The sequence below is a fragment of the Nomascus leucogenys genome, chromosome 12, assembly GCF_006542625.1.
Source record: "Nomascus leucogenys isolate Asia chromosome 12, Asia_NLE_v1, whole genome shotgun sequence".
NCBI lineage: Eukaryota > Metazoa > Chordata > Mammalia > Primates > Hylobatidae > Nomascus > Nomascus leucogenys.
In genome coordinates, this window is record NC_044392.1 from 19,664,460 (window position 1) to 19,730,478 (window position 66,019).

Here is a 66,019-nt window from a genome sequence, read left to right on the forward strand (position 1 = left end):
TTAAAAATATATTAAAGGAGTAGAAGTTGACTTTATGGAGCCAATAAAACGTCTGGAAAGACTGGCGTGGTACCTTGTCTGTGCAGCTCCTTTACAAGTTTTCTGTTCTTGCAGCAAGAAAAGAATGTCACTTTCTGGCTAAGCACAGTGGCTAGCGCCTGTAATCCCAGCACTTCGGGAGGCCAGGGTGGGTGAGCCCAGGAGTTTGATATCAGCCTGGCCAACATGGTGAAACCCTGTCTCTAAAAATACAAAACTTAGGAGCATGGTTGTGCATGCCTGTAATCCCAGCTACTTGGGAGGCTGAGGCAGGAGAATCGCTTGAACCCAGTAGGCAGAGGTTGCAGTGAGCCAAGATCATTCCATTGCATTCCAGCCTGGTGACAGGCAAGACTATCTCAAAAAAAAAAAAAAAAAAAAAAAAAGTTCTAGCAAAGCCAATTTAAATGAACCTATATGGCCACTCACTATTCTTGCTGCACTTTATACAAATAATCAGGCCAAGTATATTAAGACTAAAACTTATTTTGCAAATTAATTGGTCCTGCTATGATTTATCCTTGCTGAAAATGGGAAACTAGAGAGAGAAAAATTATGTTTTAGAAGAAAAATTATGTTTTAGAAGAAAATTATAGTCCACCCACTATTTGATTCTAGCCCTGTTCATCGTTTGTGAGTTTTTGTTATTTGCCTACAATGTGAACGAAATCATAAATTCTTTCCTGGCTACAAGTCCCTATACTAATGTTTCCAAATTTTTCTTCTACTTTTCTGACTTGGATGCAATACAATTGCTACCGTCTTTTTCCTGAGGCCCTGCAGGCTGAAGCTCATATGTTGTGACATACAAACTGCAGGCAAGAAAAACCTGTCAGATTGCCAGCATCTACTTCCACTTTAACTGAAGATGCTTCAAGTCTTACATCCATACAACTCACCTGACTGCCTCCAGACTCTAAGGAAACTGGTTTATAGATTGTACCAAACATTAACCTTTGTTTTTCTTCTGTTTGAAAGCCCATTTGCGATCTCATCTTCTGATATGAGCAGCTTTTAGTGTGTGAAACTTCTAGGGAAGTTTCAGACAGGGTAATGTTGGGGCCAGGAAACCAATACCACAAAATATGGCGTTTTGACATGGGGAACTGAAGAAGCCTCAAGGTCTTTCTGACCTTCCCCCAACATGCACGTATACTGTCTCACTCAAAGTCCCTATCTGCCTAACATCCAGACTCTCCAAAAGGAACAATTATTTTTTCTTCCCTTCCCTATAAGACCAAGACTGTAACCACACCTGAAGCAACCCCTTCACAAGATAATGTACAAGTTAATCTCTGTTCCCTGATCCATTTATTCTCCCTAGTAATGCCCTCAATGGAATTCCTCTTCCCCCTCTCACAACCTGCTTTGCCAGAATAGCATACAAGCTTCTGAATCACATTGTGGGGTGGGCAAACACCCCATAATTCTCCCCATGTATGCACATTAAATAAATGTGTATGCCTTTTCTCCGATTAATCTGCCTTTTGTGAGCTGATTCTTCAGTGAACCTTGGGAGGGCAGAGGGGAGGTTTCCCTTGACCCGTAAAGCCTCAGTGTATCTGATTTACTCTGTGAGAAGGAACACCGAGTTGTAGGCAGAGTTCCTGACCGTCCAAATTATAAAAACGAGCTTTTTAATCCAAGCCTCTCCAAGCAAAAAAAAAAAAAAAAAAAACAGCCATCATTGAATAATCTTTCAAAATAGAATGTCCTGTAGAAAATATACATTCGCTATAAAAATAAGCACTAGGCCATGCATTCCTTGGTTCCCACTGCCACCGTCCTAGTTCAGGCCCCAATATTAGACCACCACAGCTGAGTCCTAACTACGTTTTCTCTGCCTCCAGTCTCTTCCATTAGTCCATTTCCCCTTGCCACCAGATTGCTGTTTCTAAAGCACAGAGCTAATCATATCACTCTCCTGATTAAGAAAAACAGAAAAACAATTTCAGTGGCTCTCACAGCCTACTGGATCAAGTACAAACTCCTTTGTCTAGTATTCAAGGTCTTCCATTAACTGGCCCCAAATTACCTCCCAACACACACACAAACACACACACACATACTATACACACACACGTTCTTTCTCTAAATTTCAGCTTCCCTGAATGTTATTCTTAGAACACAGTGAACTTTCATGTCATCAAATATTTGTATGTGTTTTTCTCTCTAAAATGCCCTTTGGCCTGCCAGTCTTCTCTGTCTCTCTCTCTCTCTCTTTTTTTTTTTTTTTCTTTTGAGACAGGTCTCACTCTCTCACCCAGGATGGAGTGCAGTGGTGCCGTCTCGGCTCCCTGGAACCTCTGCTTCCCAAATTCAAGCAATTCTCCCACCTCAGCCTCCCAGGTAGCTGAGAGTACAGGTATACGCCACCATACCTGGCTAATTTTTTTGTTTTTTGTTTTTTTGTTTTTTAGCAGAGTCAGGGTTTCGCCATGTTGGCCAGGCTGGTCTTGAACTCTTGCCCTCACGTGATCCGCCAGCCTCAGCCTCTCAAAGTGCTGGGATTACAGGCATGAGCCAGGTGGTGGGATAGCTTGAACCTGGGAGGTGGAGGTTGCAGTGAGCGGAGATCGCGCCACTGCACTTCGGTCTGGGCGACAGAGTGAGACCTGTCTCAAAAAAAAAAAAAAAAAAAAAAGACTCAGTTTATTTTACTGCAGTTTCAGAGTGAGAAAAAAAGAAAAAGAAAAAGATTCAGCTTAAATGTTCCACCTAATGGTTAAAATCATGATGTCTGGTCTACCTGGGTCCAATCCAGGATTACTTAATGGGTGACCTTGAGCAAGTTACCTAAACTCTCTTTTCTTTAGCTTCCTCATTTATATAATGTGGGAAATAATAGTAACTACTTCTTAGAGTTGTAGGTCATAAACCAAATAATACATGTAAAACATTTAGAACAATGCCGGGCATCTGATTAGAGCTCAATGAATGTCAGCTCTGATTTAAAATAATGATAAATTAATAATGAATAAAGAAACAATACATAAATGTCCTATTTCCTGAGAAGATTTTCTTATTTATCCAAAGAAATGTAATCACTTCTATCACAATACATTCATAGTTTATACTGCTTATAACATTTACTTTCACATCTCTTCATACAATTTCTGGAAGATAGAATGTGTTAAAAAATTATTTGTTTAAAATGAGGTCATATTTACTATTCAAAGTTGTTTTTTTTTCTTTCTTTCTTTAGAGATAAGGTCTCACTGTGTCAGCCAGGCTGGAATGCAGTGACATGATCATAGCTCACAGTAGCCTCAAGCTCCTGGGCTCTAGCAATCCTCCTACCCCAGCCTCCCAAGCTGCTAGGCAGGTGTATGCACCACACTGGATTTTTTTTTTTTTTTCCTAGAGACAGGGTCTCACTATGTTGACCAGGCTGGTCTCAATCTTCTGGCCCCAAGTGATCCTCCCATCTTGGCCTCCCAAAGTGTTGGGGTTATAAGCATGAGCCACCATGCCTGGCCAAGTTTTTTTATTATTTTTTTTGAGAGGGAGTCTCGCTCTGTCATCCCCCAGGCTGGAGTGCAGAGGCACAATCTCAGCTCACTGCAACCTCTGACTCCCAGGTTGAAGCAATTCTTCTGCCTCAGCCTCCTGAGTAGCTGGGATTACAGGTGCCTGCCGCCATGCCCGGCTAATTTTTGTATTATTAGTAGAGACAGGGTTTCACCATGTTGGCCAGGCTGGTCACAAACTCTTGACCTCAAGTGATCCACCCACCTTGGCCTCCCGAAGTGCTGGGATTACAGGGTGAGCCCGGCCTCTGGCCAAGTTTTTTTTTTTTTTTTGAGACGGAGTCTCGCTCTGTCGCCCAGGCTGGAGTGCAGTGGCGCGATCTTGGCTCACTGCAAGCTCCACCTCCCAGGTTCACGCCATTCTCCTGCCTCAGCCTCCTGAGTAGCTGGGACTACAGGCACCCACCACTATGCCCGGCTAATTTTTTTGAATTTTTTTAGTAGAGATGGGGTTTCACCATTTATTTATTTATATTTATATTATTTACATTATTATAATATTTATTTATATTAAATAAAATAAAATATTTATTTCTTTTTTTTTTCTTTTTTTTTTTTTCAGAACAGGGTCTCATTCTGTTGCTCAGGCTGGAGTGCAGTGGCTTGATCTCGGCTCACTGCAACCCCTGCCTCCCAGTCTCAAGCAATCCTCCCACCTTAGCCTTCTAAGCAGCTGGGGCTACAGATACGCACTACCATGCCCAGCTAGCTTTTGTATATTTTGTAGAGATGGGGTTTTGCCATCTTGCCCAGGCTGGTCTCAAACTCCTGGTCCACCTGCTTGAGCCTCACAAAGTGCTGGGATTACAGGAATGCGCCACCACGCCCAGCCTGCGTACCTAATTATATAAATTCTATGTTCCTCTGGGAATCCAACAAATGTCTACATGCCATCAGAAGTAGCCCAACCTACTTCAACTAGTTTTCATTGGAACTAAAAATCAGAGCTATAAAGGCCCTTAGAGTTCACCTAACCTAGCCTAACACTGCTGAAGTTGGGGAAATAGTTCTAGAGAGGAGACACTGACCCAAAGTCATGGAGTATTTCAGTCATCCACTGCTATGTAACAAACTACCCCAAAGCTTAGTGGCTTAACCCAACAACCATTTTATTATTTCTCATAATTGTGTGGGTCAGGTATTCAGTCAGGGCTAGGCAGGTCACTTCTGCTGTTCCACATGAAGTCAACTGGGGTCACTCCATGGTATTCACTCACATGCCTTGAGCCTTCACTCATATTCCTTAAGCCTTGGCAGGAATGGCTGGAAAGCTGGCTTCATTTAGGCCCCTCTATCTCTCCATGTAGTTTTAATATGATCTCTCCAGCCAAGTACGTGGTGGGCTCCAAGGGACAGTGTTCCCAAGAGGCAGGAAATAGTAGTTACTAGTCTGAATTTCCTGGGCTTGGAAAGTAGCACAGTGTCACTTCTGCAGTATTCTATTGGTCAAAGCAATCGCAGAGGCCACCCAGACTCAAGAGGAGGCACTCCTTGATACTCTTACCCACCTGTCAATGGTAAGAGTATCAAAGAATTTACAACCATCTTTAATCTGTAACAGTCGGCCCTCGGGCCACAAATTATTTACATTCCTCACACATGCAAAATATATTCACATCTTCAAAGGACCTACCCAGCAAAATTCAGCACATTACAGCATCAGACTTAGGATCAAGGTCCATGATCTCATCATCTGAATAAGTTCCAGATGTGGAGGTGGGCTCCTCAGATGTAGTTCCTAGGGTGTAGCTTCTTTTCAACCTGAAGACTTGTGAACTAAAGAGATAAGTTATCTGCTATCTGCTCCTTATATAACCAGCTATAATGGTGATAGAGGCGTAAGAACTGCAATAGACACTTCTGTTCAAAAGAGGTGGTAGCCTGGCGTGGTGGCTCATGCCTGTAATCCCAAGACTTTTTTTTTTTTTTTTTTTGAGATGGAGTCTTGCCCTGTCACCCAGGTTGGAGTACAGTGGTGAGATCTTGGCTCACTGCAACCTTCACCTCCTGGGTTCAAGCGATTCTCCTGCCTCAGCCTCCCAAGTAGCTGGGATTATAGGCACCTGTCACCATGCCCTGCTAATTTTTTGTATTTTTGGTAGAGATGGGGTTTTGCCATGTTGGCCAGGCTGGTCTGGAACTCCTGACCTCAGGTGATCTACCCACCTCAGCCTCCCAAAGTGCTGGGATTACAGGTGTGAGCCACTGCACCTGGCCTGTAATCCCAATGCTTTGGAGGCTGAGGAGGGAGGATCCCTTGAGCCTAGGAGTTCGAGACCAGCCTGGGTAATATAGGGAGACTACATCTCTACAAAAAAAAAAAAAGAAAAAAAAATTAGGCCGGGCGCGGTGGTTCACGCCTGTAATCCTAGCACTTTGGAAGGCCGAGGCAGGCGGATCACGAGGTCAGGAGATGGAGACCATCCTGGCTAACACAGTGAAACCCCATCTCTACTAAAAATACAAAAAATTAGCTGGGCGTGGTGGCACGCGCCTGTAGTCCCAGCAACTCAGGAGACTAAGGCAGGAGAATCGCTTGAACCCAGGGGGTGGAGGTTGCAGTGAGCCGAGATTGCGCACTGCACTCCAGCCTGGGTGACAGAGCAAAACTCCATCTCAAAAAAAAAAACGAAAAAAATTAGCTGGGCATAGTGGCACGTATCTGCGGTCCCAGCTACTTGGGGCAGAGGTGGGGCGTACATCAGGAGGATCGCTTAAGTCCAGGAAGTGAAGGCTGTAGTGGGTCGTGACTGTGCCACTGTGCCCCAGCCTAGGTGACAGAGCAAGACCCTGTCTCAAAAAACAAAAACAATAAACAAAAGAGGTGGTGGTGGGGAACAAAAGCACATAGCAGTCACTGGTGCATAAAAATTCTGAAATCTAGCTAGGCATATTTTGCCAGTTCTGCTCCCTACAGATGATTCTCTGTGAATTTTGATTCTGCCTCTGAGTCATCCTTCCTTTTCCATAAGAAATAGCCCATTTTTGTGGCTGAGCAGTTTTCTTAGTCTGCTTTCGGCCCTACTGGCTGGAGGGGAAGAAAGGGGGGATCTAAAGACTTCTTCATTTTGTACTATCTCAGTAGGTTTCAGGCCAAGCTAATGTAATCTTTCTAAAATTTGGGGAGTTTCCCATATGGCAAGTTACACTTCACTCCATTAGCAAAGCACCACACCCACAAATGTCTCTCAAACAGCCTTTCTCTACCTTGGACCTCCTGTAAAGCTGCTGCGGCACCACAGCAGTAAGACTCTAAGAAACTCAATTGTTTAGCACAGAAGGTCTATAAGGCACAAAATTAAGTTCCTTATAATTTTTTCCTTAGAAATGATTTTGAAAGTATCTATGAGACACTGCCTTAAATCTTTCTGATCTCTTAACAAAAGGTTTTACATTGGGTGCTTGACTTGTCTTTGCCCTGTGATATCATTTTACTGGCAATACCATGGTCTTAATTGTTACCCTAAGGCCATTTCTTCCTTTTTTTTTTCTTTTTTTGAAGCCAGAGTGTCTCAATCTGTCACCCAGGCTGGAGTGCAGTAGTGCAATCTCAGCTCACTGCAACCTCTGACACCAGGGTTCAAGCAATTCTCATGCCTCAGCCTCCCAGGTAGCTGGGACTACAGGCGCATGCCACCACACTCGGCTAATTTTTTGTATTTTAGTAGAGACGTGGTTTCACCAGGTTGCCCAGGTTGGTCTTAAATTCCTGGCCTCAGGTGATCCACCCGCCTCGGCCTCCCAAAGTGCTAGGATTACAGGTGCGAGCCACCGCGCCTGGCTCCTTTGAGATTCTTATTCGAACTAGAAATATTACCCTGGGCCCTTCTCATATCTCATCATAGCCAACTAGGAAAAGACAGATGACACTGTGCTTTCTGCCTGGAATCTTCCCAGCCAGATCCATAAGTTCATTAGGTATCTTTCTATTTTCCATGTTACCTCAAGGGACAGCATTGCCAAACTTTCCTCCAGCTTCCAATAACAAGTACTCACCAACAATCTCCTCTAGGCCTTTCCAGTATGCAGTAATAGACTCCTCAAGACCCTTCAAATCTCCACCCATTGCTCAGTCCCAAAGCCAATGTCATACATTTTGGGTTGTTATGAAACCACCATTGCAAAATTGTAACTGAGACAGTGAAAAAGATCTGACCTAACCAACTCCATCTTGCTTCTAACCTTCAAGCAAATGGAGTTGGTTAGGTCAGATCTCCAAGTTATTCATTCCTGGGCATAGGCTGAACTAATTTTGGGAGGAACTTAGTTTATAGTTTTGTTTTGTTTTGTTTGAGACAGTCTCGCTCTGTCACCCAGGCTGGAGTGCAGTGGCGCAATCTCACCTCACTGCAACCCCTGCCTCCAAGATTCAAGCAATTCTCCCTGCCTCAGCCTCCCAAGTAGCTGGGATTACTCAGATTCAAGCTGCCCGCCACCACGCCCAGCTAATTTTTGTATTTTTAGTAGAGGCGGGGTTTCACCATGTTGGCCAGGCTGGTCTCGAACTCCTGACCTCAAGTGATCCACCCACCTCAGCCTCCCAAAGTGCTGGGATTACAGGCATAAGCCACTGCACCTGGCCATAGTTTATAGTTTAAAACAAAGATGATAACAGCCCTTTCCCAAAACAAACTTCCTTCTTGTCTGGGGACTAGACTGCCTTTGTAGGACTAACAGATTAACCACAAGATTACAAATTATGGTTTAGGAGTCCTGCAGCTGGAGGCTACAAGATTCTGACCCTCCCTAAACTGTTCCTAAAATCAGTGCTTGAGATATTTTGCAGACCCTGCACTTGATGGATCAGTTGACACCGCCCAGATGGATAAAATGGCTCATATGATCTTGTGGCCCCCAACCAGGAACTGACTCAGCTCAAGAAGACAGCTTCACTCCCTATGATTTCATCTCTGACCAGACCAATCAGCACTCCCGGCTCACTGGCTTCCCCCCACCCACCAAGTTGTTCTTAAAGACCGATCCCTGAATGCCTGGGGAGACTGATTTGAGTAATAATAAAACTCCAGTCTTCCGCACAGCCCACTCCGTGTGAATTATTCTTTCTCTATTGCAATTCCCCTGTCTTGATAAATTGGCTCTGTCTAGGCAGCGGGCAAGGGGAACCCATTGGGTGGTTACAGTTACAGAAGCACCCCATTTCCAGGTATCAGATTCTGTTCCAGGTATCAGTTGTTGTATAACAAACTATCCCCAAACTTAGTTGCTTTATTTAAAAAAATGTATTATTTCTCTCAATTCTGTGGGCCAATATTAGGGGTGAGGCTTGGATTGCCGATTCTTCTGCCCCACCGGGAATTAACCAGGGTCAGTTGATGGTATTCAGCTAGCAGTTGGGACAGTCCGGAGCTTCCAAGACTGCTCCGCTTCCATGATTGACATACTGGCAAGGACAATTGAAAGGCTGACTCAGCAGGGCCCTTCACCCTCTCATGAAGGCTAGGCTCAGCCAGATCCTTCTAGTCTCAATGCCTATCCATGAGGTCTCTCCAGAAGAAATGTCAGATATCTTACATGACACCTAAGGACCCCAAGAAACAGTGTTCCAGGAAATAGGACGTGGAAGCTTTTAGTCTTTTAAGGTCTGGGCTTGGAAACTGAAACAGCATCATTTCTACCATATTTTATTCATCAAAGCAGTTACAGAGTCTGCTCAGATTCAAGGGGAAAAGATAACTAGCTGGGGTAGCCCACAGTCTAATAAGGTGAGTAGATATCTTGAAAGATAATGCTAGATGCTAATAGAGAGGTGTACCAAATGCTGGCAGAACACAGGACTAGGAAATATCTATAGTGGGGAAAAGGGAGGATCAAGGTGGGCTTCCCAGAGAAATGAGTATAGTGTTAAGTTTTAAAAGATGAAGAACACTGGGTGTGGTGGCTAATACCTGTAATCCCAGCACTTTGGGAGGCCGAGGCAGCCAGATCACTTGAGCTCAGGAGTTTGAGACCAGCCTGGCTAACATGGCGAAACCCTGTCTCTACAAAAAATACAGAAGTTGCCCAGTGTTCTGTTACCTATTGTTCAAACACTAAGCAAATCATTCTGCTTCTCTGTATTTTTCTTTCTCTGAAAGCTCCAAGGACTGTTCCTTCCCATCTTGGAATACGGGGCCCCATTTGTCAAAAATAAGCTTGACAAACACAATATTCTATCCATAACTTTGCCCTCATTTTTCTAATTTTTTTCACTGCACAAACGGTTTTGAAACAATAATATTAACGAGAAAGAGAGAATATTGCTGACAATCCTCTCCTATTGAACCATTTTGATTTTTCTGTATTACCTTGGTGACCATTGTCTCCAAGTTCCAAAATTCTAGTCTCTGTCAACATGACATTTTTTCATCATTTTAATGAGAGAACACATTTCATTGTATTTTCTGTGTTTTTAACTAAATATTATATCCCAATAAAGTTTTATGTTTCATTCATGCATATAGCCAACAACTATACAGTTCCTACAATGTGCTAAACTTTTTTTTTTTTTTTCCAGGGTCTATAGAAGCTCATCATTAACAGAAAAAATAAAATAAAGGGACAGGGTCTCTCTCTGTTGCCCAGGCTGGAGTGCAGTGGCATGATCACGGCTCACTGTAGCCTCAATCTCTCAGGTTCAAACTCTAGGACTCAAACAATCCACCTGTTTCAGCCTCCAGCATGGCTGGGACCACAAGCACGTGCCACCACGCTCCGCCAGTTTTTTTTATTATTATTATTTGTAGAGACAGGGTCTCCCTGTATTGCCCAGGCTGGTCTCCAATTCCTGGACTCAAGCTATCCTCAGGCTTGGCCTCCTAAAGTGCTGGGATTATAAGCATGAGTCACTGTGCCCGGCCTTTTGTTTGTTTGTTTGTTTGTTTTTTGGTTTTTTTTTGAAATAGGATTTCACTCTGTTGCCCAGGCTAGAGTGCAAGATCATAGCTCACTGCAGCCTTGAACTCCTGGGCTCAGGCGATTCTCCTACTTCAGTCTCCTGAGTAGCTGGGATTACAGGTGTGAGCTGCTGTGCCCAGCTTAGACTATTTAAGATGCTGAGGATTGCTAGCAGTGAGTAAGAGAAGGCCCTTGCCCTGTAAGCTTAATTCCAGTGGAAGAGACATGCAATGAACAATTCATAATAGTAAAATGTCAGGTGTTATCAAGAAAAACAAAGCAAGGTAAGAAAATAGAGACTGACATTGTGAAGTATGACCATTTCAGAAAATAACCTCATGGAGTGATTATATGATTACTGTACTTAATCACTTCTCTATGATTGAATAGATTGTTATTTTTGAGATTGTCTTCAGTGAACATCTATATATACAATTATACATATTTTTCCTTATTTTATTTTTATTTTAAAATTTTAAAATTTTATCCCATGTAGGAAGCTGAAGATGAAAAATAATTAAAATTTTCCCCCAGGGAAAGGACTACAGGCAGTTTTAGCTCCTGATTTTTATTGCAGAATACTGTAATCACCATAATTAATATTTTAGATGTCTAAATGTTACCAAGACTTTAGATATGTTCTATGTGTAGTTTTCCAGTGTATCATGACATTTCTCTCTACTATACCTTCACCCAAGCTCTTCTGTCTCCTTGAGTCCTTCGTCTACAGTCAGTCCCACCATACCCAGCTGCTCTTCCTCCTCCTTCTCATACAAAACTTGAGTGTCATCTCCTCCAAGAAGACTTTTTAACTCCTGTAGACCAATGTTTCTCAAACCTTTTTTTTTTTTTTTTTTTGAGACAGGGTCTTGCCCAGGCTGGAGTGCAGTGGTGTGATCTTGGCTCACTGCAACCTCTGCCTCCCGGGTTCAAGCGATTCTCCTGCCTCAGCCTCCCGAGTAGCTGGGATTACAGGTGTGAGCCACAGCGCTTGGCACTTTTTTTTTTTTTTTTTTTTTTTTGAGACAGAATCTCGCTCTGTAGCCCAGGCTGGAGTGCAGTGGCATGATTTCGGCTCACTGCAACCTCCATCTCCCAGGTTCAAATGATTCTCATGCCTCAGCCTCCCAAGTAGCTGAGACCACAGCCAAGCCCCACCATGCCCAGCTAATTTTTGTATTTTTGGTAGAGACAATATTTCACCATGTTTGCCAGGCTGGTCTCAAACTCCTGGCCTCAACTGATCCTCCTGCCTCAGCCTCCTAAAGTGCTGGGATTACAGGCATGAGCCACTCTTTTTTTTTTTTTTTTTTTTAAGACAGGATCTCATTCTGTCAGGCTGGAGTGCAGTGGCCCCATCATAGTTCACTGCAGCCTCAACCTCCTGGACTTAAGCTCAACTCCCAATGTGTTGAGATTATAGGCGTGAACCACCATGCTTAGGCTCTGAAAGCTTAATGTGCATACAAATCACCTGAGGATCATGGTAAACTGTATATTCTCATTTAGTCAGTCTCAGGTGGGGCCTGAGAGGTTGCATTTCTAAAAAGCTCACAGGATATTCAAATTAGTGCTGATCAACAGAGCATCCTTTGAGTAAGAAGGCCTTAGAACAGCAACTCTCAAACTTTCCATTTTTGGATTAAAAAGTGTTGAGTTCCTTCTTTTCCCATATGCAAAAGAAGAAAAGAATAAGAAAATGTTTTGAGAGAGAGACAAAAAAGAAAAATATTAAGAGGCCAGGCTTGGTAGCTCATGCCTGTAATCCCAGCACTTTGGAAGGCTGAGGCAGGAGGATCACTTGAGCCTAGGAGTTCAAGACCAGCCTGGGCAATGTAGTGAGACACTGTCTCTACAAAAAAAATAGCTGGGCATGGTGGCATGTGCCTGTAGTCTCAGCTACTCAGGAGGCTGAGGCAGGAGGATAGCTTGAGCTAGGAGGCCAAGGCTGCAGTGAGCTGTGATCATGCCACTGTACTCCAGCCTAGGTGACAGGGCCAGCTCAAGCCCCTGCCTGTAAAACAAATAAATAAAATCTAATTAGAAATCAAAATTGAGAAATATAAAAAATATTTATTTAATTTGTTTAAAAGTAATAAATTAAGCCCAATAAATGTTAAGATAAATAACATGTTTATGAAAAATAACTATATTTTCCAAAACAAAAAAAGTTCTACATTTCTGCAATATCACTCTAATATCTGGCTCATTTTCTCAGAGAAATAGGCCAGCAAAAAATATGTAATAATAGGCCGGGTGTGGTAGCTCACACCTGTAATCCCAGCACTTTGGGAGGCTGAGGTGGGCAGATCACTTGAGGTCAGGAGTTCGAGACCAGCTTGGCCAACATGATGAAACCCCGTTTCTACTAAAAATACAAGGAATCCAAGGGAAGTTGATCTGACGTGGAAAGATATAATGTTACTGCTAGATCAGACACTAACCCCAAATGAGAGAAGTGCCACCATAACTGCAGCCTGAGAGTTTGGCGACCTCTGGTATCTCAGTCAGGTCAATGACAGGATGACCACAGAGGAAAAAGCAACTAAGTCAAAAAGTGAAAAAGGAGCTTACTAACTCAAAAATCTTAAAGTATAGGGCTATTCTGTTAGAAAAAGGTGATTTAACACTAACCACTGAAAATTCCCTTAACCCAGCAGATTTCCTAACAGGGGATTTAAATCTTAATTACCATACAAAGGTCCGACCAGACCTAAGAGTAACTCCCTTCAGGACAGGACGGATAGATGGCTCCTCCCTGGTGATTGAGGAGAAAAAAACACAATGGGTATTCAGTAATTGATAGGGAAACTCTCATAGAAGCAGTTAGAAAAATTGCCTAATAATCGGTCTGCTCAAACGTGCCCAAGCTGTTTGCACTCAGCCAAGCCTTAAAGTACTTACAGAATCAAAAATCTCTATCTCAATCCTGACTCAAAAGGTTACCTGCAACATCTCTGAAATGAATTTGCATAAGAATTGTTGTTTATGGGAATGCATCTTGATGGGGCAGCTGGGTTGTTATGAACCCAGGAACCCAGCCCAGCTCTAGGACTCACCCCGAGCACAAAGGCAATGTGGGGCACGCTGGTAAAGGATCACCAGAATCCAGCAACCTGGACCTTTCTTTGTGATCAAGAAAGGCAGGAAAACAGGTGCAAGACTGCTACATCGGTAAGCATAACTAATCTGATAAGCAGAGGTCCATGGGTTATTAGGCACCCTGGAAAGGAATAAGCATTAGGACCATAGAGGACGCTCTAGGACTAATGCTCATCAGAAAATGACTAGGGGTGCTGGCATGCCTATGTTCTTTTCTCAGATGGGAAACATTCCCCCCAAGGCAAAAACGCCCCTAAGACGTATTCTGGAGAGTTCGGCCCAGTCAGAGTGCGTGTACCTTTTTCTCTCTCAGACTTAAAGCAAATTAAAATAGACCTAGGTAAATTCTCAGATAACCCTGAGAATTAAGTTAGGACAATCCTTTGATCTGACATGGAGAGACATAATGTTACTGCTAGATCAGACACTAACCCCAAATGAGAGAAGTGCCACCACAACTGCAGCCCGAGAGTTTGGCGATCTCTGATGTCCCAGTCAGGTCAATGATAGGATGACAACAGAGGAAAAAGAACAATTCCCCACAGCCCAGCAGGCAGTTCCCAGTGTAGACCCTCACTGAGACACAGAATCAGAACACAGAGACTGGTGCCGCAGACATTTGCTAACTTGCATGCTAAAAGGACTAAGGAAAACTAGGAAGAAGCCTATAAATTATTCAATGATGTCCACTATAACACAGGGAAAGGAAGAAAATCCTACTGCCTTTCTGGAGAGACTAAGGGAGGCGTTGAGGAAGCATACCTCTCTGTCACCTGACTCTACTGAAGGCCAACTAATCTTAAAGGATAAGTTTATCACTCAGTCAGCTGCAGACATTAGAAAAAAAAACATCAAAAGTCTGCCCTAGGCCTGGAGCAAAACTTAGAAACCCTATTGAACTTGGCAACCTCCGTTTTTTATAATAGAGATCAGGAGGAGCAGGTGGAACGGGACAAACGGGATTAAAAAAAGGCCACCGCTTTAGTCATGGCCCTCAGGCAAGCAGACTGGAGGCTCTGGAACAGGGAAAGGCTGGACAAATCGAATGCCTAATAGGGCTTGCTTCCAGTGTGGTCTACAAGGACACTTTAAAAAAGATTGTCCAAGTAGAAATAAGCCGCCCCCTCGTCCATGCCCCTTATGTCAAGGGAATCATTGGAAGGCCCACTGCCCCAGGGGACAAAGGTCCTCTGAGTCAGAAGCCACTAACCAGATGATCCAGCAGCAGGACTAAGGGTGCCCGGGGCAAGCGCCAGCCCATGCCATCACCCTCACAGAGCCCTGGGTATGCTTGACCATTGAGGGCCAGGAGGTTAACTGTCTTCTGGACACAGGCGGCCTTCTCAGTCTTACTCTTCTGTCCCAGACAACTGTCCTCCAGATCTGTCACTATCCAAGGGGTCCTAGGACAGCCAGTCACTAGATACTTCTCCCAGCCACTAAGTTGTGACTGGGGAACTTTACTCTTTTCATATGCCTTTCTAATTATGCCTGAAAGCCCCACTCCTTTGATAGGGAGAGACATCCTAGCAAAAGCAGAGGCTATTATACACTAGAATTAGGAGAAGGAAAAAGGGTAAATATATAGAGAGACTCTAAGTATGCTTACCTAGTCCTCCATGCCCACACAGCAATATGGAGAGAAAAGGAATTCCTAACTTCCAAGCGAACATCTATCAAATACCAGGAAGCCATTAGGAGATTATTATTGGCTGTACAGAAACCTAAAGAGGTGGCAGTCTTACACTGCTGGGATCATGTGAAAGGAAAGGGAAATAGAAGGGAACCGCCAAACGGATATTGAAGCCAAAAGAGCAGGACCCTCCATTAGAAATGCTTATAGAAGGACCCCTAGTGTGGGGTAACCCCCTCCAGGAAACCAAGCCCCAGTACTCAGCAGAAGAAATAGAATGGGGACCCTCACGAGGACATAGTTCCCTCCCCTCAGGATGGCTAGCCACCAAAGAAGGAAAAATACTTTTGCCTGCAGCTAACCAATGAAATTACTTAAAATCCTTCACCAAACCTTTCACTCTGGCATTGATAGCGCTCATCAGATGGCCAAATTATTATTTACTGGACCAGGTCTTTTCCAAACTATCAAGCAGATAGTCAGGGCCTGTGAAGTGTGCCAAAGAAATAATCCCCTGCATTTCAGGCCATACATTTCAATCCCTGTATCTTTAACCTCCTTGTTAGGTTTGTCTCTTCCAGAATCGAAGCTGTAAACTACAAATGGTTCTTCAAATGGAGCCCCAGATGCAGTCCATTACTAAGATCTACTGCGGTCCCCTGGACTGGCCTGCTAGCCCATGCTCCGATGTTGATGACATTGAAGGCACCCCTCCTGAGGAAATCTCAACTGCACAACCCTTACTTCGCCCCAATTCAGCAGGAAGCAGTCGGCCAACCTCCCCAACAGCACTTGGGTTTTCCTGTTGAGAGGGGGAACTGAAAGACAGGACTAGCTGGATTTCCTAGGCCAACTAAGAATTCCTAAGCCTAGCTGGGAAAGGTGACTGCACCTACCTTTAAACACACGGCTAGTAACTCAGCTTACACCCAACTAATCAGGTAGTAAAGAGGGCTCACTAAAATAAAAATTAGGCTAAAGCAGGAGGTAAAGAAATAGTCAAATCATATATTGCCTGAGAGCACAGAGGGAGGGACAATGATCGGGATATAAACCCAGGCATTTGAGCAGGGAGTGGCAACCCCCTTTGAGTCCCCTCCCATTATATGGGAGCTCTGTTTTCGCTCTGTTAAATCTTGCAACTACAAAAATAATAATAATAATAAATTATATTTTATAATTAAGTCCCACTCTTTGGTCTAAGGACACTTCCCAAGGGCTCCTTTCCAAAACCAGGTTAGGAAGAAGATCACTGAATAGCTACTTCCTTACATGTGAATACACGTTTATGCCGAAGGCATTCAAGATAAGCCTTCTCCCATTCCCTTTATCTGTGAATAGCCATGTGACATCATGCAAATTACTTAATCTCTTTGAAGCCATATTTGTATTTCTTATTTTTTTTGAGACGGAGTCTCGCTCTGTCGCCCGGGTGGGAGTGCAGTGGCACTATCTCAGCTCACTGCAAGCTCCGCCTCCTGGGTTCACGCCATTCTCCTGCCTCAGCTTCCTGAGTAGCTGGGACTACAGGCGCCCGCCACCACGCCCGGCTAATTTTTTGTATTTTTAGTAGAGACGGGGTTTCACCATGTTAACCAGGATAGTCTCGATCTCCTGACCTCGTGATCCCCCTGCCTCGGCCTCCCAAAGTTCTGGGATTACAGGCATGAGCCACTGCACCCGGCCATATTTGTATTTCTGTAAAAGATGACTATCACTATACCTTCCAGGTCTCTTTATTTGTCCAGTTCTATCTAATAAACGGCAGTTATGATTATACACACTAACAACTGTGGCTGGGTGAGGTAGCTCACGCCTATAATCCCAGCACTTTGGGAGGCTGGGATTGCAGGTGTGAGCCACCACGCCTGGCTCTACACAAATTTTAAAAATTAGCCAGGTGTGGTGGTGCATGCCTGTGGTCCCAGCCACCTGGGAGGGAGATGCGGGAGGATAGCTTGAGCCCAGGAGTTCGATGTTGCAGTGAGCTATGATCTTTCCACTGCACTCCAGCTTGGGTGATAGAGGGAGACCCTGTCTCTAAAATTCAATAAATAAATAAATAAATAAGAAAGAAAGTGTTAAAATATTCATATACGATTAGCAGTAGGCATACATAATATAATATAATAATAGATGCTTTTTTTTTATCATTGCATATATTCCAACTGAATGAGATCAGAGACAGCCTCATGAAGAAAGTGGTATTTCAGGATAATTGTTTTTTCATGTCAGACCCATAATGTGTTGACGTTGTAACAAGGTTCCAGGGTGGCACATCTCACACATGCACGTGAATACCCAGTCATCATGCTTATGAATTACAAAAGAATCTGAGAATCTTAAAAGATGCTTGATTTCAACAGAAGGGAACAGCATGGCAAAAGTTAGAGGATAGAGGTGGAAAGACATACTGAAAGTCAAGGCTGTGGAAAGCACTGTGATGTGGCTGGAATGTAGGATGCCAGGTTGGAATTGGAGTCACTTGGTTAAGTGTAGACAGTCAACGAAACAATTAATCAAGTCCTGCAACATTTGTTGATTTCCAAGGTATAAATACTCTCACCATGGGCAATTTCAAGCTACCAATCTGGCATCATTAAACACAGAATTAGGGAGAGATGTTCAGCGGCTTGTCATTATAAAGTTTTTTTTTTTTTTTTTTTTTTTTTTTTGAGACAGAGTCTTGCTCTGTCGCCCAGGCTGGAGTGCAGTGGCGTGATCTTGGCTCACTGCAACCTCCGCCTCCCGGGTTCATGCCATTCTCCTGCCTCAGCCTCCCGAACAGCTGGGACTACAGGCGCCCACCACCACGCCCAGCTAATTTTTTGTATTTTTTTTAGTAGAGACGGGGTTTCACTGTGTTAGCCAGGATGGTCTCGATCTCCTGACCTTGTGATTCACCCGCCTCGGCCTCCCGAAGTCCTGGGATTACAGGCGTGAGCCACCGCGCCCGGCCATTATAAAGTGTTTCTACTACAGAGATACACTAGAAGGAAATAACCTCAATAACACAGATAATAGTGAAATACAGGAAAGTAGTTAGAAAGCCATTAGTTTTGGGTATTTATTATGTTTGTTTTTAATATGCCTATTTAACTGTAAGTTTACATAATTTAATTTTTAGTAATGACTATGTTTAACAACAAGGTCACACAATTCCCGAAATTCTAACAATTGGCTCATATGAGCTAGTATGAACCAACTCTAGCACATCTGTTTATATCTTACATCATTTGTAATATGGGGATATCAGCAGTGTCCATTTCATAGAGTTTTGAGGGTTGAATGAATTACCAGAGAGGGCAAATAAAACACATGCTGTCAAACAGAGAGTGTTTTATAAGTATTTGCTATGATGGCTATTATTCAACTTGGGCCAAAGAAAATGTTATTTTCACATCTGATTAGCTTGTGAGTATCCAAAGAGCCATGACTGTGTTAGGCCCTAGTCACTCTGCAGATCATTTAATTAGCATTAAATGAACAGAAGTAAAGCATTTGGCACAGTGCCTGACACATAGGAAGCACTACATAAGTGATAGACACAATTTTATTCTGGTAGTTTTATTCATTATTATCAAGACCACATGGCTGGGCATGGTGGCTCATGCCTGAAATCCCTGAACTTTGGGAGGCCAAGGCAGGTGGATCATTTGAGGTCAGGAGTTTGAGACCAGCCTGACCAACATGGTGAAACACCGTCTTGATTAAAAATACAAAAAATTAACTGGGCATGGTGGCCCCCGGCTATAATTCCAGCTACTCAGGAGGCTGAGGCATGAGAATCACTTGAACCCAGGAGGCGGAGGTTGCAGTGAGCCAAGATTGTGCCACTGCACTCCAGCCTGTGTGATAGAGTGAGACTCCATTTCAAAAAAAAAAAAAAAACAAAAACAAAACAACAAAAAAAACTTCCATCTTTTTTTTAAACTATGTGAAAATTGTAGCTGATATTTTACTCATCCACAAGAAAATAATGATCAATAACCATTCACCTTTTCTAAAATATCATTTCCCCTGAGCTCAGGGGAATATGCAACAGTTACTCTCTCACCAGACACAGAGGTCTAAAGCTGTACCTTTGTGAAGTAGTGATATATATATGCTCATGGAAGCAAAAGTTAAAAATAAAAGTAGAACAAAGATAAAGGTCTGAATGTAGCCCTGCTAACTGTTCACCTACTTGTCTCATCTACTTGAGTTTGAGCTATTTGAAGGCAGGGACCATGTCCAAGCCATTAATGGGATTCAAATGCTCCTCCCATCTTCTGGCGAACAACCAACCTTGTTTGTTTGTTTATTTATTGATTCTCCTGCCTCAGCCTCCCAAGGAGCTGGGATTACAGGCGCATGCCACCATGCCCAGCTAATTTTTGTATTTTTAGTAGAGATGGGGTTTCGCCATATTGGCCAGGCTGGTTTCGAACTCCTGACCTCGTGATCCGCCTGCCTCGGTCTCCCAAAGTGCTGAGATTACAGGCGTGAGCCACCGCGCCCAGCCCAAGCTAGTTTCAGACTTAGCAATATCACTTATTTTCACAAGGCACTGTAGAACTTTTCAAGGGCTTGTGTCAGTGTTATCCACCTGTGGAAAAAAAGTATGAAAAACAAAACTTAAAAAAATAAATCTGGCCTGGCGAGGTGGCTCACGCCTGTAATCCCAGCACTTTGTGAGGCCAAGGTGGGTGGATCACCTGAGGTCAGGAGTTCGAGACCAGCCTGGCCAACATAGTGAAACCCCGTCTTTACTAAAAATACAAAAAATTAGTTGGGCGTCGTGGTGCGCGCCTGTAATCCCAGCTATTCGGGAGGCTCAGGCAGGAGAATTGCTTGAACCAGGGAGGTAGAGGTTGTGGTGAGCCAAGATCGCACCATTGCACTGTAGCCTGGGCAACACAAGTGAAACTCTGTCTCAAAAAATAAAAATTGGCTGGGCGCGGTGGCTCACGCCTGTAATCCCAGCACTTTGGGAGGCTGAGGCGAGCGGATCATGAGGCCAGGAGATCGAGACCATCCGTGTCAGAAACCCCGTCTCTACTAAAAATACAAAAAAATTAGCCGGGCATGGTGGCGGGCAACTGTAGTCCCAGCTACTCCAGAGGCTGAGGCAGGAGAATGGCGTGAACCTGGGAGGCGGAGCTTGCAGTGAGCCGAGATTGCGCCACTGCACTCCAGCCTGGGCTACAGAGCGAGACTCCGTCTCAAAAAATAAATAAATAAATAAATAATAAAAATTAAAAAAATTAAAACTAAATGAATCTATGTCTGGCCAGGCATACAGTGGCTCACACCTGTAATTCCAGCACTTTGGGAGGCTGAGGCAGGAGGATCGCTTGAGCCCAGGAGTTCGAGACCAGCCTGGGCAACACGGCAAGACCTCGTCTCTACCAAAAACAAAAACAAAAACAAATGCAAGGCATGGTGGCGTGCACCTGTAGTTCTAGTTACTGGAGAGGCCTTAAGCAGGAGGATCACCTGAGCCCAGGAGGTTGAAGCTGCAGTGAGCCTCGATCAAGCCAGCCTGGGTGACAGAGTGAGACCCTGTCTCCAAAACAAACAATGTCTACAAATTCTAGCACTGTGTAAATATTATGTCAAATAATTTTATAAATTATTATTAATAAAAATTTCTTTAGGTGTGACAGTAATTTGTGGGGTAAATTTTCTCATTTTGTAAAAATTCCAGGGTACCTCTGATTTCTGGTAAATTTAGCCAATCATAAATTAAATAAGTTCCTGGAAGCTCAACAATTCCAAAACCAAAATGATGAGTCAGTTAGTTCTTTCTTTCCTTTCCTTCTTTCTTTCTCTCTTTCTTTCTTTCTTCCTTTCCCTTTTCTCTTTCTCTCCCTTCCTTCTTTCCTTCCTTCCTCCCTTCTCTCTCTCTCCTTCCTTTTTTTTTTTTTTGAGACTGAGTCTTACTCCCTCGCCCAGGCTAGAGTGCAGTGGCACAATCTGGGCTCACTGCACTGCAACCTTCATCTCCCAGGTTCAAGCGGTTTTCCTGCCTCAGCCTCCCAAGTAGCTGGGACTACAGGCGTGCACCAGCACACCTGGCTAGTTTTTGTATTTTTAGTAAAGATGGGGTTTCACCATGTTGGCCAGGCTGCTCTCGAATCCCTGACCTCAAGTGATCCACCCGCCTCGACCTCCCAAAGTGCTGGGATTACAGACGTAAGCCACCACGCCCGGCCCAAAATTATGAGTCTTTTCAAAAATTTTATATCAAAAAGGTGATATTTAATGTGGAATTTGAGTGCATTTAAATAAGATAGTGACTTCGTAGAATAGGGACTGCAGAGTAAGAATGTTCAGACCCATTCGAGTTTAATATAGCCCTACCTCTAAGAATCCTTTCTGTTCCTCACTCAAATGAACTAATTGCTGTCTTCCGGTTCCTCTAAAAACCTTGGGGTCTGTGGCAGGGTGTGGGCTTAGGACTCATCTGATTACTTGTATTCCCAGGTGGTCTCTGGGCTCTATCAGGAACAAGCCAGGTATGATCATCCTTTTCCCTAGTCCTTAGCGTGGGGTCTGGTATACACACGCACACAGAACTTCAGTAAATGGTGAATGAAAGGAAAGGCAGTCAAGATCCACCTGTTGAATGAACGTCTATCAGGAGCACTGTCATCCTTCTTGGTTCCTTCTTTTGCATATGTTGTTTGAGCTGCTCATTCAACCAAGGAGAGAGCATACTCTACCTTGGGCAGTGTGCCAGCCTTGCACAGAGGGACAGATGATTCAGCTTGATCAGGCTGTGACAGAGAAAAGCTCAGGGTCTGAGAGCACAGAGGAAGCGACTAACCCAGACTGGAGGGTCAGGAGAGTCTCCCCAGGGGAAATGAAGTTGCATCCAGAAGGATTCCTGAGAATAATGATTAGCCTGATAAGATGCAGAAAGTTTGGGAGTGGAGAGAAGTGGGTTTCTGTGAGAGAAACAATATGGACAAAGGCCCCAGTCAGAGGCAATAGTATTCCAGATAACGAAAAGCATTTTATTTTATTTTATTTTATTTTTTTTTTTTGAGATGGAGTCTCGTCGCTGTTGCCCAGGTTGGAGTGCAGTGGCGCGATCTCGGCTCACTGCAGGCTCAGCCCCCCGGGGGTTCACGCCATTCTCCTGCCTCAGCCTCCCGAGTAGCTGGGACTACAGGCACCCGCCACCATGCCCGGCTAATTTTTTGTATTTTTAGCAGAGACGGGGTTTCACCGTGTTAGCCAGGATGGTCTCGATCTCCTGACCTCGTGATCCACCCGCCTCGGCCTCCCAAAGTGCTGGGATTACAGGCGTGAGCCACCGCGCCCGGCCCACGAAAAGCATTTTAGAGAATCTAGTTTAGAATTTGTGAGGGAGGTGACAGTGCTGCTAATGAGATTGAAAGGGAGTCAGATTTGTAAACCATTTAAGGATTGTCTTAAGGACAGCCTTGAGGAGACATTGAAGGTTTTAACAGGAGAATGACATGATCCAATTTAAATTTTAAAAAGATAACTCTGTCAACTGTGCCAACGGTGAATTGGATGTGGGCAATGATGAACTCAGGAACAGCTGAGAGTCTATTGCAGAAGCCAAGGTGAGAGATGATGGTGGCTTGGACTTTGGTGCTGGGACTGGAAAGAAATGAACAATCTGATATACAGCTGGAAGAATAATCTCTCTGGCTATGATGTGGGAGGATAAGGACATGATTGGATAGGTAGGGAGGGTTCACTAACGAGCTAGGACTTTATTCTGAAGGAATAAAGGGGAAGCCTTTTAACATTTTAATCATGGGACTGATCCATTCCGATATGGGTTTATATAAACAGACCGCTTGGCCGAGGGTGGTGAGAAGACTGTCAGGCAGTACACAGGTAAGAACTGAGCCCTAGACGGGGCGGGAGCAATGAATGTGGGGAGGCGCGGAAGACTGGAGATTGGTTTCGGAGTCAAGTACCGAGCCAAGCAGAGAGAAGCAAAAATTGACGCAGCACCGGGAACAGCTGCTAGTGGAGAGGGGGATGGGCGCCGCCGGAGCCGCCCTCGCCCCCTGGCGCCGGGGGCGGGACCAGAGCACGCACGGCGCGATGACGCAGGGCCCGAGCCGACCTCGTTCTGGCTGCCGCCGTCTCGCTGAGGCGGAGTAGGATGAGGCCCGCGGCCGTGGCTCCGGCGTCGGCGGGGGCAGCAGCAGCTGAGGCAGCCGCGACGGCCGCGCCCCCCCTTGCTGACCTGGATTAGGCCCAGCAGCTCCGTGGCCGCCGCCGCCCCGCGGGGGGGCGGGGTGGGGAAGTGCTTGGTCTCCCCGCCCCCGCCCCCCATCGCTGCCTCGCAGGAGGCAAACGCCGCGACCCCAGCGGAGCCCGCGGCCCAGCCTTGAGCCCCCACCCCCGGGGGCTGGCATGAGCGACCCCTCGGCGGCACCGTGGGGCGGTGGAGTCGCCTCCGCCTGATCCCCGGCCTGCCGCCCGACCCCACCTCGCCAACGGAGGCGGACCGCGGAGCGTGCGAACGACCCCACCGCTGCTTTCTCCTCCCCTAGATCACGCACCCTAGCTCCGGAAGATGGGGAACTGCCTCAAATCCCCCACCTCGGATGACATCTCCCTGCTTCACGAGTCTCAGTCCGACCGGGCTAGCTTTGGCGAGGGGACGGAGCCGGATCAGGAGCCGCCGCCGCCATATCAGGTAGGGGAGGGTGTGTGTTGGGGGGAGCGAGGAGAGGCAGCTCTGGCGGAGATTGAGGGGGCTTCGGGGCCGTCTCTGCCCCCGGCTTCGGCAAGGCCTCGCCTGGGCGGCATTGACCCCTTAGGGCTGGATCTGAGGGCATTTGCTCTCTGATCTCAGAGTAAGGTTGATTCTTCGCCTCCCCTCGGGCACCGAGTGGGGATGATACCCTCTGCCCTTGAGTTCTGGGATCAGAGTGTGTGATCACATCCCCTTGGCCAGTGTCTGGTGGTTCGCTTGTGGAGTTTGGGAGTGACATTTTCCTGCCTTTATGTCTGAATCGTATGATTTCCTCATCGCACCGCCAACTGGATTATGGGTTCTGGATAGGTGGTTGCCAAGCACCACCCCCCCCCGCCCCATTTATGTTTTCATGTGTGGTCATCCTCTTACCCCCCTCCCTCGTCTTTTTGTTAATTAGATCTGGCAGGTTTTCCCTCTGCTTGGGAGACGGATCTCCAAGTGGTGATTTTAACCCTAGCGACATCGAGTTACTTGTTTATATATATATATATAAATTTTAATCCCTCCTCCTCTTGCTCCACCCATATGACACACCTTTTAAACGTGCTGACTTAAGAAAACTTGATTAGCTTGAACTTTGGAAACCTTTAAACCTGGCTTGGGAAATTCCTTCGGTTACTCGTGTTCTCCCTTTGTATCAGAGACTCTCCTAAATATGTTTTACTGCTTTTTGTACAACAATCAGTAGTCCCAGATGTGTTGCAGAATTCGAGTGAAGACCTCTTAAACTCAAAATAGGTATGTGGATATTATAATCCACAATATATGTGTGAAAACCTTTCCTGTGCTTTTTTCATTTTAGATGATATTGAATACAACCTTTTCCAGAGGGCTTCAATGGTAGTAGTGCTTAATTTTTTCCTGAAGAGTTTAGTTTTCTGACTGGGTAGGCTCCTTTGTTGTTTCATGTGATGACATCCTTATCTAGTGTTTTCTTTTCTCATTTCTGTGTAAACCAATGTCTCATCATACCAGAAAAACCTGATCATATATGTTCGTTTTCTGAATAAAATTCTTCCGGGGCATTTCATATATACCAGTAAAGTCCAGTCTTGATTGTGGTATACAGAAGCCTCCATGACTTCTCTCTCTTAACATTCCATATTCCAGGCCTACCAAATACACCAAGCTGTTCACACCTTTTTTTTTGCTCCAGTTCCTCTCTGCTTGGAGCCCTTCCTCACCCAGGTCAGCCAGGTGGACATCTAATCCTCTTTGAGAACTCAGCTTTCATGTCTGAAGTCCCAGCATTCCCTTCCCTCCCAGCCCGAATCCCTTGTGTCCCCACTGAAACCTCTACACTTCCATAAGCAATATCTATAACACTTTAGTGTTGTATCTTTGTTAGATGTGTGTCTCATCCTTGCATTCGCCTCCTTCAGTGCAAGCTGCGTGAAGGTAGAGAATCTGTGTTGTTTGCTGTTGTATCCCTCGCATCTGCCTCAGTAGGTACTCAGTAACTGGGAGATAAATTACGAGTAAAAGCCCTTGAGAACAGGGACTCTTCCCTCGCTCAGTTTCTGGCACATAAGCACCTAAATGCTGAACTAATTAATTAAGTTGAATTTAGTATTTTCTGTATTTACACAAATATTTTTTCCAAAGTAAGTTGTCACAAGGGTAGTCTCTTAAAAATCAAAGCTGAATCTGCGTGTCTTTACAAGTACCTTTGAGTGAAGCAAGCAAGCTATGTTTATCCTTCACTCTTTCACTCCTGTATTTACTATACAACAAAAGTGCTTATTTAACTTTTTTTTTTTTTTTTTATGAGACGGAGTCTCGCTCTGTCGCCCCGGCTGGAGTGCAGTGGCAGGACCTCACTGTTCACTGTAACCTCCACCTCCCGGGTTCTAGCGATTCTCCTGCCTCAGCCTCCTGAGTAGCTGGAATTACAGGCGCATGCCACCACACCTAGCTAATTTTTGTATTTTTAGTAAAGACGGGGTTTCACCATGTTGGTCAGGCTGGTCTTGAACTCCTTTCCTCAAGCAGTCCACCCACCTCAGTCTCCCAAAGTGCTGGGATTACGGGCGTGAGCCACCGCATCTGGCCTGAAGTTTTTATTTTAAAATCTCTTATGCTCCCTACCCTCAACCCTTTCTATTTTTAAAAAAACAGAGACAGGGACTCCTATGTTGCCTAGGCTGGTCTTGAACTCCTGGCCTCAAGCAATTCTCCTGCCTCCTATCCCCTTTCTTAATTGAATATCTTTGACTTGTTCTCTTTCTCCTATCCTTGTGATAATTGTACTATTAAAGGTACTAGAATTTATGGAAACTGTGTTTGCCTTTTCCAGAAGAACTAGATGATGATGAGGGATGAGGGGTTTTTGGTGTCATGAAGGAACTTTTTTTTGGAAATGTTATATTTTTGACAGTGGGAGTTTTTTATGGTTGCAGTTTCCTGAAGTGAATGACGCAGGCTAATATACAAATTCAGTATCAATTGGAAGAAAATTGCTTTAAAAGATGGGAGCATAAAAAGAAACTTTTGGAGAAAAAGTATTGTCCCCCACCCCCAAAGAAATAAGATCTGTTTTAGGAATGGTTATTTTAGATGATCTGAGAAACAGCAATCCAAGGTTATTTATTCATTTATTTGAGTTGAAAATCTCCCTCTGTCATCCAGGTTAGAGTGGATTGCTCACTTGGCAGCCTCAAACTCCTGGCTTCAGGTGATCCTCCTCCCTCAGCCTCCCAAAGACTGGGATTACAGGCGTGAGCTACCTCACACAGCAGATTTATAGTATTCTCAGTTGATAAAATTAACTTTTTCAACAAATTGTATGTAATTAACAGTGAATAGCTGATTGTAAAGGAACATGTTCTCTTGAGGTGAGTAGTTAAAAGATGTCATTGTTTGCTGCTTTATATGTACAGTGTACCTATAATGACAAGAGCCAGTTCCAGTTATTTCCTATTAACATCTGACAAATTTGTTTTTATTTATTTTTGCCTAAAAGTAAACCCCTGCACCATTATGATCCAAGTTTGTAGGAAGTACATATTTGTTTCCATGGTTTTTTTTGTAGCCTCCTAACAGTTCTCCCTGCTTTCACCCTTGTCCTCGCTAAGGCCTGTCCTCAACACAGCAGCCACAGTTATTTTGGTAAAACTGAGCATGACAGGCTGCCCAACCCTCTGTGTGGATCCTTGTTTCATTCAAAGTAAAAATCAAATTCCTTATAGTGTCCCATAAACCCTACATAATCTGTACCCCTTGTTTCCACACATGTCCCTTGACATCTACAGCTAACCGCTTTGTTGGCTTCCCTCCGGCTTCCCTGGCCTCATTGCTATTCTAGGACCTTTGTCCTCCTTATTCTGGAATACTCTTCCCCAGATTTCATGGCTGACTGATCCCCTTACCTCCTTCAAGTCTTTTCTCACTGCCACCTTAAACCTTCTCTGACCACCCTGTTTGAAAGTGCAACCTGCCCTAATACCCTGGAAGTCCCTCTCACCCTGTTCTGTTTTTCCCCCCCAGTACCATTTATTACATTCTAACACACGTTAGAAAGTTACGTTGTCTATTACCTGTCTTCTCCCACTAGGTAGAAAGGTGGAAAGGGGATTATTTTTTTTAATTGGTGTTTCCTAAGTACTTACAACAGTGCCTGGCACATATTAGGCATTCAGTAATTTGGTTGAATGAATGAATAGATTTCTTTTAAATGAACTAATGTATTTGAGGCAGGTATAGCTGAACTGCTAACAAGAACTCTGCATATTCCTAGTGCCATTTTTGCTTCTATATTGTAGATCAGTTTTTTTGTTTTTGTTTTTTGTTTTGTGACTGGGCCTCCCTGTGTTACCCAGGCTGGTCTCTCTCTGTATATATATGTTTGGGTTTTTTTGTTTTCTCTTTTTTGAGAGCAAGTCTCTCCTTGTTGCCCAGCTAGAGTGCGGTGATGTGATCTTGGCTCCGCCTCCTGGGTTCAAGCGATTCTCCTGCCTCAGCCTCTGGAGTAGTTGGGACTACAGGCATGCGCCACCAAGGCCAACTAATTTTTGTACTTTTGTTAGAGATGGAGTTTTGCCATGTTGACCAGGCTGGTCTCAAACTCCTGACTTCAAGTGATCTGCCTGCCTTGGCCTCCCAAAGTGCTGGGATTACAGGCGTGAGCCCCTGAGCCTGCCCTTTATATTTTTTAAATTTAAAAAATAGAGACAGGGTCTCATTATGTTGCTAGTCTCAAACTCCTGGGCTCAAGGGATACTCCTGCCTCAGCCTCTTGAGTAGCTAGGGTTACAGGTGCACTTCCTCTCTGCCTGGCTCAGGTTTTAAAAAAAGTTTATTTCCTTTAGAGATGAGATCTTGCTGTGTTGCCCAGGCTGGAGTGCAGTAGCTATTCACAGGTGCAATTATAGTGCATTGCAGCCTCCACCTCCTGGTCTCAAAGGATCTTGTGGCTTCAGCCTCCTGAGTAGCTGGGACTACGGGGGTACACCACTGTGTCTGGCTGTTGTAGATCAGTTTTAAGGAATCCTAAAAAGTCAAATTCCAGTAATATTAAATACAGTAATTGGTTTAAACTAATGTGTTAAGTGATTTAGGGGTTTTTACCGTGTATATATATCACCACAAGATATTTAGGTAATGGGAAAGTACTTGGGGAGAAAAAGGAAGTACTTGAATCCCTATCCTTGAAGTATTGGATGGGAAGAGATTTAGGGTGTTTGTTGAATTAGAAAGTAGAAACAAATTTGTCACACCGTCTACCCAACTCCCTTATTCCTAAATGTTTAAAAATAGTACAGAGGAAATCTGCCCAGCCAAGGCAATCTTGGAAGGACGGTGAGTGGGAGGATAAGCCAGGAAAGGCTGAAGAAGGGAGGTCCATGAGAGGGGGAGGCCAGGTAGGCAGCCCAGCCCTGAAAGGCATATGTATAACAGCTTGAGGTACCCCTCTGTCACTGTCAAGAGCTTTGTTATGTGTTAAATTGAGGGAGGCACTCTGTTAAAAGAGTGTAATATTCATTGAACAACAAACCATGTTACATTTTCTAATCTGAATATATAAAAATTAGGATAGGTATCTCTCAATTTTGCAGTAGTTATATAGTTTGAGATTCGCCAGTCTTCTTCCCCGACCTATACTTTTTGATTAATACATTTGAAATTTTAAAATCCTAAGAAAATAACTTTGTGTAGCATTGAATGCAAGTATAGCTCTGGTTTTAGAGTCAGATGGTCTTGTGTTCAAATTCTGGCTTTGCCGCTTACATGTAAAATACGAAAAAGGAAAGAATTTATCAGATTGTTTTGGGGAGCTTTTTTGACAAATAAGAAAATGTAACATTTTGGATATTTCAAATTGCGCCTGCATAAAGCTTTCTTCAAGATACTTTTTTTTTTTTTGGCTGGGCACAGTGGCTCACGCCTGTCATCCCAGCACTTAGGTGGCAGAGGCAGGAGGATCACTTGACCCCAGGAATTTGAGACCAGCCTGGGCAACAAAATGAGACCCCATCTCTATTAAAATACCAAACAAAAACAAAAAACAAACAAAAACAAAAACCCTCTTTTTTCGTTAAAAGGATTGGTTTATCCTGTAGAATGCACTAAAAATAACCCCCTTCCTTATAAAACATCTAGAATGTACTGCTTATTTTTAAGCATGCAATGCTATAATGTTTTGTGGGGGATGGGCTTTTTTTTTAGAGATGGGGTCTCACTTTGCCCAGGCTAGTTTCGAACTCCTGGGCTCAAGTGATCCTCCCACCATGCCTCCCAGTGTTGGGATTACAGATGTGAGTCACTGTGCCCTGCCTGTAATGGTATATTAATGCCTCATTTTCCTGATAACTTACGAAGTTAAATTTAGATAATTAAAGGGTTGTGTTTTTTTTCTTATTAGCATTTTGTTTACCATTTTGGTGGAAAATATCCCCAAATTTATTTCACATATTTGGCCTTATTATACAATTATTCAGCTTTTAACAATTTACCTTTTTGAAGTTTTATCCCTCCCCTTCTTCATGTTCAAGAAGTTCAGCCTTCTTATTGAGGGGCAGATCAACTAACTCCACCTTTCTTAATAAAGCCTTCACTGACCATTTTTTTCCTTTCACTGCTGATTTGTCATGTGTATTTTTTTTGTGTTTATAACATTTATCTGGAAATCATATATTGCCTTATTAGCTTTTGTTGCTTTGACAGTTATTTTTCCATATCACAATTTCCTCAAGAATGAGAATGATACATTAAACTTGTAAGATGTCTTAGTGGGGTAGAATGTTACCTTCCATATTGTAGACACCCAGTGAATATTTGATGATAGACTAACTTTGAACTGTGACTTCTTCACCTTGTAAGGTTACCATCATAATTGAGGTCCTCATCAGTTCTTACAGCAACATAATTGATGTCTCCTCCTCATTCATTTCATACCATGTTGCCAGATAAATTTCATCCCTGATCAGATCACTTGCCTCATAATCCTTAATGATTATTATTATTATTATTATTTTTTGAAACAGAGTCTTCACTCTGTTGCCCAGGCTGGAGTGCAGTGGTGCCACCTCAGCTCACTGCAGCCTCCGCCTCCCAGGTCCGAGCACTTTCCCTGCCTCAGCCTCCCGAGTAGCTGGGATTACAGGCATGCACCACCACGCCCAGCTAATTTTTGTATTTTTAATAGAGATGGGGTTTCACCATATTGCTCAGGCTGGTGTGCAACTTCTAACCTCAGGTAATCCACCCGCCTTGGCCTCCCAAAGTGCTGGGATTACAGGCGTGAGCCACCATGCCCGGCCCTTAATGATTCTTTATTAGGACTAACTACTGAAGATATCTGACTTAGCGTTCAAAGTCATGATTTGGCTCTATGTATACTTTTTCAGCTCTTCATAGCCTTGTGCTTTCTTTTATACAACCTGTATACTCCAGTCATACTGAGCAGTTTGCTGTATTCCATGTATGTCTTCTGCTTTCTTGTCTTTCCCATTCTATATCCATTGCCCAGAATGTTCTTCCTTAATCCTTCCCAGTCTCATTTCTAATATCCAGGGCCCAGTTCAAATGCCAAGAATCCACAAATTCTGATTTCTCCTACGTATACTTTTCTTAATCTGAACTCCTTTATTACTTCATGCACCATTCTTAAGACACTTTACCCTTTTAATTTTAATTATTTGTGACAGTGTCACATCTACTCTTTTAGAATTCAAGTCTGGTTCATTTTCGTATTGCTAGAACTACAGTTTTCACAAAGCAGGCGCTTATACTTTAGTGAATGTCATGATCGGCATTTTGCTGTAAGAGTGTGCGATTGTATGGTTGTTAGTGTCTATTAAACATTCCCAGAATCCTGTGCTTTAGTGTTTGGCCTATCACTTCTAATTTATAAAGTGCGTTGAGCTTTGGGAAAGTTAATTTCATTATATATTTTTTGAATTTGGTTTTGTGTTCCATGAAGTTCAGCTTGCCTAGGTGACTTTTATAAATAAGTAACCAGTTATTTGTTATTTGTGTGACCCCATTGTTGCAGGTTTTTTCTTTGTTTCTGCCTGATCTTTCATTCTGAATGTGCTTTAATAAAGGCTGATTTTTTGGCATTAAGATTGTATGCATCATTGAGAGTAAGACAGTCTGTTCAGAGTTTAATTCTAGAGCTAATTGTAGGGTAACTTGAGAAGATGGGATGGTGAGTTACGTGGTACATAAGATCTGAGCACTTGATTTTCTTAAAATATTTTTTAGGTAATACTTAGTGGAAACCTTTGTTGCAGAATTTTGATCTTTAAAAGTTTTAATATAAATACTTAGGTAAACTGGGATTCTTTTTCTTTCTTTGAGACATAATCTTACTCTGTTGCCTAGGCTGAATGTAGTGGCATGATCACGGCTCACTGCAGCCTCAGCCTCACAGGCTCAAGCCATCCTCCCACCTCAGCCTCCTGAGTAGCTGGGACTACAGGTGTGCACCACCTTGCCTGGCTAATTTTTATTTTTTGTAGAGACAGGGGTCAAGCAGTCCTCCCACCTCAGTCTCCTGAGTAGCTGGGACCACAGGTGTGTACCACCACACCCAGCTGTTTTTTGTATTTTTAGTAGAGATGGGGTCTCACTGTATTGCCCAGGCTGGTCTCAAACTCCTGAGCTCAAGCAATCCACACACCTCGGCCTCCCAAAGTGCTGGGATTACAAGTGTGAGCCACCATGCCCAGCCAACAGCCTTTTTTTTTTTGGAGATGGAGTCTTACTCTGTCACCCAGGCTGGAGTGCAATGGTGCAGTCTCAGCCCACTGCAACTTCTGCCACCCGGGTTCAAGTGATTCTCCTGCCTCAGCCTCCTGAGTAGCTGGGATTACAGGCACCTGCTATCGTGCCTGGCTAATTTTTGTATTTTTAGTAGAGACGGGGTTTCACCATGTTGGCCAGACTGGTCTTGAACTCCTGACCTAGTGATCCACCCACCTAGGCCTCCCAAAGTGCTGCGATTACAGGCGTGAGCTACTGGGCCGGCCACCAACAGCCTATTTTTAATAACCCATATGAATACAGGACAGAAATATATCCCTAACTCTGTACCTGAAGTAAGGTAATACATAAAAGACATATTTGCAAATGACTTGAGGCAAGAAAAGAAATGTAACACATCTCTGATTCTGATTGTATCTACAGTCAACCTCTTATCACTTCCCTCTTCATGTGCAGAATTTACCTTGGCTGAGACACAGTCAAGAAAGAAGACAGGCGGCCAGGCACAGTGGCTCACGCCTGTAATCTCAGTATTTTGGGAGGCTGAGGTGGGCAGGTCACCTGAGGTTAGGAGTTTGAGACCAGCCTGACCAACATAGAGAAACCCCGTCTCTACTAAAAATACAAAAATAGCCGGGCATGGTGGCACATGCCTGTAATCCCAGCTACTTGGGAGGCTGAGGCAGGAGAATCTCTTGAACCCAGGAGGTGGAGGTTGCATTGAGGCTAGGTTGTGCTGTTGCACTCCAGCCTGGGCAACAAGAGTGAAACTCCATCTCAACAAAAAAAAAAAAAGAAAAAGAAGAAGAACATGACAGGCTGTGTACAGTGGCTCATACCTGTACACCAGCACTTTGGAAGGCCAAGTGGGGAGGATTACTTGAGCCCAGGAGTTCGAAACCAGCCTGGGCCAAATAGCGAGATCTCGTCTCTACAAAAAAATAAAAAATTAGTCAGGTGTGTTGGCACATGCCTGTAGTCCCAGTTACAGGCTGAGGCAGAAGGAATGCTTGAGCTCAGGAGTTGGAAGGTATAATGAGCTGTGATGGCACCATTGCACTCCAACCTGGGCAACAGAGTGAATGGGGGCATGGGGAAGGCCAGGTGTGGTGGCTCACACCTGTAATCTCAGCGCTTTAGGAGGCTGAGGCGGGAGGATTGCTTGCGTCCAGGAATTTGAGACCAGCCTAGGCAACACAGTGAGACTCCCATTTCTACAAGAAAAAATGTAGGCTGTAAGTGGAGAGTTATTGTTTAGTGGGTCGAGTTTTCTGTTTTATAAGATGAAAAGTTCGGGAGATGGATAGTGGTAATGGCTACATAACTTTATGAATATATGTAATACCACTGAACTATACACTAAAAAATTGGAGCCAGTCTTGTGCCTGTGGTCCCAGTTAATGAGGAAGCTGAGGCAGGAGGGTTACCTGAGCCCAGGAGTTCGAGGCTGCAATGAGTTATAATTGAGCCACTGCATTCCAGCCTAGCCAGCAGAGTGAGACCTTATCTCTTAAAAAAAGGAAAAAATAATAGGCTGTAAACAGTTGATTCCTTACCAGTAACTTTTAATATTGAATTAATATATTTATGGTATTTTTAACATGCTCAGAGTTCAGGCTTTTTTCAGCTGTGATCTAAATGAAAGTGAAAGTGAGGTGGTGAGAGAAGTCGGTGGAAATGTGAGTGAAAGATTGAAGAAGAGCTGGCTTAGATAGCCACAGTGTGTAGTTATTTTTTTTTAGAAATGGGGTTTCACCTTGTTGCCTAGGATGGAGTGCAGTGGCTATTCACAGGTGTGATCATAGCACACTACAGCCTCAAACTCTTGAGCTCAAGCCAACCTCCTGGTTCAGCCTCTCAAGTAGCTGGGACCACAGGCTCATGCCACCACATCCAGTCAAAGTGTCTGGGTTTTTTGGTTTTCAATTAGGTTCCTCAGGTTAAATGGAAGTATGTGTTTTTTGTTTGTTTGTTTTGTAGAGACAGTGTCTCATTATGTTGGCCAGGCTGGTCTTGAACTCCTGGCCCCAAGCAATCCTCCCACCTCAGCCTCCTAAGGTGCTGGAATAACAGGCATGAACCACTAGGCCTGGCCAAAGCTGAAAAGTAAAGTGATAAGGGAGAAGTAAATATATTTTATCCTCTTGGGGAATTTGCTTGACCTATTGATTTTTATATTCAAATTGGCCTTTTGAACTCTTAGATGAGTTCCTTATTTTGACATGAATGCGTGTGTCCCTATCTTTTAATTAAGTTGCCAGCCTAGAGTGTACTCCCAGGGGCCAAACGAGTAATTATCTTGTTACTTAATCTAGAAAGCATACTGTAAGGTAACTAAAGGATCTGAAAGTGTGGGAATGAAGAAAGCAACCCTCCAAATATATTTGCTTCTAAAATTCTTAAAATTTTCTGACCACTCATAAAGTTGAATGGTTTTAAGAAGAGTGAGACTTTATAATTGACCTAGTTAGTTAAAGTTACATGTAATTTTGTGTAACAGTTTAAACCTTATTTTTGTGGAAGAAAAAGAAGCAGTTTACCATAACTGAGTAGCAAGGCCTTAAGGGTAAGAAATAGCATGCTTGATACCTATTTTCTTCTTTTTTTTTTTTTTTTGAGATGGAGTTTCACTCTTGTTGCTCAGGTTGGAGTGCAGTGTCACGAGAAAGTACATTTACAGTGCTATACTGTATTTTCTTTTTCTTTTTTTGGCTTTGAGATGGAGTCTTGCTCTGTCACCCTGGCTGGAGTGCAGTGGCACGATCTTGGCTCATTGCAACCTCCGCCTCCTGGGTTCAAGCGATTCTCCTGCCTTAGCCTCCCGGGTAGCTGGGATTACAGGCGGCGCCACCACGCCTGGCTAATTTTGTATTTTTAGTAGAGACAGGGTTTCTCCATGTCAGGCTGGTTTCAAACTCCCGGCCTCAGGTGATCCGCTCGCCTCAGCCTCCCAAAGTGCTGGGATTACTGGCGTGAGCCACTGCGCCCGGCCTCTAGTTTGTTCTATCAGTTAGCAAGTATGTTTTAAGCTCCACGGGGAAAGGAGAAATGATGAGTCTCTTACCCCTAGGAGCCTACAGTTAAGGGACAAGACATGAAGCAATTATGAGGTCAGCATGAAATAGTACATAATCAAGTATTAAATTGTTTCGTATATAGTTTTGAAGTTGTGTGATCAGTTTGTGATAGGGCAGTGAATCACAAATGTACTTTTTAGCTTCTGAATCCTTCAGATAATCTTACTTGGAACTTGAGTATAAAAAATGAATAAAAACAACAGAGCTGCCCTGATTAAATTGAGTGGTGGAGCTTGGAGTCAAAAGATAGCCTTCTGTATTAACAGGTTCCACATCCTCTGATCCATCCAATCACAGAAAATATTTGGGAAAGAAAACAATAAAAAACAATACAAGAGATAATACAAATTAAAAAAATATATAGTGTAACTATTACATAACATTGTATTAGGTATTATAAGTAATCTAGCGATGATTTAAAGTATATGGGAGGGTGTACAGGTTATGTGCAAATATGCCATTTTATATAAGGGACTTGGGCATCTGAGGATTTTGGTGTTCAAGGATTTTGGAGTCAGTCGGGTGGGACTAATTATTAGATGGTAGATATGAATTTAGAGGTCATTGAGTTGTGTAATTTTGTACAGTAAAAGTATGTGTGTGTAAATTTTAATTAAAATGAATTATACAGAAACTAGTGTATCTTTAACACAGTATCTTGAGTTTCTTTTGATTGACTGATTGATTGGTCGATTGAGATAGGGCTCTTGCTGTGTTGCCCACGATAGCATTGGGCTCAAGTGATCTTCCTGCCTCAGCCTCCCAAAGCTCTGGGATTACAGGTGTGAGCCACTGCACCCAGCAGGTTTCTTAATTACATAGGCTGGTGCACTTGCAAAATATAGCCACAACTATAATATAGTCTATTTCCAAAAGGCTCCCTCCTGCCCCCTCCAACAGTTAGTACCTTTTTTCCAAAGGTAACTGTTGGTCATTATGACCTCCTATCACCCATATTTGTTTTGTGTGGTCATGAATTTCAAACGGAATAACATTCTAGCATCGTGTGTGAAATTTGTGTTCTTACATAATGGCAGTAGTTCACATTCTTTTTCATTGCTATGCAGTATTCAAAATTGTGTAAATATACCACATTTTATTTATTCATTCCATTATGTGTATTTGGGTAGTATCAATTTTTGGCTGTATAAATAAAGATGCTGTGAACATTATACCTGAGCACCTATTTTGAGTTTATATCCAGGGATAGAGTTACTGGATAATGGAGCCACGTGTATATTTAGTTTTTCCTGCAGCATTTTATTACAGAAATTTTCAAAAATAAAGAAGAGTTGACAGAATTGTTTGAATACCCATATTCATTCCTACCACCTAGATTCTGCAGTAAACATTTTGCTGTATTTGCTTTCACACATACCTATTCATCATTCTCCTGTCAATCTATCCTGTTGATGTGTTTCAAAAATAAGTTGCCAAATAGTTTTCCAAGTGGTTGCACTAATTTTCTGCTTGTACTGACAACATGAGAGTTTCATTTGTGCCACATCTTCACCAGAACCTGGTATTGTCAATCTTTATTTTTGAAACTTTTTTCAGCTTTGAAGTATAATCGATATAATTATATATACTTATGATGTACACCATGGTGTTTTAATATATGTATACATCATGAAATGATTACCACAGACAAGCTAATTTACAGATCCTTCACCTCACAGTTATGATTTGTTATTGTGAGAATATTTAAGATGTATTTTCATAGCAGTTTTCAAGTATACACAATACATTATGCTAAGCTGTAGTCACTATGTTATACAACAGATCTCCGGAATTGTAGGTCTGTTTTATTTTAGACATTTTAATAGGTGTGTAGAAGTATAGAAATGCAGTTGACCCTTGAACAACATAGAGTTGAATAGCATGGGTCCATTTACAGTGCTAATTTGTTTACACAAGTATGTTGGAATTTTTGTTTGAGATTTGTGACAATTTGAATAAACTTAGGTGATTCTCATTTTTTGAAATATCAAAAAATTAAGATATGATGGATGCATAAAATATGTAGATACTAGTCCATTTTATCATTTACTACCATAAAGCATTCACATCTATTATAAAAAATTAAAATTTGGGCTGGGCATGGTGGCTAATACCTGTCATCCCACACCTTTGGGAGGCTGAGGTAGGAGGATCACTTGAACTCAGGAGTTTGAGACAGCCTGGGCAGGATAGCAAGACCTCATCTTTACAAAAAATCAAAAGAATTAGCTGGAGCCAGGCGAGGTGGCTCATGCCTGTAATCTCAGCACTTTGGGAGGCCAAGGTGGGGGGCATCACTTGAGGTCAGGAGTTCGAGACGAGCCTGGCCAACATGGTGAAACCCTGTCTCTACTAAAAATATAAAAATTAGCTGGGTATGGTAGTGCGTACCTGTAATCTCAGCTACTCAGGAGGCTGAGGCAAGAGAATTGCTTGAATCCGGGAGACAGAGGTTGCAGTGAGCCAAGATCATGCCACTGCACTCCAGCCAGGGTGACAGAGCAAGACTCCATCTCAAAGCAAAAAAAAAAAAGAAAGAAACAGAAAAAGAAAATACAGGATAGCACTGTAAATGTATTTTCTCTTCCTTAAGATTTTCCTAATATTCTTTTCTCTGGCTTATTTCATAAGAATGCAATATGTTTTACATGTAACATACAAAATATGAGTTAATCAAGTTTGTGTTATCCATAAGGCTTCTTTGGTCAACAGTAGCTTATTAGTAGTTTTTGGGAAGTCAAAATTTAGGCCAGGCATGGGGCATATACCTGTAATCCTAGGTATATGTCTTGGGAAGCCAAGACAGCAGATCATTTGAGCTCAGGAATTCGAGACCAGCCTGGGCAACACAGCAAAACCCTGTTTCTACAAAAAATACAAAAGTTAGCCGGACGTGGTGGCGGGTGCCTATGGTCCCAGCTACTTGAGAGGCTGAAGCAGGAAAATTGCTTGAGCCTGTGAGGCGGAGGTTGCAGTATGCCAAGATTGCGTCATTGCACTCCACCCTCGGTAATGGGAGTGAAACCCTGTCTCAAAAAAAAAAGAAAAATTATATGAAGGTTTGCGACTGCACTGGGGGTCGAGACCCCTAATCCCCATGTTCAACGGTCAACTGTATTTCATTGTGGTTTTAATTTGCATTTTCCCAGTGAGTACTAGAGTTAACCTTTTCAAATGCTTGTTGGCCTTTCGGGTATTGTTTTTTGTGAAGTCTTTTGTCCAGTTTTTATGTGTGTGTGTGTGTGTGTGTGTGTGTGTGTGTGTGTGTGTGTGTGTGTTTTTTGAGACAGAGAGTCTTGCTCTGTTGCCCAGGCTGGAGTGCAGTGGCGCCATCTCGGCTCACTGCAACCTCCACCTCCCAGGTTCAAGTGATTGTCCTGCCTCAGCCTCCCAAGTAGCTGGGATTACAGGCGCCCACCACCACGCCCAGCTAATTTTTTTGTAGTTTTAGTAGAGATGGGGTTTCACCATGTTGGCCAGGCTCGTCTCAAACTCCTGACCTCTTGGTCCACCCGCCTCTGCCTCCCAATGTGCTGGGTTTACAGATGCGAGCCACCGCACCCGACCTTGTCCAGTTTTTAATTGGGTTGTCTGTCTGTTAAAAACTTGATTTGTAGGAGTTTAAAGTATATTTTACTAATAAAAAAGAATGGTAATTGTTCTCTGCATAATATTTAGAAAATAAGGCCCGGCACAAGTGATTCAAGCCTGTAATTTCAGTGCTTTGGGATGCCAAGGTGAGAGGATCCCTTAAGGGAAGGAGGTTGAGACCAGCCTGGGCAGCATACTGAGACCCCATCTCTACAAATAATATAAAAAAGTTAGGTGTGGTGGCATGCACCTGTAGTCCCAGCTACTTGGAAGGTTGAGGCAGGAGGATCACTTGAGCCCAGGAGCTCGAGGTAACAGTGAGATATGATCACACCACTACACTCCAGCCTGGGCAACAGCAAGATCCTGTCTCTTAAAAAAAAAAAAAAAGGGAAAAGGAAATAAAGAATAGAAGCAAAGTAGAGATTGTGTTAGATCCTAGAATGTAAAGATAAAGAAAATGATCTCCATGTTCTCTGTACCCTCATTCTAGAGAGGGATGTAGGTAAATGGATATAAAATACACTGCCATAAATTTTATGAAGAATGTTTAGGGTGCTATAATTTGCTCAACACTTCATTATTTTTGCTTTCTTGATAGTTTAAATAATACTATGAATGTTTAATCGATAAAACGCATCTTGTTTTAGATTATTTTATTAGTATAAATTTTTTTAGGAATTGCTGGATCTGGCCAGGCACAATGACTCATGCCTGTAATCCTAGCACTTTGGGATGTGGAGGCGGGAGGATTGCTTGAGCCTAGGAATTGGAGACTAGCCTGGACAACATAGTGAGGTCCCATCTCTAAAAAAAAAAAAGGGAAGGAATTGGAAGGAATTGCTAAATCAAAGGATGTGAGGATTTTAAAGCCCTACACAATCAAACAATCGGATCATCCGAAATAATTTATCGAAACCGTGGAAGAATATGTTCCACAACAAAGCATACCTCTTTGGTGACCAAAATGTGGCATTGATGAATATTGGGGGGTTCCCCCTAAAACTTTAACCCCCTTTGTGTTGGCACATTCATGAGATAATTCTGTTGACTAGGTTATAGTTTTTTTTTTAATCAAAGAATAAAACATGGTCTCCTTGATTAGAGTTAGATATCACTTGCTAGCTCCTTGAATGAATTCCTTTTTCTTTTTCTGTTTTTGAGATGGAGTCTTGCTCTGTTGCCCAGGCCTGTAGTACATTGGCACGATCTCCGCTTACTGCAACCTCTGCTTCCCGGGTTCAAGCAATTGTGCCTAAGCCTCCCGAGTAGCTGGTGCATGCACTACAGGTGCATGCCACCATGCTTGGCTAAATTTTTTGTATTTTTAATTTTTTTTTGAGATGGAGTCTCGCTCTGTCACCCAGGTTGGAGTGCAGTGGCAGGATCTCGGCTCACTGCAAGCTCCATCCCCTGGGTTCAAGCAATTCTCCTGTCTCAGCCGCCTGCCAAGTAGCTAGGATTACAGGCGCGTGCCACCACTCCCGGCTAATTTTTGTACTTTTAGTAGAGAGGGGATTTCACTATGTTGGCCAGGCAGGTCTCGAGCTCCCAGACTCAAGTGATCCGCCCATCTCGTCCTCCCAAAGTGCTGGGATTACAGGTATGAGCCACTGCACCCGGCCATTTTTTTGTATTTTTGTAAAGGCAGGGTTTCACCACGTTGGCTAGGCTGGTCTGGACTTCAGGTTGCCCTGGCCCCTCAAAGTGCTGGGATTATAGGCATGAGCACCCAGCCTAGTTCCTTTTTCAAATGAATAGCAAAGTATATGTTGGCTCTTACTAACTTTACTCTGGGAGAAAAAAAACATAGCTCCAATTTTCTTTTCATTATAGGCTCTTTCTTGAATAGAATACTTGCATAGAATAACAATAGCTTATACATTGGTGAGGGGAGTGTTTACATTGCCCCCAACATACTGTTTAATGCATAATATACATTATTTTATTTAATTATCACATAGTATCTGTAAAGAGGAACTATATTATTTTTAATACTATTTATATGCTATATAATATGTATATATATGTTTCTACTTACATATCATATGTAATATGTACATTATAGCTGACATAGAGACTAAGCAGTTTGTACTCTGGATAAATTTGTTACATTTAATTTTTTATTTTTCTTTTTAGCGACAGGGTCTCACACTGTTGCCCATGCTTGAGTGCAGTGGCACAATCATAGCTCATTGCAGCCTCAAACCCTGGGCTCAAGCGATCCACCTGCCTCAGCCTCCTGAGTAGCTGGGACTAGAGGTGCATGCCACCACACCTGGCTAATTTTTGTCTTTTTGGCAGAGACAAGGTCTCGCTCTTTTTCCCAGGCTGGCTTTGAATCCCTGGGCTTAAGCAATTCTACCTTGGCTTCCTAAAGTGTTGGGATTACAGGCATGGGCGACTGCACCCAGCTGTGTTTCACTTTCTTGCTGGTGTTCTTTGAAGCACAAAAATGATTAATCTGATAAAAGCCAGTTTGTCTATTTTTTTCTTTGGGGAGCTTTTGGTATTTTCAAGGAGGGGGTCAAACTTCGTTCTTTTGCATGTGACTAGCCTGATGTTCCAGCACCATTTGTTGAAAATAGTTTTCTCATTGAATTATCTTGGTATTCTTGCCAAAGATCAGTTGTCTATAAATGTGAGAGTACATTTCTGGACTCTTCTGTTCCATTGGTCTATATGTCTGTCCTTAGGCTTTGTAAGTAAGGTTTGAAATCAGAAAGTGTGAGTCTTTTTTTCGTTGTTGTTCTCCCTTTTCAGGATTGTTATGGCTATTCTTAGTCCCTTGTATGTCCATGTGAATTTTAGGATCAACTATCAATTTCTGCAAATGAGCCAGCTAGAATTTTGATAGAGCTACATTTAATTTTTTTTAATGAATCTACATTGAAATATTCAACGATTGCCCAAACATTATCACCCCAAACCACTGTTTACCTTAGAGTTCATTCTTGGTGTTGTACATGGATTTGCCGTGTATAATGACATGCATCCACCATTATAGTATTGTACATATAGTTTTACTGCTCTAAAAATTCTCTGTGTTCCATCTGTTCATCCCTCCCCCCAACTCTTGACAACCACTGATGGTTCTATTGTCTCCATAGTTTTGCCATTTGCAGAATGTTGCATATTTGGAATCATACAGTATGTAGCCTTTTCAGATTGGCTTCTTTCATCTAGTAATATGTATTTAAAGTTCCTCCATGTTTTTCATGGCTTGATAGCTCATTTATTTTTTAGTGCTGAATAACATTCCATTTGCATTGATATACTGTAGTTTATCTGTTTACCTACCGGAGGACACCATAGTTACTTCCACATTTTGATAGTCATGAATAAAGCTCCTGTAAACATTTGTTTCTGGGTTTTGGTTGGATGTGTTTTTCAACTCCTTTGGGTAAATACCAAAGGGTGCAATTGCTGGATCGAATGGTAATAATATGTTCAGTTGTATGAGAATTATCAAACCGTCACCCAAAGCATACCATTTTTGTTGTTGTTGTTACTGGTTTTTGAGATGGAGTCTCGCTGTCACCCAGGCTGGAGTACAGTGTGGCATGATCTCAGCTCACCACAACCTCCACCTCCCTGGCTCAAGCGATTCTCGTGCCTTAGCCTCCCGAGTAGCTTGGATTACAGGCATGCACCACCATGCCCAGCTAATTTTTGCATTTTTAGTAGAAACGGGGTTTCACCATGTTGGCCAGGCTGGTTTCAATCAAACTCCTGACCTCAGGTGATCCTCCCCCCTTGGCTTTCCAAAGTGCTGGGATTACTGGCGTGAGCCACCATGCCTGGTCGCAAAGCATACCATTTTGCATTCCCACCAGCAGTAAATGAGAGTTTCTGTTACCACACATCCTTGCCAGGACTTAATGTCAGTGTTTTGGATTTTCACCATTCTGATAGGTGTATGTGGTATTTTTTGTTTTAATTTGCAGTTCTCAGTGCTTCTCAGTACCTCCCATCCACCTTGTCTGGGACAGGATGGCTGGAGGGGCTGGAGTTGGGTAGTTCCCTTTCCCCAGGTAGGTTAAGCTCTGGTAAAAGTTTCTCCCAGAACTTTATATTAAATTAAAAGTTTCGCATGAGGATAAGACATTAGGAGCAGAATGCTCTGGCATATTTAAAATGGTTTATTTTCCTCTCCGCCTCCTGGAAGCACTCATGTGAGGACCTGGTAGAGGTTTTGGAGTTAAAATTCACGAAAATGTGGGGGCCCCATATGATTGGGTCCACTTGGAGTTTTTGTTTTGATTTTCTTTATTTTTTATTTACATTTTTTGTTTGGTTTTTTGTTTTGGAGATAGTCTTGCTCTGCGGCCCAGGATGGAATACAGTGGCACAATCTCAGCTCACTGCAACCTCTGCCTCCTCCAATTCAAGCCATTCTTGTGCCTCAGCCTCTCTCGAGCAGCTGGGATTACAGGTTTACACCACCATGCCCGACTAATTTTTGTATTTTTTGTAGAGATGGGGTTTCGCCACATTGCCCAGGCTGGTCTCAAGATCCCAGCCTCAAGTGATCCACCTGCCTCAGCCTCCCAAAGTGCTGGGATTACAGGCATGAGCTACTGTGCCCAGCCTTGACTTCTTAATAATAGCCATTCTGACTGATGAGGTGGTATCTCATTGTGGTTTTGATTTGCATTTCCTTTCTTTTTTTTTTGTTTTTTTTTTTTTTTGTTTTTTGAGACAAAGTCTGTCTCTGTCGCTCAGGCTGGAGTATAGTGGTGTAATCTTGGCTCACTGCAACCTCCGCCTCCCGGGGTCAAGCAATTCTCCTGCCTCAGCCTCCCGAATAGCTGGGATTACAGGCACCCGCCACCATGCCCGACTAATTTTTGCATTTTTAGTAGAGATGGAGTTTCACCATGTTGGCCAGGCTGGTCTCAAACTCCTGACCTCAGGTGATCCACCTGCCTCGGCCTCCCAAAGTGCTAGGATTATGGGTGTGAGCCACTGCACCCAGCCAATTTGCATTTCTCTAATGATCAGTGATAATCGGAATGGCACGCAATTTACAACATTAGTTGTTTATTTCTGGAATTTTCCATATAGTGTTTTCAGACCATGGTTGATCACAGTTAACTGAAACCTTGCAATAAGTGGAGACTACTGGAGATCCTCTTCATTTTAAAGATAAAGAAATAGATTGGGCAGTAGAGCAGAGCAACTAGGAGATATGCATTTAAACAATAGGGATAACTGCACAGTGAGGCAGAAAATGTTATATAATACACTGGATTTGGCTCAAAGGCAGTCACAGGAGCCTCTAGGAGTTCATTTCCAGTAGAGTCCAGGAGAGGAATGGGATATTGGAATTAAGTAGGTTATACAGTGATACTTGAAGTAATGAGACTTCTTTGAAATGAGTCTTCTAAAAATGTTTCATAAATCCTAAAGGTAGGCACAACATATGGCACATAAATTATCAGAAATACCCATATGTATAACATCTCTTTTTTCATTTGGAAGTAAACAGCCCTGTCTCAGCAAATTTCTCAAGTTAACAAAATGTTTTTAGTGTCCCCATGTCTTCTTTTCTATTCTCAGTTGGTGATTTCCTTTCTTTTGCCATTCTCCCTGATAGGCAATCTGTGCTCTCTGTCTAACCTTTCTCTCTTGAATTTATAGTGTAGTTATTACTAAGGCACAATTCTATCAGTTAAGGCTCATTTCAGTGTAATGTGGATGTGTTTTATTGATGTGTTTTATTTAGTATTATGTCCACTAGGCCTTTGTATATTTAGCGTTTGCACCACTCCCCACCCCATTTTCATGTGACAACTGGAGGCCTTGTTCAAAAAACTACCAGAAAAAGGACATGTATCCCATCCTTTATGGCTTTCTTATAACACCAGAAACTATTCAGCCTTGTTTTGTCCTGTTTACTGTAAGATCCTAAGCCAGTGGTTCTCAACCAGGATGAATTTGCTCTCCAGGAAACATTTGGCAAAGTCTAGAGACATTTTTGGTTGTCACAACGTGGCAGGGAAGAGGGTGCTACTGGCATCTAGTGGATGGAGAGAACTGCCAAACACCCTGTGATGTACACGACAGCCCCTACAACAAAGAATTGTCTTACTAAAATGTCAGTATTGCCCAGGTTGAGAAACCCTTCACTAAGCAAACCCCTTTTCCTCTCTAACCTCAGTTAGGTCCTTAATTAAGTTTGTTTCTTCAACTGAAAAGTGGAGGTTATTGTACTTTTTCAAATGGTTGCAAAGATAAATGAATTTAAGGCACGGAAATATGTAGCACAGTGTCTGACACGCAGTGGCACTCTGCTGAAAGAATAAATTAGGGTTTTAAAAAAATGTTGTATAATGCAGCTTCTCATCCATCCTGATTTTCCTGCAAAAATTCTCATGTTAAATGTTTTGATCCATTATCACTGTAAATCTCTTACATGTCATAGAAATTCCTGTATTTAAGCCTCTAAAATTTCCTAGACTACCTCTTAAATATGTTTTGATTTTTGGTCATGAAAGCAATGATTATCATATCACCACTGGAACAAAATCTTTTTAAGTAAGAGATACCTTTTCCTGTTCTTTTCTAAAGCACTTCAGTGAATTAAAGATTGGTGAGGAGTGTAGGTCAAAGTTTAAGTCAATCAGTGATTGAATATTTTCTGTTGTCAAACAGTTAATAAGTTCCTGATCAAATAGCATATGTAGGAGAAGACGTTAGATTTCAGAAACACTAAGCTTATCCCATTCTCTTTGTGCTTTTGATTTTATGTAGCAATTCAAGGCTATCAATAGTTGTAGTCTTAAAAGCCCCTAAAAGCAGAAATGATATTACTGTCAAGAACCAGTAAACCATACATGAAAGATTTGTGGATTGTTTAGATTTTTATGATATACCCCTGTTTGCAAGGTGGTGTTAGGTCCTATGAATCAGGAGTTTGTAAGTTTAGTTAATTGGCTGAGGCCCATTGTTGATGTGTTAATTTTTTTGTGAATTAGTTTTTAACATACGGATCCTGCACAAGATAAATTTATACCTTTAAACATTTCAATGTTTTTGGTGTCTTAAATGGTGTTCAAACTTTTTATTTTGGCTTCCGGTTCATTGCTGGTATTTACAAATACAATTGATTTATGTGTGTTCTTTTAACCTGCAACCTTGCTGAATTCATTTTAGGAGGTTTTGGTTAGAGTCCTTGGGATTTTCTAAATAGGCTCATGTCTGTTTGTCTCTCTTTAATTAAAATTTTTAGGGTGTGTTTTTGTAAAGCGTTAATATTCAATTTTGGGTGTTTTCATTCTGAGGCTGATTCTCAACCTGGCCCTCTTTTAAACTTTCACACCTTCTCCCTTTTCATCTTCACTCCCTTCCCCAGAAATCACTGAAATGACTTCTGAGCACATTGTCGTTTTATCTTACTGATTCAAAATTATTATTAGATACGTTTATTATACCCTGGAGGTAACAGAATAGTGCATCCAGAGTCTTGAATTATGTAGGACAGTTGTGTAGTGGGTGAAAGCTCTTAGGCTTTTGGATTCTTGCACCTACTTTTTATTGATTTTTTTTTCCTCATTGTCAGTTCTTCATCTGCTGTTAGTGTGTCTGCCCTTAAAGTATCTCTTCCTACTTCTAATAATTTGGCATGTTGGAAAACCAGATACTCAAGCTCATCATAGTATTTTCTAGCAGCTCCCAATAGAGAGATCCCAGAGACAGTGGCAGTTGAGGAAAGTTGCATTTTCACTTGTGAATAAACTATTCTGGGGTTTAGATACATAGGTACTTTATATTTTTTTAAGTTAAAAAATTTTTTAAAGTTCGGAACAAATTTGCTTAATAAAGTCAGTTTTAGCGGGAAATTCACATGCACATGAGAATTGAAAGAAAGAACCTTTAATGTTGATGTAAGCTTATCGTTCCTTTTTCACATATACTGTGCACCACCTCCTCTGTGTTTAATTACCTGAACTTTTTTCTCATCCCTAGATTTTGTTTCTCAAAAATGTTTCTCCCTTAAAACATGTTATAATGAACTCTTTGTAAGATCTAAGTTCTTAATCTCAAAGTAATCTTTAGATTGAGGAGTACTAAAATTGAGATCCACAGACCCTTTAAGGTCAGGGACAGGACTGCTTTCAGTGTGATCGATTTCCTTAGTAATCTTATGTGTTTTATTCAAAAATGTCATCTGAAATAGCTTTCATTGGACTGCATAAGGTTTCCATGGCAAAAAAAAAAAAAAGTTTTAAGAATCCGTGAGAGGCAATCCCAGAGTCAGCTCCTGTCATTGCTGCCAGAAACCACAAAGCCTCTTGAGAGTTCTGAACTCTGAGTCACAGAGTTCTGATAGGTACGTGGTATTGTAATTCAGTTGAATCTTGCTATTGCAATATTTAGGTAAATTGTCAGACATAATTAAGATTTGCAGCACGAAATGGGCCCATATATGTATGGAGTCTTGCTCTATTGCCCAGGCTGGAGTGCAGTGGCGTGATCTCAACTTACTGCAGGCTCCACCTCTCAGGTTCACACCCTTCTCCTGCTTCAGCCTCCCGAGTAGCTGGGACTACAGGCGCCCGCCACCACGCTCAGCCTGTGATAAGATTTTTAAATAAAAATTTCACGGCTTGTCACTGTGGCTCATGCCTGTAATCCCAGCAGTCTCGGCTCACTGCAACCTCCGTCTCTCCAGTTCAAGCGATTCTCCTGCCTCAGACTCCCGAGTAGCTGGGATTACAGGCACATACCACCACCCCCAGCTAATTTTTTCTATTTTTAGTAGAGATGGAGTTTCACTATGTTGGCCAGGCTGGTCTCGAACTCCTGGCCTCAGGTGATCCACCCGCCTTGGCCTCCCAAGTAGCTGAGGCTACAGGCATGTACCACCACTCCTGGCTAATTTTTGTAGGGATGGGGTTTTGTCATGTTACCCAGGCTGAGATTACAGGTGTGAGCCACTGCACTTGGACCCAAAACAATTTTTAATGGATGATGCTGGGACACCTACATATAACCACATAGTTATGTGAGGTTGGGCCTCTTTTTTTTTTTTTTTTTTTTGAGACAGAGTCTCGCTCTGTCACCCAGCCTGGAGTGCAGTGGCGCAATCTCACTGCAAGCTCACTGCAAGCTCCGCGTCCCGGGTTTACGCCATTCTCCTGCCTCAGCCTCCTGAGTAGCTGGGACTACAGGCGCCTGCCACCACGCCCGGCTAATTTTTTTGTATTTTTAATAGGGACAGGATGGTCTCAATCTCCTGACCTCGTAATCCGCCTGCCTTGGCCTCCCAAAGTGCTGGGATTACAGGTGTGAGCCACCGCGCCCGGCCCCCCTTTCTTACTATATGCAAAAATTAACTCAGAGTGGTTCATACACCTAAATGTAAGAGCTAAAACTTTATAAACCTCTTAGAAAATATAGGAGCAAGTGCTCATGACCTTGGGTTTGACAAACTTCTTAGGATACTGAAAGTAAAAGTAACCAAAGTTGAATTTCATTAAAATTTAAATTTAAAATTTGTTATTCAAAGAACATCAAGAAAGTGAAAAGATAACCCATAGGATGTAAGAAAATATTTGGGTTTTTTTTTGTTTGCTTGTTTGTTTGAGACAGAGTCTCCCTCTGTCATCTAGACTGGAGTGCAGCAGCACAATCTTGGCTTATTGCAACGCCACCTCCCAGGTTCAAGCAATTCTTGTGCCTCAGCCTCCCAAGTAGTTGGGATGACAGGTGTGCACTAACACCCCCTGCTAGTTTTTTTTTTTTTTTGTATTTTTAGTAGAGACAAGGTTTCACCATGTTGGCCAGGCTGGTCTTGAACTCCTGACCTCAGGTGATCTGCCTGCCTCAGCCTCTCGAAGAAAATACTTGTAAATCATTGGTCTGATGAGGGACTTGTGTCCAGGAGATAACAAAAAGATAATTTGCTATCAGAGAGGGCAAATCAAAATCACAATGAGATACCACATCTTACCCATTTGAATGGTTACAATAAAAAAGATAAGTTTAAGCAATGCTGTAGAGAAACTGGAACATTCTATTTCCCTTTTTAAAATGCACACTTCGTTGCTTTCCAGTGTGTTGAGAGTTACACAACCATCCCTTACCAATACAGCTCTCAATGGGATTGTAAGATGGTGCAGGTGCTTTGGAAAAGTTTGGCAGTTCTACAAAAGGTTTTGCAGAGTTCCATTCATTGGTATATATACCCAATAAAATGAAAACATTTACAAAAACTTATACATGAATTTTCATAACAGTATTATTCACAGTAGCTAGCAAGTAGAAACAACCCATGTCCATCAGTGACTAAACAAAATGGTGGTGGACTATTCAGCGATAAAAAGGAATGCAATTCTGATAAATGCTGCATCATGGGTGAACTTTGAAAACATGCTAAGTGAAAGGCGAGCCATGAAGACCACATTAGTATGATTCCATACACAGTTTTATTGCACTTCACAGGGTTGTGTGTGTGTTTACACAACTTGAAGGTTTGTGGCAGCTCTGCATGAAACAGTTCTTTTGGCACCATTGTCCCAGCAGCTCACTTCATTTCTCTGCTACATTTGGTAATTCTCATGCTTTCAAACTCTTTCATTATATCTTTTACGGTGATCTCTGATCAGTTTTATTAGGGTGGTCTGGAACGAAACCCACACATCTGAGTAATGCTTATCTATGAAATGCCCAGAATAGGCAAATCTATAGAGACAAAAAGCAAATTCGTTAGTGGTAGCCTAGTGCCGGGGAGTTTATGGGAGTGACTGTTAATGAGTACACTTACTTTTGGGGGTAATGAAAATGTTCTAAAATTGATAAGTGATGGTTGCATAGCTCTGAACACACTGGAAACCATTGAAGTGTGTATTTTAAATAGGGAAATAGAATGTGAATTATATCTCTAAGGTGTTACAGTTAATGGAAGCCTTTTACCTTATCGTGATACTGTATTTCCTCAATGGCTGAGATGTGCTTTTTAAGACTGGGCTTGGCTGCTCACTCCTGGGATCCCAGCACTTTGGGAGGCCAAGGCAGGAGGATTGCTTGAGCCCAGGAATTCTCGACCAGCCTGGGCAACATAGTGAAAACCTGTCTCTACAAAATTTATTTTTTTAATTAGCAGGGCATAGTAGCATGGGCCTGTAGTCCCAGCTACTCAGGAGGCTGAAGTGGGAGGATCACTTGAGCCCGGAGGGTCGTCAAGGCTGCAGTGAGCCAAGATTGTGCCACTGCACTCTAGGTAACAGAATGAGACCCTATCTCAAAAAAAAAAAAAAAAATATATATATATATATACACACACATATATATATTAGGAAGATAGATGTGATGCTAGCTTTTAAATCTCTGTGTGTAATTGTTCAGGAACTGCATCAGTGCTAATCTGGGGGTTTTTGTTTTGGTCAAGATTTCATGGAACATCAGAACTAGAATATACATTGAGACCAACTATTCTAAATCCTCCATTTTATGGTCTAAAATGTCAGTGTGGCAACATTCAGAGAAAACATTTCCCAGTAGGAGACTGCAGCTGGGAAGAAGATGGTGCCAGCAGCAGCTTGTAAGGATATAAAGAGAAAGATCAGAAGAGCTGGCTCTTATTTCCTACTGGAGGAAAAGATACAGCTTTTGGTGACAAGCTGCATGCTTTAGCAGTGACTTTATTTTTCCTTCACCACAAACCAGACTTGTACTATTTCCAGCCTCAGCACATTATTTAGGCACTTCCCCACTGCATTGTTTTCGTTTCTGAAATTGTATCACATTCCCTAAATTGAATCCAACTTTTAATGTAGTGCCCTTCAGACAGACACGTTTTACATTCACTTGTTTTGTGTCTTTCTTGGCTTAAACCACCTAAGATTAGGGCCCGATACATTCTTGACAACATCCATCATTTTAGAGGTGCTTCATTTATATATTAACAGACAACCAGAATGCTTCAGAGATTTTTCTCATCAGATCAGACCTTGCTGTTTTTGGTGTTTGACCCTATCTTCTGGCCAGGCGCGGTGGCTCACACCTGTATCACGCCTGTAATCCCAACACTTTGGGAGGCCGAGGCAGGTGGATCACTTGAGGCCAGGATTCGAGATCAGCCTGGCCAACATGGTGAAACCCTGTCTCTACTAAAAATAAAAAATTAGCTGGGCGTGGTGGGGCGTGCCTGTACTCACAGCTACTCGAGGTTAAGGTGGGAGAATTGCTTGAACCTGGGAGGTGGAGGTTGTAGTGAGCCAAGATCACGCCACTGCATTCCAGCCTGGGTGACAGAGTGAGATCCTGTCTCCAAAAAAAAAAAGACTCTTCTGTCCTGCTTCAGCATATTTTATAACCCTGTCTTCCATTTCTGTTCTACCCCCTTCCATGCTGCTGCATTTTTCCACAATGCATATTTTAATTTTAAATTATTCCTTTTCTCCTTTTCTTAAAGGCAGATGATTTCCTTTGGATTCTCGCTCTTTCTCTCTTTTGCATGCAGACATATGGAGAACTAAAGAAAGTATTAAGGAAAAGATTGTTTAAATTTATTTGAAATTTGCTTCTCTGTGAATTCCATCTTAAAATTTAAACTCACAGGGCAAGCCCATATGTCTCCTAATCAACAGTGAGGAAATTAGGTAAGACTGTATGACATTTAAGTAGATGATAGTGGAAAAGGGAAGAGAAGAAGTCAGAGGAATCAGGAAGGATGAGATGTCTATCTCCAGTGACTAGTGGTGTCATTAGAGAAGAGCCCATATATTAAGCCCTTATCTTGGTAAGTGCTTTACTTATCCGCTTATTCCTTACAATACTTTTTTTTTTTTTTTAACGGAGTCTAGCTCTGTGGGCCAGGCTGGAGTGCAGTGGCATGATCTCAGCTCACTGCAACCTCCGCCTCCCAGGTTCAAGCAATTCTCATGTGGCAGCCTCCAGAGTAGCTGGGATTAGAGGTGAATGACTGCACCTGGCCTCCAACGCTTTCTTAAGATAGGTATTTTGTCTGTTATGCTGATGAGGAACCTTAATGCTCAGAGATATTAAGAAGCTTGCGTAAGGCCACATACATAATTAAATACCAGAGCAGAAATTCCAGGGAATGCCTGTACTCTTTCCATTATGCGTTTTTGTTCATTCACCTAGGTAGGGGGCATAGAAATTCTGAGTTGGAGAAGCATGTGGAAGGAAGTATATTTGGTTTGGTTTTGGACCTATTGAAGTTCCTGTGGGATGGGTAGGTGGAGCTTTGAAAGAGACAACAACCCAGGTATTTTCACTTGGGAGAATGTTGGGTGTAATTTATATCAAGTTCTCCTTTTTGGTTTTATTGTTACTTAATCCAAATCATTAGCAGTTTTTCTTTTTTTTTCTTTTTGAGGGCAGTTTTTCTTTTTGTTATTGTTATTTAATCCAAATCATTAGCAGGTTTTCTTTTTCTTTCACTTTGTCACCCAGCCTGGAGTGTAGTGGTGTGATCTCGTCTCACTGTAGCTCAACCTCCTGGGCTCAAGCGATCCTGCTGCCTCAGTCCCCCAGGTAGCTGGGACTACAGGTGTACGTCACCACTTCTGGCTAATTTTTATATCTTTTATAGAGATGGGGTTTCACCATGTTGCCCAGGCTGGTCTCAAACTCCTGAGCTCAAGCTATCCGTTTGTCTTGGCCTTCCAAACTGCAAGGATTACAGGCGTGAGCCACTGTGCCAGGCCCATTAGCAATTTTTCATAGCATATCTACAAAGGTCTAATATGTATATAATGTATATTGCAAGAACATAAGTGCTTTGATTTAGGTTATTCAGTTATATAATTATGTTGAGTCCCAACTATGTGCCAGATACCGTGCTGAGTAGGTAATAAACATTGGTAAGCAAAACAGACATAGCCCCTGCCCTTATCAAACTACCCAGAGAGCCTGGGCACAGTGGCTCTCACCTGTATTCTCAGCACTTTGGGAGGCCAAGGCTAGAGGATTGCTTGAGGCCAGGAGTTTGGTCAGCCTAGTCAGTGAGACACTGTTTCTACCAAAACAAAAAAATTGCTGGGCATGGTGATGCGTACCTGTAATCCCAGCTACTGGCGAGGCTGCAGTGGGAGGATTACTTGAGCCTAGAAGTTGGAGGTTGCAGTGAGATGCGTTTGTATACCTTTTATCATTAGGTCCATATTTAGGCCCTGAAATAGGCTATTCAAAATACTTAGTTTTTTGTTTTTTTGTTTTGTTTTGTTTTCAGCTGGGGACGAAACACAGTAGCTTTGCAAATATAAAGTGGGAGCACAACCTAGCACTGGCATTGGAGGTCCTCAAAACAGTCCCCAGGTTTGTTGATTCAATAGGAGGACTCATAGGACTTAGTATATAATCTTACTCACATCTATGATTTGTTACAGCAAAGAATCAAAGCAAAATCAGCTAAGGGGAAAGGTGCTTTGGTCCAAAGGGAACTAAGCACAAGCTTCCAAGAGTTATCTCCTAGTGGAGTCACACAGGACATGGTTAATTCCTTCAACATATGTGAAAGGTTTTCTGCCAGAGAAGCTCATTTGGAGACTCAGTGCCCCAGGTACTGATTAGGCACCCACTGCCTAACATATGACAAAATTCCAGGTTCTCAGAGGGAAAGCAGGTGTTGAACATAAACCATATAGTGTCTGCAGATAGGGAATGGTGGGAACCACCCCCAAATCCACATCTTTTTTTGTTGTTAAGATGGAGTCTCTCGCTCTGTCGCCCAGGCTAGAGTACGGTAGCAAGATCTTGGCTCACTGCAACCTCTGCCTCCCGGGTTAAAGCAATTCTCTTGCCTCAGCTTACTGAGTAGCTGGGATTACAGGCGTGCACCACCACGCCCAGCTAATTTTAGTATTTTTAGTAGAGATGGTGTTTCACCATGTTGGCCAGGCTGGTCTCGAACTCCTGACCTCAGGTGATCCGCCTGCCTCGGCCTTCCAAAGTTCTGGGATTACAAGCATGAGCCACCACGCCCAGCCATCACATCTTTTAAAATTGTTGTTTTTATACCCCTGTCTAATCTTCTACTCACTCAGTGTCTGTTAGACAACAATTGAATCAAGATTCCATTTTGCTGCCTAGAAAATCAGTGGCTCTCTAGTTACAAAAAAATTGATAACTCAGATATCAAGCCATTTTAAAACAAGTATCATGAGAATTAAAATTTAAAATTAGGCATGTGTGGTAAGAAGGGTAAGGCCACATTCATCTTTAAAATATCAGGAGGTCTTAGTCATTTCCTTTCCTCTATGGTTTTCTGAACCATGTAAACTGAAATTAGATTGTTGAATCATTTTAAATATCTAAAAGATGTATAGAGGGTTCCTTTGTTTTAACAAAAAAATGCCAAAGGAGAAAATACACTCATAACATGAATTAAAATATAGTTTTTATTTTCTTCTTTAATGTTTATTAATGTTTCCCCATAAAGTTGAACTTTTCTTTTCTGTTCTCCTTTCTGTGTTCTCTACACATATGTGAACCACAAGACTGAAGAAATCTAGTCTCTGAAAAACCCATAGTTGGAGTTTATTTTCTCTAAAACAATTTAGTTATTTTTGTTTGTTAGGTTCAAGGATTTAAGAGACCCTTTATATTATCTTAGTCTTAAACCAGTTTGTTCGTGGATGACAGCTCATCTAAACTGGTCAACTAGGACTGAGGCTAAGATTCAGGAAGGTAGTCCAGACTGGAAATGGTAATTCAAGGGTTGAAGAACTCAGAGCTGGCTTCAAAGAGAAGCCAGAAAGCCAGGACCAAAGCCAAGGACAGTAGCACTTAGCTTAAAGTCTGCAAAGCAGAGAATCATGATGGGGAGAATTATGACGATGGGGAGATGTTAGAATAATTTACAAATATTGGCATTTACAAAGCTGTTAGTTATCTCATGATTATATCAACTCTCTAAAGTGGGTGCTGTTATCTGCTTTATTCAAAGACATTAAGAGACTTGGTCCGAGCAATCACAGTAAGTAGCCGAGCTGAAACTGAAATCTTGTAATTTAATTCTTCAGACTGAAAATCTCATCTTCTGAGATAGTAGTGTTTTTCAGACTGTTCTGTTGATTCTGAGGATTCTGCAGAGGTAACCAAGGTGAGGGCTTGGGAATGGGGAGCCTCATCCCTTCTAGGCCACACTCCATCCCAGCTTCATTCCATCAGAGTTGCTCAGTTTTAAATATTATAGGCCAGGCACCATGGCTCACCCCTGTGGCCCCACTACTCAGGAGGCTGAGGTTGGAGGATTGCTTGAGCCCAGGGGTTGAGTTTACAGTAAGTTGTGTTTGTGCCACTGCACTTAAGCCTGGGCAACAGAGGGAGACCCTATCTCAAAAAAAGGTGGGGGTTATACACACGATTCCTTTGAATGAATTGTTTTGTCGTGTAAAAAATCAGTTGGATTAGGAGCAGCAGAATTCTAATTTCAGTATTGTCAGTTAGTGACTGTAGGCAAGCTTGGTCCTATGAAATGGGAAAGTTAGTCTTAGATAACTTTCAGATTTATTTTTGCCATAGTCCAGTCCATTTAAAAAGTTTTTTAAATTATTTTTAGAGATGGGGTCTTGCTATGTTGTCCAGGCTGGTCTCTTATCATGTGGAAATAGTTGATTTAACATTCCATGCCAGTTCTTCAGTCAAGTCTGTGTTTATATCCTTTAGGCAGAATGAGAATGTTTTGGTGTGTGTATGTTTTATTCTAGTAGCTGAAGTTAAGGCAGGATGAAACACAATCATACAGCCAAACACTAGCCCAGCTTCCTACCCCTCCCAGGGCTCCCTTTCCCTTCTATCTCTGACCAAAAAATAAGCCCTCGAAAGGTTTTTAAAAAATAATCTTTTTCCTCTATATTTTAATATTTTAGGAACAAGTTCCAGTTCCAGTCTACCACCCAACACCTAGCCAGACTCGGCTAGCAACTCAGCTGACTGAAGAGGAACAAATTAGGATAGCTCAAAGAATAGGCCTTATACAACATCTGCCTAAAGGAGTTTATGACCCTGGAAGAGATGGATCAGAAAAAAAGATCCGGGAGTAAGTTTTAATTAATTTGTACATTTCAAAGTTTTATTTTCAGATTGCTTTTGAAAAATTTGCCTTTTCTCCTGCACTTTAGAAAGTCAGACATTTAATATATTGAAACACTTCGCTTAATGCAAGAGAATGTTTAATTTTTTTTCATAGCTCTATTACTGGCTATTAGCAAGAGAATGTTATGTAGTAATTAAGAATGTTCACAGGCCGGGCACAGTGGCTTATGCCTGTAATCCCAGCACTTTGGGAGGCTGAGGTGGGGGGATCACTTGAGGCCAGGAGTTCAAGACCAACCTGGCCAACATGGTGAAACCTCATCTCTACTAAAAATACGAAAATTAGCCAGGCATGGTGGCACGCGCCTATAATCCCAGCTATTTGGGAGGCTGAGGTGGGAGAATCACTTGAAACTCTGTCTCAAAAAATAAAATAAAATAAAATAAAATAAAATAAAATAAAATAAAATAAAATAAAATAAAAAATAAAATAAAATAAAATAAAATAAAATAAAATAAAATAATCAAATAGAAAGTTAATGTTAATGAAGAGAGCTTTAACTACAGCAACCCAGTAAGTAGGCTGAAATTAGTGTTTCTGTTTTTACAGTTATTAAAATGAAAATTATCTTACTCTAGGATTACTCTAAATAGCACAAGGAAACAAAGTTGGCTGAAGTTAGTGTTTCTATTTTACAGTTATTAAAATGAAAATTGTCTCAGTCCAGGATTACGCTAAATAGTGTGAGAAAACAAAGTTGATCTAACTGATGCTTTCCTACCTAAAATAATCCCATTCTCTTTCAGGTGTCTGCTATAATATGTAGCTGTTTACAAGCACAGCAGTAGACTTGATCCATATGTAATCCATTTCTCTGTTGATTGCTCCTAAGTCCTGCAAATTCTCAGGGGATTGAAATAAGAGCCTGTGGACAGATCAACATTAGGAAAAAATTCAATTTGCATGCTTTGGTGATAAGATGACAACAAGCAAAGCATTCTGATGTGTTGCTCAGATTAACACTGTCTTTAATGGGATTTAAAGAGTTTTCTGAATAGGACACTTCTGAAAATGCCTTCTGATTTCTCTCCATTGCTCCCAACAGGTGTGTGATCTGTATGATGGACTTTGTTTATGGGGACCCAATTCGATTTCTGCCGTGCATGCACATCTATCACCTGGACTGTATAGATGACTGGTTGATGAGATCCTTCACGTGCCCCTCCTGCATGGAGCCAGTTGATGCAGCACTGCTTTCATCCTATGAGACTAATTGAGCCAGGGTCTCTCATCTGACTTCAAGTGAACCACCATTTTGGTGGTTTTGATCTTTTGTCACTGAGCCCAAAGAGCCAGGGATTAGGAATTAAGATCATGCACAAAAGTTTCCTTAAAATTCCTGGATGGCTGCAGATGTTGGGGGGAAAAGTACGTGATATTTTAGAAACTTAGTGGGAAAAGTAGGATGGTATTTTTATGTAAAGCCTTGACCCAATGTTTAAAAATATAATTGTATTTAGGTCTTGTTATTGCTCCAGTACATAGGAATTGTGTAAAGTGTTACAGCAGCTGTATTTGTTTAAATTGTGTGTATTGAAGATTAGGAAAAAGATAGTAGTTATTTTTCCTAAATGAAATAACTTTCGTCTCTTCCCCTTCCCCACCCAAATTCTTTTCTGAAGTTGCTGGCATTTGGGTCAAGGTTTTATTAAAAGCTACATTTTATAACACTGGCACACACAAAAAAGTAGTTTTAAGCTTGTTTGCACAGTTCTTTTTTTCCATTGGAAATGGAATTCATTGCCTTAGGTCTTTTTAAATAGTGTATTATTATCGTTGGGGCTGGCTCTATGCTTGAAAACCAGTTTATTTATAACCTGTTATAAGTGCTATATTCTGTTTGCAGTTAGGAAATGCAGAATTCAAAGTGATCTCCTAGCTTGTAAGCAAACTGAGATGCACTATCCCTTTTCTATAAAAAATAAGTTAATGTGTCAAGAAAGCAACTCTATTAAAGTGGGGTTCAATATTACCCTTTCCTATGTGTTTTATCTAATTATTTTGGTTGTTAATATGGTGATAATGGAAAGTCAACTTAAATTTTAAATATTAAGAATTCTGATTTATTGAGATTGAATTATGCCACCACATTTATGTAAAAATGAAGATGGCACCGTGGTGAGACCTAATGAGAAATAGTTACTCAGTTGTAAAAATTTTGATTTATTCTCTTTCTTCTGACCTCCTTCCGTCTTGTCTTGAACCATAGCAAAAGGATACTGCATCTCTCATTACTGTAGTGCTGAGGTTATTGAAGTTATATAAAACACATCTCAGTCTCTGTTTCTTGGAAAGGTATCTATTACATCCTGCTAGCTGACTGACAAAACTAAGCAGGGAGAATAAAGATAATTGTATTTTATGTTTTGCACACAAACTTAGAATTTGTATAACCATATGACTTCATAGTTGTGATCTCAAAAAAGAAGGAATTTCTCCTTTGTTTCTTGCAGTTAATGTAAGAATACTTTAAATCTCTAAGCTTCTGAAGTGGTAGAGGTAGAGATGGTCTAGTAAAGATGTAGTAGTAATGTTTTATCCATTTAGCATGTGTTTATTTTTTCATATGTACTCAAAGGTGACTTATTGGTTCACCTCAGTGATATTACAGCTAAAAAAAATCATTCGTTAGCAAAAGGAAAAGTGGTCTCAACCTAATATCAGAAGTGTTTCTTATTATTATTTTATATTGAGTTGAATATTGAACTCTAACACTTTTCTACATACAAAACACAGTGTCATGAAGGTTATTCATAATTGCATTATAGAGGAATGTAGTATGTCATAAGTACTTCGTAAAGATTTGACATTCAACTGTAGTATCCATATGTTGCTTAAATTTCCTTATGAGCCCCATGATGGAAAGACTTAAAGATGAATTTGACAAAAATTGAAAGAAATTAGATTATCAGGTTCTGTTAAATTGTTACGTGTATCTTGCTTAAATTTCTGTTTATTAATTTATATCCACCCAATTACATAAAGCAAATTTGGAGGAAACAACTGAAGTTGTGCAATATTTTCTGATAATTGGTTTTTTTATTCTTGTGTTTTCTACTTAAACATAATGTCTATGTCATCAAGTATTATAGTCAGACTTTCTTTTTTTCTAGATTGTTAAAATTGGCAAATGAACTTTTTTTAAAAGCATCTTCCATGTTGCAGTTAGTCTTTCTTTTCATTACAGGTCTTTCACAGAAGTTTGGTGGTAATATTGAAAGAACTAGCATTGGGCAGAATGTGTCTTTTTTTAGGCACTTTGTATTCTCAACGTACGATGTTAAGAACCATCAATTTTGACTTTTAGTAAGTTGTTAAAGTTATAATACAGCTGTGAAGGGCTAAAGTTAGAGTTGATTACGTAAGTATTCCCCATATAATCTTTTAAAAAGTTGTGTATGATTATTTTAAAATATCTCTCTCTCTCTCTCTCTCTATATATATATATATACCTGTGGGAAGTATTTTTTATTGTTTGGCATTTAATATCATTTAATCATATACTTGGGCTTGATAGCACCAAAGTTTCTAAAACCAAACAATAGCTGTAATCTCTTGATTTAGATATGGGCAAGATATGTTCAAGCTTGGCTGTGGGATTTAAAATTTCTGAAAAGCCTAACCAGGAAGAAACAAAAGAATCTTACCCTTTTGAATGCAAAACCTAACAAGTTGAAATACTTTGAGATATTTGTAGTTTAGCTAACACAAACTTTTAAAAAATTCTGTGAGTTTCTTGATAGGGAATCTCCTCAGTCGGTACTAGAAGACTCGCCCCCTACTATTGGTGTTTATCATGTGATATAAAACAGTATGATTTCACGCAATAGTAAGCATTGAGGTAACAGATCACATGCTTACAAATCTTCTTCATAAGCATTCATTTTTAAAAAGGAGCAACACTTAATAAAGTACAGTAATCCCCCTTATCCACGGTTTCTGCCATTTCACATACCCACACACTACGGTGCAAAAAGGTATTTTGAGAGTGAGATACCACTCACATAATTTTTTTTTTTTTTTTTTTTTTGAGACGGAGTTTCGCTCTTGTTGCCCAGGCTGGAGTGCAATGGCACAATCTCGGCTCACTGCAACCTCTGTCTCCTGGGTTCAAGCAATTATCCCACCTCAGCCTCCTGAGTAGCTGGGATTACAGGCGTGTGCCACCATGCCCGGCTAATTTTGTATTTTTAGTAGAGATGGGGTTTCTCCATGTTGGTCAGGCTGGTCTTGAACTCCTGACCTCAGGTGATCCGCCCGTCTCAGCCTCCCAAAGTGCTGGGATTACAGGCGTGGGCCACTGCACCCAGCCTTGCGTAACTTTTATTACAACCTATTGTTATAACTTTTGTAAATACAGTTTTTAAAAAACACTTAATCTTGGCCGGGCATGGTGGCTCACACCTGTAATCCCACCACTTCGGGAGGCCAAGGCAGTTGGATCACTTGAGGTCAGGAGTTTGAGACCAGCCTGGCCAACATGGTGAACCCCGTCTCTACTAAAAAGACAAAGATTAGCCAGGCATGGTGGTGCACACTTGTAATCCCAACTACTTGGAAGCCTGAGGCAGGAGAATCACTTGAACCCGGAAGGCGGAGGTTGCAGTGAGCTGAGATCGCACCACCGCACTCCAGCCTGGACAACAGAGTGAGACTCTGTCTCAAAAGAAAAAGACAAAAACTTACTGTTTTACCAGTGTTGTTCTTAATCTCTTACTGTGCCTGATTTGTAAATTAAACTTTGTCATAGGTATGTATGTGTAGGTATGTATGTTGTACTATCCACAGTTTGAGATATGCAGTGGGGTTCTTGGAGAGTATACCCCATGGATAGAGTTGGTGATACTGTAGTCAAAAGGAGAGCTGCCTAAGGTCTTGAGACTGGAAGTGGTAAATGAGAGAAAGTATGTTTCTTCAGCATAAGTCACAAAAATAGTTGGTGGCTATCTCTGCTTACAAAAGCAGTGGGTAGCAGTCATGGAGTCAACTGATGAAAGTTGCATTAAATGCATCTTAGTGTAATAACCTCACCTAATTTTTTAAGCCTTAATTTTAAAATTTGTGGACACAAGAAAAGTTGGATTTTAGGTTAATATCTCTTCAAGTAATGTTAAATTTACCTATCTGAATTTAAGTAAACACTCTTCTATGTTTTTTAGTTTTTATTATACTTTTATTTTTAAAATATTTTTTCTTTTAAATATCAACTGCTCTTTTACTGGGCAGGAAGAGAGAGAAGACAATTTGACCCGTCCTTCTGTACTTTTTTTTTTTTTTTTTTTGAGACGATCTTTCTCTGTCTCCCAGGCTGTAGTGCAGTGGTGTGATCACGGCTCACTTGGCTCACTCATTTTGTCTCTCTAAGCCACATTTTCCCCACCATGGGAGTGTTGGTAGATTAGTTGTTCTCAGAGGCCAGGACAACCAGAGCAGGACAACCTAGGTAATTACCTAGGGCTCTGGATGTTTATTAGTAATGGAGACCCCTATCATATCAGAGTGGCAGAGGAGAAACAGAACTTTTTGAGACAGGGTCTCACTCTTATCTCCCAGGCTGGAGGGCGGGGTGGCACAACTGCAACCTCCACCTCCCAGGCTCAAGTGATCCTCCCAAGGAGCTGAGACTACAGGCACATGCCACCACACCTGGCTAATTCTTGTAATTTTTTTGTAGAGATGGGGTTTTGGCATGTTGCCCAGGCTGGTCTCGAACTCCTGGGCTCAAATGATCCTTCCACCTCAGCCTCCCAAAGTACTGGGGTTACAGGCGTGGGTCACTATACCTGGCCATCTATCATTTGTAACAGGTTCTCTAAGTGATTCTGATGCACTAGCAGGTATTGGAACCATTGGTAGATGATCCCTTCCCAAACTTGTGAAATACAGGTTTGGTTCATTTTTTGTTTCCTGAGAAATTAGAAGCAGTACTGGGCACTTGTTGGTTATTCAGAGATGGATTGTCCAGGCACGATTATCTAGACTTTCTGCTCTTCATTTGTCCTTTTCCTATTTCCTTGCTCTTTAGCATAGATACAGAGCATCCAGATAAGTCCCTTTACAACCTATTTCCTGATTTTACAACCTTCTTCCATCAGAGGCACCAGTGAATTATAAAAAGGGTTTGAGATTTATTTGCACATTTTAATTGCCCACATTGTTTTTGTTTGCTTTATCACACTGAGCAGTTAGGCACAAGCTTTTGTTTTGGAGACAGGGTGTCACTGTGTCCCCCAGGCTGTAATGCAGTGGTTTGATCATGGCTCACCGTAAGTTCAGACTCCTGCGCTCAAGTGATTTTTCCCACCTCAGCCTCTCGAGTAGCTGGGATTGACTGCAGGTGCACTCAACCACATCCAGCTAATGTTTTTTTTTTGTAGAGACTGAGTCTCTATGTTGCCCAGGCTGGCCTGAAACTCCTGGCCTCAAGAGATTCTCCTGCCTCAGCCTCCCAAAGTGCTAGGAGTATAGGCCTGAGTCACTGCTCCCAGCCTGGCACTGCCTTAGGACAATAGCTGGATGCATCTGATTAATGTTATTAACTGACTAAAGCCATTTATTGTTTCTTCACATACAGTTTTTTAATAAAGTATGGTCGAGATTACCTTTTCATTACATTTCTGTTTCTTAAGAAAAATTACTGTTCACTGGTACATTTAGTCATCTTTGGGTGCATAGAAAGTTTTTCTCTTTGAATGAAGGAGTGTTAGCAAAGGCACATGTTTTAGGCATCTAAAACTGATTGTGATGAAAGGAGCAGTGCCTATTTGCTTTGAACCCCTTCTCTAATATTGGTGCTTATGGGCTGCACATCTCTTAGCACTGAGAAAAAGAAGTTGAGGAAGATAACTAAGGGGCCTCCCTAAGAGTCTTGTCATGGCAGTGTGTACTTTGAATGCCTGTGAGAAGATTTGGTTGGCTGTGCAAAAAAAGTTCAGCTTCTCACTGGAGGCCACCACAGTAGCTAATCTGGTCAGTTAGGGCCCCAAAGCAAGTTTTAAGCATTGTGTGTGAATTGAGAAGCCTGGACTGTGCTATCAGAAAGACCTGAGATTGGCTTCCAGCATTATCCAAATGAGGTGCAGGAATAGGTTACATTCTGCCAACCCCAGAATTGGAGCCAGGCCTTCAGCTTTGAAACAGTGCAGAGTGATGATCCTCTATGCAAAAGCTTAGCTGAACTGGGTAAACACATCAAAAGTTAACAGCTACAACTTTACAGTGTGCAAGGTGTGGGGAAGGGAAGAGGTTTGGTCTTCGTGCCGCTTGCTTATACTCGTCACTATCTGTAGTGTTATCTTGACACGAGGAAGAATAATTCATAGGCCTTCTTTTTTTTTTCTTTTTTGAGACGGAGTTTAGCTCTTGTTGCCCAGGCTGGAGTGCAATGGCATGATGGCTCAACGCAACCTCTGCCTCCCAGGTTCAAGCAATTCTCCTGCCTCAGCCTCCCGAGTAGCTGGGATTACAGGCATGCACCACCACGCCCAGCTAATTTTGTATTTTTAGTAGAGACGGGGTTTCTCCATGTTGAGGCTGGTCTCGAACTCCCGACCTCCAGGTGATCCGCCCACCTCAGCCTCCCAAAGTGCTGGGATTACAGGCGTGAGCCACCGCACCCAGCCGGCATTCTTATTTCTGGTTGTGAGACAGGTGCTATTCTAGTAAGGCATTTTCAGATGGGCTGTTTTTGCAAGTCCTGTTCTCAAGGCTCTTTCTTAAACTTTGGGTTAATGGCTTTGAAGATATACTTGAAGTAAGAAATCCTGGTCCTGGGCATGGATTTTAATAAACTGGATTTCTGATTTTTTGTGAAGAGCAAAGAACATGAAATACCTACTCATATTGAGTCTTAGCACCTAATTATAACTTAGCATATTGACAGCATTGACAGCTTTTTCTTTTGGACATAGTCTTGCTCTGTTGCCCAGGCTGGAGTGCAGTGGTGCAGTCTTGGCTCACTGTAACCTCTGCCTCCCGGGTTCAAGTGATTCTCATGCCTTAGCCTCCTGAGTAGCTGGGACTACAGGGCACATCACCATGCTCAGTTTAAATTTGTATTTTTAGTAGAAATGGAGTTTCACTGTGCTGCCCAGGCTGATTTCGAACTCCTGAGCTCAGGCAATCCACCCGCCTCAGCCTCCCAAAGTGCTAGGATTACAGGCGTGAGCCACTGCGCCCGGCCAAGATGCAGCATTTTTATGGTTTAGACAAACCAGAAGCAATTGGTGCTGGAGACTAACTTCCATGTTTAACCCTATATAATCCATTCTTCACGCAGCAGTTAAGGTGAATAAATAAATTGATGTCATTTCTCAACTTAAAACTTTAATAGCTTCCTGTAACGCAGAGCATAAAACTCAAACTCCCTAACAGGGATGAGTTGGTTTTTTGCCTTTTCATTTGAATCAACCGTTTAGCCTCATGGGCCATCTGTGTGCCTTCTAAAATGGCAAGTTCTTTCCTGTCTCGAGTCTTTTTGTGCTATTATTTCTGCCCTGCAGCTCTCTTCTCCACGTTGTTCAGATAGCTGACTTCTTATCCTCTAGACCAGATACATCCCACTTACAAGCATGAATTAGGAATTTTGTCCTCATGGAACATCATAGAATGTACTTGCACAAACCTAGATGGTATTGTTGCTCCTAGGCTACAGACCTGGGCAGCGTGTTACTGTGTTGAATATCCTGGGCAATTGTAACACAGTGCTTGTATTTGTGCATCTAAACATAGAAAAGTGTAAAAGATAAAAACAGTATACCTGTAGTTACCATGAAGGGAGCTTGCAGGACTGGAGGTTGCTCTGGGTGAATCAGTGAGTGAGTGGTGCATGAATGTGAAGCCCTTAAGAGATTACTGTACACTACTGTAGACTTTATAAACACCACACTTGGGCTACATTGTGTATTATTTAAAATATTCTTTTTTCAATAATTAACAGCTTACTGTACTTTTATAAACTTTCTAATTTTTTTAACTTTTAAACTTTTGTAATACGTACCACATGTAATTGTATGTGCTATAACTGTATACAACTGGGCCGGGCATGGTGGCTCACGCCTGTAATCCCAGCACTTTGGGAGGCCGAGGCAGGCAGATCACCTGAGGTTGGGAGTTCAAGACCAGCATGGCCAACATGGTGAAACCCCATCTCTACTAAAAATACAAAAATTAGCTGGGCATGGTGGCGCATGCCTGTAATAGCTATTCAGGAAGCAGAGGCGGGAGAATCACTTGAACCCAGGAGGTGGAAGTTGCAATGATCTGGAGTGCTGAGATCATGCCACTGCCCTCCAGCCTGGACGACAAGAGTGGAAGTCCATCTCAAAAAAAAAAAAAAATTTGATGATTGGCAATGCAGTAGGTGTGTTTACACCAACATCACCACAAATGTGAGTAATGTGTTGCCCTACAAACTTAGCATGGCTATATCACTAGGGCATAGGAATTTTTCTTACTTATTTTTTTTTTTTTGAGATGGACTTTCGCTCTTGTCCAGGCTGGAGTGTAATGGTGCGATCTCCGCTCACTGCGACCTCTGCCTCCGGGTTCAAGCGATTCTCCTGCCTCAGCCTCCCAAGTAGCTGGGATTACAGGCATGTGCCACCACATCCAGCTAATGTATTTTTAGTAGAGACGGGGTTTCTCCATGTTGGTCAGGCTGGTCTCGAACTCCCAACCTCACGTGAGCCACCGCACCTGGCAGGAATTTTTCAACTCCATCAAAATCTTATGAACCCACCGTCATATATATGGTCTGTGATTGACTGAAACATCGTTATGTGGCAGATGACTGTATTTACTCCATGGCTCTAATTCTTTGTTAACTTCTATGACTTCACTTTCAGAACAAGCTCCATGAGAGCAGGACGGTAGGTGTTCAACAGATATGTATTAAATGAAGGGAAGGAGAAAATGGGGAAAAAGAGGTCCTTAGAAATCTGAGCTAACTAACATCTCAAGGAGTTTCCTGTTGCAAAATAGGGATCTTATAAAGAAGAGTTTGGAGGGTGGCCAGGAGAAGGGCAACAAAGGCAAAGCTCTCCTTGAAGGTGCAGCTTGCTTCTTTCTTTCCTTCCTTTTCTTTTCTTTTCTTTTCTTTTCTTTTCCTTTTCTTTCTTTCTTTCTTTCTTTCTTTCTTTC

At 42.1% G+C, this 66,019-nt stretch overlaps 1 protein-coding gene and 1 non-coding gene across 2 annotated transcripts; one reads left to right on the forward strand and one right to left on the reverse strand.

Annotated features, from left to right (window-relative positions):
- Nucleotides 1-17,427: 17,427 nt before the first annotated feature.
- On the reverse strand, nucleotides 17,428-17,531 carry LOC115837804. The gene has a single exon (XR_004032854.1). It is a non-coding gene; the product is annotated as a small nucleolar RNA U13 (small nucleolar RNA).
- A 5,752-nt stretch (nucleotides 17,532-23,283) lies between these two features.
- RNF11 (ring finger protein 11) lies at nucleotides 23,284-59,021 on the forward strand. Its single transcript, XM_030823896.1, has 3 exons — nucleotides 23,284-23,872; nucleotides 55,653-55,822; nucleotides 56,925-59,021. The coding sequence occupies exons 1-3, from the start codon at nucleotides 23,750-23,752 to the stop codon at nucleotides 57,094-57,096; spliced, it is 465 nt and encodes a 154-aa protein (XP_030679756.1). The 5' UTR covers nucleotides 23,284-23,749; the 3' UTR covers nucleotides 57,097-59,021.
- Nucleotides 59,022-66,019: the final 6,998 nt, after the last annotated feature.

Excerpts from the sequence above, each read along its gene's own strand:
- RNF11 (XM_030823896.1), top strand. The coding sequence starts at position 23,750 with ATGGGGAACTGCCTCAAATCCCCCACCTCGGATGACATCTCCCTGCTT. Across the intron at positions 23,873-55,652 it reads AGCCGCCGCCGCCATATCAG|GAACAAGTTCCAGTTCCAGT; the intron begins GTAGGGGAGGGT and ends TTAATATTTTAG. Across the intron at positions 55,823-56,924 it reads TCAGAAAAAAAGATCCGGGA|GTGTGTGATCTGTATGATGG; the intron begins GTAAGTTTTAAT and ends TGCTCCCAACAG.